General features: G+C 38.2%; 3 protein-coding genes and 1 non-coding gene across 5 annotated transcripts; 2 read left to right on the top strand and 2 right to left on the bottom strand.

Moving 5' to 3' along the window:
* The first annotated feature begins 32467 nt into the window (after positions 1-32467).
* LOC145060519 (TPD1 protein homolog 1-like) lies at positions 32468-32930 on the top strand. The gene is made up of 2 exons (XM_079008169.1): positions 32468-32525; positions 32617-32930. The coding sequence occupies exons 1-2, from the start codon at positions 32468-32470 to the stop codon at positions 32928-32930; spliced, it is 372 nt and encodes a 123-aa protein (XP_078864295.1).
* A 4330-nt stretch (positions 32931-37260) lies between these two features.
* On the bottom strand, positions 37261-40355 carry LOC145057681 (Cysteinyl-tRNA synthetase, class Ia family protein). 2 transcript variants are annotated; one of them, XM_079005549.1, is made up of 9 exons: positions 39932-40355; positions 39371-39434; positions 39120-39281; positions 38857-39027; positions 38485-38766; positions 38268-38393; positions 37999-38202; positions 37799-37900; positions 37261-37704 (listed from the first exon to the last, which is right to left on the bottom strand). In XM_079005549.1, the coding sequence occupies exons 1-9, from the start codon at positions 40300-40302 to the stop codon at positions 37468-37470; spliced, it is 1719 nt and encodes a 572-aa protein (XP_078861675.1). In that variant the 5' UTR covers positions 40303-40355; the 3' UTR covers positions 37261-37467. The 2 variants fall into 2 exon arrangements, with proteins under 2 accessions (XP_078861675.1, XP_078861676.1); XM_079005550.1 differs by having other exon boundaries at positions 39371-39438; positions 39932-40069.
* A 76-nt stretch (positions 40356-40431) lies between these two features.
* Positions 40432-40504, top strand: TRNAA-UGC (transfer RNA alanine (anticodon UGC)). Its single transcript has one exon. It is a non-coding gene; the product is annotated as a tRNA-Ala (tRNA).
* A 6871-nt stretch (positions 40505-47375) lies between these two features.
* LOC145057680 (EamA-like transporter family) lies at positions 47376-50703 on the bottom strand. Its single transcript, XM_079005548.1, has 8 exons — positions 50249-50703; positions 49288-49662; positions 48861-49078; positions 48509-48579; positions 48305-48406; positions 48076-48193; positions 47857-47992; positions 47376-47760 (listed from the first exon to the last, which is right to left on the bottom strand). Exons 1-8 carry the CDS (start codon positions 50327-50329, stop codon positions 47698-47700), a joined length of 1164 nt encoding a protein of 387 aa, XP_078861674.1. The 5' UTR covers positions 50330-50703; the 3' UTR covers positions 47376-47697.
* Between the last annotated feature and the right edge of the window lie 21386 nt (positions 50704-72089).

Raw genomic sequence — 72089 nt, 5'->3', positions numbered from 1 at the left:
TTAGATCTGAAGTAGCAACTTCAGATCTGGCTTCTAACTCAAAATAATAACATTATGGCTAAAAAGCCCCAACAACCACACATAGATCTAGGTGCAAAAAGGGTCCAGGAACTAGTTTATTACCTCCAGATGCTCAGAATGAACTCACAATCCCAGATCTATAGTCCCTTCTTGCTCCTCCAAGTTCCTTCTTCCTTCTCCAAGCTTTAATGCACCTTCCAAGGCAACAAATGGCTCAATCAAAGGATATGACGGCTAGGGTTTGGTATCCAGGGCTAAAGAGGCAGTAAGGAACCCTAGGAAGAAGATTAAGACATTTATATAGGCTCCAAGTCCCGAATTTAGGGTTTTCCATGCACAGACCAGACTCGCCGAGTCACCTTGGTCGACTCGCCGAGTCGGTCACTTACTCCTCGACCCGGATCCCGCTCGGACTCGCCGAGTTCCTCCTTGGACTCGCCGAGTCACCCCTAAAAATTAGGGTTTTGTTTCCTTTCTTGGCCTCCAAAACTTTGGGTGTTACAGAGCTACTCGGCCTAATAAACCCTTTCCCCAACAGCTCCTAGAGCTATGAGGATAACTCATGCATCTCTGGCGGCCCAAGGCGATAGGGTGCCTTGGCAATAGGAGCCGCACTCGACATCAAATCAATTCGAAACTCTACCTGCCTCTCGGGAGGCACACCCGGCAACTCCTCGGGGAAAACATCTGGAAACTCACTCACTATTGGAACCTCGAAGATGGAAATCGATCTCTGTGCTGAAGCCCGCGTATCTATCACATACGCCAGAAACCCCATACATCCCTGCTGCATACTCTGCCTCTCCCTGGCAGCAGAGCAGAACGCTGATCCAGATCTAGTACCCTCGCCATATATTGTAAGTACTCCCCCACTAGGGTCTCGTATAGTCACCAGCTGACGCTCACAATCGATCACAACTCCAAATCGACTCAACCAGTCCATTCCCACGATGACACAGGCATCCCTCATCGCAATCGGCACTAGATCTATCGGAAACTCAACTCCGAAAATCTCAAGCACACATTCTCTGATCACATCGGTCCCAAACACCGCATGCTCATCGGCTATGGAAACTTTCAAAGGTCGACTCAACGTCTCTCGACGGATACTGAGGTGACGACTAAAAGCTAATGATACGAAAGACCGACTCGCACTCGAGTCAAATAACACCAAGGTGGACACAGAACTCACAAGAAAAGTACCTATACACAATCACAATATAAGCACAAAATATCTCAAAATAATAATATAAGAATACGTATCTGCCACAACGTCAGGTGCTGCGTGGACCTCCTCCGTTGTCAGTTGAAAGGCTCTCCCACGAACCCTCGGTGTTTCGGCCTTTACTGGCCGACTCTCAGTAGCACACACAGAACTAGGTGCAGATCCCTGGGCTGATCCCTGCACGATATGAGGGCACTCGGCCTTCCGGTGGCCATTCTGGTTGCAATGGAAGCAAACCGAGAATCCCTTGGGGAAATCCTTCGCCATGTGCCCCTCCTTGCCACATTTATAGCAAATCCCCGAACGGAAAGAACCCTCGTGACTCTTGCCGCACTTGCTACAAGTGCGGCCCTTCTAGCCACCAACTCTGGTATCAGCGGGCTTGGCCCGCTTCGTTGCTGGCTACGACTGCACTGGGCCCCGGTCCCTACCCTGGGACTCCTCCTCCTCCTCCATGGTCTGCAACTCAAGCTCAATCTCCCTCCTCCTGGCATTAGCCTGAAGCTTGGCCAATGTCATGTACGAAGAGTTCGCCACGAACTCTCGTATATCCCTCCTCAGTATGCTCAAATACCGGCTCACACATGCCTGCTCAGTGGACACGTGTTCAGGGCAAAACATCGCCCTCTCATGAACATCCTCGAAATCTCACTCACTGACTCTATCTTCTGCTTGAGAGATAGAAACTCCTGCGCCAAATGTTCCCTCTCAACCGGGGGAACATACTCGTCTCGGAACATCTGAACAAACTTCTCCCATGTCACAGCAGCATGATCCGTAGTGGTAAAACCAGTCGTTGCAAACTTCCACCGGTCCTTCGTTCCCAAGCGAAGCTAGTTCAGCGCAAACCGAACTCTCAAGTGGTCGGGACATGAACACATGTAAAAACACCCCTCGATATCAGATATCCACCTCATCCCAACAATCGGATCCTGCATCCCATCAAACTCTGGTGGCTTCGTGCTGCTAGACTCCCAGAACAACAACGAATCACCCCCCCCCCCCTGAGGCCTAGCAACGGCAACGGCTGTAGTGGCCGTGGCAGCAGCAGCCTCAGTGATAGCAACATATCGCTCATCAGACGTCTGTATTAAGGTGGTCTTGATAGACCCAAACATCTCTGGAATCTCTACTCGGATAGCTGCAGCCACCTCCTCGTGGATCATCCTCCGTATCTCCTCATTGGTACTCCCACTACCCCCAGGATTGTTGCGAGTTCCCACCATGATGTCTCTGAAATACAACACAAAATTATCAAAGACTTGCTCGAGCCTACTCACACTCGATCACTCGCCCCTAGTTGTTTCTTAGCATCCTAAGGATTCTTACTTGGACTGCTCACTGATCCGGTGCCTCCAGTAGTACGGGCCCAATACTACCTTCCAGACCCCATCAGTGTTCACCTCAAGTCCTCCTCCTCGGATCCCAATTACAAGTAATCTATGCCTCACAAGCTACTCTCACAGAAGACCTTCTCATTGGATCGCTCCTGCTAAATACTCAAACTTAAACAAATCACTGATAGCAGTAATCCCTAGGCTAAGGCATCACAAATCAGGCCACCCTAGTCCTAATATATGAATTACCTAGCCTATTCTCTAGCATGCATTATATCTCATAAAATATCTTGTAGCACAAAATGAGGGTATTTTGGGAAATCACCGCTCGGGGTCTGGCTGATTGTACACACTGCTCCGGCTCGTTTTCTCTTAGATTGTATCTCATTTTAGAAAAAATTTGTCTCTTTTTGAAAATCTTTCTCAAATCCTCAGTTTGAGTCCAAACACACCCGAGGGTGCATCCGAATCCCTCAAACCAAGGCTCTGATACAAACTTGTAACAACGTAAATTTTCAAACAATTTTTCTCATTTTTAAAACAAAAAATAAATCATTTCATAATTCCCAAAATCACATATGTCTCAAATTTCAACAAAGAAAACACAATCCCAGAATCATAAAAACAATCTCTCGCCAGTGTGTACAATCATGTCGGTGCCTTGCCGCGATCCTCATAACTACCTGAAATACATAACACATGACACGGTAAGAATAAAGCTTAGTGAGTTCCCCAAAATACCACATACAACACATTTGCCACTTGAGGCTATAACTTTGTAGGACCCTCCGGTCGATGTGTCTCAGTGGGACCCTCCGGTCCCACAACTCAGGTGAACCCTCTGGTCCCTCAACTCAGCAACTCAATATAATACACAGTAAGCATATCACAGAACAAATAACAGGATATCTCAATACACAGCACATACACATAAGACCCTCTGGTCACACATAAATTACCACTAAAGATTGGATTTTTATGACATTACACTACTCATATGCTCAAAAGGGGTTGGTCCTAGTCTCTGGAGTTCAAGATCTCATCAATTCTCCACCTTTTGGGAGAAAACCCTAAAATACTCAAATAAGATGCTCATAAAAAAGAGAGGCAAAGTCTAAAGCTTTATACCTCAACAAGAAGCTCCTTACTCAAATTTGCTCGGATCTAGAAGCTTAGACTCCAACTCCTTCTTCTTCAAGGCCTCCTCTTCTCTTCAAAACCACACAAAAACTCTCAAGGCTCAAACACACACACATACAAGCTCTAGAACGAGGTTAGGGCTCTCTTAGGGTTTTCTCTCTGGGAATGGTGGCCAGGAATGATGCCATTATATCCCTTATATAGGGGACTCACCCTAAATTAGGGTTTGCACTCTGGGCCTAGTACGCCTAGCGTACTAGGTGGTCTCCGCGTCACATGTACGCTGACGAGTACGCTAACTGTACACCTCAGGTACGCCCCGCATAATCGTTTTTCACTCTTTTTATAATATGGGCCAAAATAGACAATAGCTCAAAAGATCAAGGTTCACAGGACATACCTGGACTTGGAATGTTACACCTTAAGTTCCCATTTTTCGACTGTAGCTCCACATTTTTATCCACTTCCTCAACAATAACCATCTTAATCCCAAGTCATGAAAATACCCTAACCCCAACCGCATTTCCAATCCCAACCCCAAACAAATTTCCAATCTCAAACCATACGTTATTTCCAATCCCAACACCAAACAAATTTCTAATTTCAACATGATCCAAATTGTAACACTCAATCCAGGTATTATTCATTTTTGGTCCCTCATATATTAAGTTATTGCCTTTTGGCCTTGTTTTCAAAGTTATGGGAGAGGAAGGACCATTCTTGCCAATATTAGATTTTTGGAGGCGGAGCTCGAACGCGAGGCATTCTCTTGGGGAACACAGGGTGTTTACGTGTGGAGCTCAAACCCTAATTTTTAGGGTTAAGACTTATCTAAACACCTTAAGTCCCAGGTGTTGGCCTCCTTGAGTGTTGTGATATCATTGTGGGTGTTTTGGTATGTGTTTGAAGCTCATTCATGGAAGAGAAGCTTGGTGCAAGGTGGTGGTTCAAGTTGGAGCTTTTAGATCTTGGTTCTCTACTCCATTTCCAGCATATTTGAGGTATAAAGCTCTAACCTTGCTCATTAGAAGCTTAGATCTAAGTTCCTATGGATGTTAGACCCTTTTAGCCCCATGGTTGAGATCTGTAGTTATGATCACCCTAGAAGCTTTGAGTTTCTTCTCTTGGCGTTTATAGTGTTTTAGATTCCTAAAATTTGCATCTTTAGAGTTATAGAAGCCCCATTCATGAGATTAAGCCCTTTTTATGGAAGTTGAATGTTATATCTTGAAGTTGGGACCTTTTAGGGCATGAAAAGCCACCAAGTCAGTAACTTTATGGTTCTATATGTTCTAAAGGACTTCGATCTATGTTTTGGTCGTGTGGCTTTAAGTATTAAGCGCTTAATGACCACTTTTAGGAATCAGTGTGCGAATGCCCAGCTTTGGGTCGAGGAATGCCCAACGTTATGGCTAAGGCTCCCGATCTGTGGACTGGTGACGAACGCCTAATGTTCAACAAGGGAAGGCCCAACGTTTGATCCATCAGTGGGCCTTCCTTGGGCTATTTTCTTGGATCTTGTTGCTTTGTGATTTAGTGGACCAACAAAAATCAAATTTTGGGTTATGTATATGTTTGGACTTTAGGTTAAAGCCCATTAGAGGAGTTTGGGCACAATTTAGAAAATTAGGCCATAAGTGGGCTTTGGACCTTAGTCATGAACCAAATTAGGTTAGGGGTAAAATGGTCATTTTACCCTAAGATGGATTATTGGATTTTGAATGGATGCTATTTTGCACTAATAGCTCGGGAGTCGTTAGGGTAGCAACTAGAGACTTTCTTCTATGAGATTCGGCTTTTTGAGGTGAGTTTCCTCACTGGGTTTAACAGGTCGAAACCACCAATGTCGGCCCATGTTTAAGTTATGTTAGTATGCTAGCAGTCTCCGTGACTCCTGCATGTGTATGTGATTATATGCTTTCCAGGCTAAGGCCTGATGTCGGGTGAGGCCCAATGACTATTGTATGATGTGTATCTATGTGATTATTGCATGTCTATGTGTTTATTTGATATATTCTATATGTATGTTGGGTGGGGCCCGATCTATTACCAAGCAGGGCCTAATGTTGGATGGGGTCAAATGTCGGGTGGGGCCAAATGACAGGGTGAGGCCCACTGTATGTTTATTTATGTTTGGTATGTGGTAGTTTGGGGGAACTCACTAAGCTTTGTGCTTACGGTTTTTAGTTTATATTTTAGGTACGTCCAGTTCTAAGGGGAAGAGCTTGATTTGATTGCATCGCACACACCGGTGGAGTTCTGCATTTAACATTCACTCTGATTTTGATAACACTTGATACAATAGTTTTGTTGTGTTGAATGATTGATATTTGAAAATACTATTTTATCTATTATAATAAAATGAAATTTTGGGACAATATTTTTGGGATGTTACAAGTTAGTATCAGAGCCTTGGTTTGAGGGATTCGGGCACACTCTCGAGTGTGTTTGAACTCAAACTGAGGACTTGGTAGAAAATTTTCAAAAGAAATACATTTTTATAAAAAGAATTTCTAAAAGAGAAAAGGGTGTTGTACATGCAATTAGTCAGGCTCAAGTAAGTTATCCCAAATTACCCATACATGTTTATGATATATTCTGAATTGTGAATTTGTGAATCGCATGCTAGATTAGGGCTAAGGATCTAGGAGAGATGCCTTTGTATGCCTGCTTTATGAGATTATAGATTTACATGCTAGTACTGATTAGTCAGTGATAGGGTGGCCTGATTAGCTTATGATTTGTTTTCATAACTTGATGCTCAAATGCTACTTGCTTTGTGCTTTTAGGAGTTTTAGCTAACTTCAGTTAATTGGTAAGCGAATATGCTAAGTTACATATTATGGAAACTAAATAATTTTAGAGGGTTAGGATTAGCTCTATTGTGCAACTCTTGTTTGAGTCCAACCATTGTAGTGTTAGACCTCTCATTCGAAGAATTATCTAGTTTTTGTAAAATGTAATTGTACTCATGAGCTAGTTAAAGGAAGTTAGTGTGAGTTCCTTCTATAGCAAATGGCGGAGAAAGGTGTGGAATTTGCCCTAGGAAAACCTATGATGAGATCTAGTGTTGAGAGCCTTAGATGCGAGGGAGGTTAGATGTTTTTATTTGGGTAACCTAGTTGAGTCAAAGAAATTCTTGAGGAAAGTATGGATAGATGTGGAAGGTAGTATGGGCCCGTACTACTGGAAGCAGAGGATCCGTACTCGATTCAAGGAGGGTTGCGATAAGATCAGGAAGCTTGCAGAGTTGTGATTCCTCGATATATTTCAATGCGTGTTCTGATGGTTTTATGGTTTATTTTTAGTATGGTGGTATTGCGAGGCAGACTTGTTGGCAGATCCGGTGTCGGGGGTCCAGGCTCAGGTTCGGGAGTCGGGTAGCTTGATGACCAGATGAGGGAGTTCATCTCGTCTGTGATTACGTGCAGTATCCTTGTGTAAACTCCTGTGATCTTTGGCTCGGTCAAGGAGGGTATTCTGGAGATTCTTGATGAGAGATTGAGCGCCTTTCGCACTCAGATTGTGGCTTTGGTCAGGATGCGTTCTCTGAATTTCAGGGAGTTTGGGCATATGGAGCACCAGATTATCATGGGGTGAGGGACCCCATTGCAAACAGCAAGTGGCTGGCAGATGTTGCTAACGCCTTCCGTACGAGCCGTTGTCCCGAGGGGAACAAGGTCAGACTAGCTTCATGTCTTCTGAAGGATAGGGCGCGTGATTGGTGGGAGGATGTAGGGCGTGCTATCAGGGATGATGTTGCTATTGATTCGATGACCTGGAGTGATTTTTTGACCAGGTTCCGATCTGAGTTTGCACCAGTGACTGAGGTGTTGTAGTTGGCGTGAGAGTTCTAGGATCTCCTCTAGACTACTGAGACGGTGGCTGAGATCACTGCTATGTTTAGCGACAGGGCACTTCTAGTTCCACAGTATGTGGCGGACGAGGAGATGAAGAAGGCCCGGTACCATGAGATGTTGAGGAGTGATATGCGGCAGTTTCTTAGCCGATCCAGCTACAAGACACTGGGAGACATGATAGCGAGGGCTAGGGAGAGGGAGATTGACTTGGAGATGGAGAAGAAGAGAAAGGTGGATTCTGTGTCGACTGTTGAGGGTTCGGGAAAGAGGCCCAAGGTATCTGATTCTGGACCGAGAGGGCAGCATGGCCGTAGCCGTTGTGGCAAGTGCGGCAAGATGCATGAGGGGACGTGCAGAGTGGGTGGTTCTGGCTGCTTTAAGTACGACCAGACTGGTCATATCAGCAGGGATTGTACTATTTCCACCCCCCACCACTCTGGTATCTGATCTGATTTGCTTTCAGTGCAATCAGAGGGGCCACACGAAGGCCCATTGTCCAAGTTTGGCAGCAGCAGGACCGGTTTCAACACCCGCCCATGCAACTTTTAGGATTACTAACGGCCGTTAGGGCCGGGCAGATGCGCCAGCGGCAAAGAGCAGGGCTTTCGAGCTGACAGCAGAGGAGACGCGTGCATCTCCCGATATGGTGACGGGTATGTATCTTCTCCTTATCTCTTTATTTATATTAAATTGTTGGTTATGTTTATGTGTTTTATTTTAGAATCGTTCCTCGTGAACGGTATCTCTGCTTTGATATTATTTGATTCGGGGGCTACCCAGTCTTTTGTATCTCTTGAACTTAGCAAGAGATTTGTTGGAGCTCCACGGGAGTTGGATCGTCCTCTTGATGTGGAGATTTTTGATGATAGGATGGTCAGGGTTGCGAGATTTCATCGGGATTGAACCCTCCAGTTCTACAATGAGCAGTATTCGGTTAATCTGGTTCCCATTCCTCTGCGTGGGAACAAGGTCATCGTGGGCATGGATTGGTTAAGCCCTAATGGGGTAGTGTTTGACTGTGAGCAACAGTTAGTTCGGATTCAAACCCCAAGTGGGGGAAAGCTGGTGATTCAGGGTGAGAGACCGCAGTGTGGTCCGATTATGTGTTCTGCAGCGAGGGCCAGACGATATCTTCATCAGGGATGTGCGAGTTTCATCACCTATGTTATGGATACACGGGAGAAGGGTAAGGCGACCGTGGACAATGTATCGATTGTGCGGGAGTACCCAGATGTGTTCCTGGAGGATTTTCATGGGGTACGTCCGGAGAGGCAGGTGGAGTCCAGGATTGATTTGAGTCTGGGTGCGGCTCCGATAGCCAAAGCACCATATCAGTTGGCTCCTCCCAAGATGCAGGAATTGTCTACACAGCTATAGGAGCTGTTGGACAAAGTATTTATTAAACCCAACAGTTCGCCTTGGGGTGCCTCGATTTTGTTTGTGAGTAAGAAGGATGGGTCTCATCGTATGTGTATTGATTACTGAGAGTTGAATAAGGTAACGGTGAAGAACCGTTATCCCCTTCCACGGATTGATGATATTTTCGACCAGCTTCAGGGTGCATCTTGGTACTCTAAGATTGATCTGTGATCAGGTTATCATCATATGCAAGTCTGGGATGAGGATTTGTAGAAGACAACTTTTCAGACTCGATATGGTCATTATGAGTTCGTGATGATGCCTTTCGGGCTCACCAATCCTCCAGCCGTGTTCATGGATCTCATGAACCGCGTATGCAGACCGATGCTAGATTGGTCTGTGATAGTCTTTATTGATGATATATTAGTCTATTCCAAGACTCAGGAGCAGCACAAGGAGCACTTGAGGGAGGTGCTTGAGACCTTGAGGAGGAAGATAATTTTTGCAAAGTTCTCTAAGTACGAGTTCTGGTTGCGCAAGGTGCAGTTTCTAGGGCACCTTGTAAATCATAAGGGTATTTTGGTTGATCGGGCCAAGGTTAAAGCCGTGATGTAGTGGGAGGTTTCGAGGTCTCCATCTAAGATTCAGAGTTTCCTTGGTCTGGCAGGTTACTATCGGAGATTCATCCAGGATTTCCCCAACATTGTTGCTCCATTGACCTGACTGACCAAGAAGTCGGTGAGATTTCGTTGGGGGGTTGAGTAGCATGCAACTTTCGAGACTCTTAGACAAAGATTATGTGAGGCGTTGATTTTGACTTTTCCGGAAGGTGTCGGTGATTTTGTGGTTTATTGTGATGCCTCAATCACGGGTTTGAGTACTGTTTTGATACAGTGGGGTCGCATGACCACTTACGCTTCGAGGTAGTTAAAGCCTCATGAGACGAATTATCTGACACATGATTTGGAGTTGAGCGTTGTGGTTTTCGCCCTCAAGATTTGGCGGCATTACCTCTATGGGGTTTGTTGTACTATTTACACGGACCACAAGAACCTGAGGTATTTGATGGATCATCCGAACCTGAATATGATGCAGCATCGTTGGTTGGATGTGGTGAAGGATTATGATTGCAAGATCCTTTATCACCCTGGAAAGTCCAATGTGGTGGTCGATGCTCTTAGTCGCAAGGCTGTCGCGGCTCCGATTCGAGGTATATGCTTGAGGATGACGGTGATTACTTCGTTGCTAGAACTAATTCGGGAGGCACATGTTCAAGCTATGGAGGAAGAGCGCAGGTAGTGTGAGCGGATTTTAGGTCAGGTGGTTCCTTCGATTATGATAGTTACGGCCTGTTGACTTTGCATCGGAGGGTTTGGGTTCCGTATTAGGGCGGGTGCGCCAAGTTCTGATGGAGGAGGCTCACAAGTCAAGATTCTCCATTCATCTCGGGGCGACGAAGAAGTATAGGGATCTTCGCCCTGATTATTCGTGGCCCTACATGAAGCGGGATATAGCATGGTTTGTGGAGCGGTGTTTGACTTGCATGAAAGTCAAGGCCGAGCATCAGCAACCTCATGGCAAGATGCAGCCATTGGAGATTCCCATACAGAAATGGGAAGACATCACCATGGATTTTATCACAAAGCTTCCAAGGACCGCATACGGAGTGGATTCTATTTGATTCATCGTGGATCAATTTACCAAGAGCGCACATTTCATCCCGATCCAAGAGAGTATTTCTGTAGAGAAGTTAGCCGAGATTTATGTTCGGGAGGTGGTGGCATGCCATGGGGTTCCGGTATCCGTGGTTTCAGATCGGGATGTTTGTTTTACTTCCAGATTTTGGAAGTAGTTTCATGAAGATATGGGTACTCGTCTCCATTTCAGTATGACATTTCATCCGCAGACCAATGGGCAGAGTGAGCCGACTATCCAGACTCTTGAGGCATGCTGCATGCGTGTGTATTAGATTTTGGTGGGAGTTGGGATACGTATCTTCCGTTGGCGGAATTTTCATATAACAACAGTTATCACGCTAGCATTAATCGACCTCCTTTAGAGATGCTCTACGGGAGGAAATGCAAGACCCCTATATGTTGGGTCGAGGACGGTCAGCGGGTCATGGGGAGTACGAGGTGGTGCTCAAGACCACTGAGCTGATTCAGCAGGTTTGGAGAAGGCTTCGGATAGCTCAGAGTCGGCAGAAGAGTTATGCCGACAAGCGCCGGTCGGATTTAGAGTTTCAGGTGGGAGACATGGTTCTCCTGAAGGTGTCACCTTGGGAAGGTGTCATCTGGTTCAGGAAGCGAGGCAATTTGGGCCCCAGGTATGTTGGTCCCTTCAGGATTTTGGCTCGGGTGGGCTGGGTAGCTTATCGTCTTGATCTACCAGCCGATCTTAGTCAGATTCATAGCACCTTTCATGTCTCTCAACTGCGGAAGTTTTTAGTAGATGATTCCGCAGTTGTACCTTGGAGGATATTCAGGTGGACGGTCGTCAAAATTACATTGAGAGACTGGTGGCAATTTTATTCGAAAGCTGAAAACCTTGACGAACAATGTTGTGGAGCTGGTTAAGTTGTAGTGGTTGCACCGTAAGGGGTCTGAGTGGACGTGGGAGCCGGAGGAAGAGATAAGGGTGTAACGACCCAATTTTCACAACTAAAAATTTCTTTTAAAAAACATTACTAAAACCATATTTATAAAAATCGTATCATAAGTCATAACAGACTTCATAGTATTAATTCAAACATAAACTTATTAACAGAGTAAAACATCCCAGGCTAACTGAATATGGTGTGTGCACTACAACCTCTCCGAGCTCCTCTTATGAAAACTGAGTACCTAAAACCAAAAACTGAAACCGTAAGCACGAAGCTTAGTGAGCTCCCCCAAACTACCACATACCATACTAACATATAAAGCACATACTAGGCCTTGCCCACTGCATCGGGCCGAAGCTCGGACTAACTGGGACCTTGTCCCCTGCATCGGACCGAAGTCCGGAAACTGCATCGGGCCGAAGCCCGGACTAACTGGGGCCTTGCCCCTGCATCGGACCGAAGTCCGGAAACTGCTTCGGGCCGAAGCCCGGACTAACTAGGACCTTGTCCCCTGCATCGGACCAATGTCCGGAAACTGCATCGGGCCGAAGCCCGGACTAACTAGGGCCTTGCCCCCTGCATCGGAACGAAGTCCGGAAACTGCATCGGGCCGAAGCCCGGACTAACTGGGACCTTGTCCCCTGCATCGGACCAAAGTCCAGAAACTACATCGGGCCGAAGCCCGGACTAACTGGGACCTTGTCCCCTGCATTGGACCGAAGTCCGGAACTGACTGAACATAGCATAACATAAACACATATCAACTAGCATAAACACATATACTGCATACTGCATCGGACAGAAGTCCGGAACACATAACACATAAACATGCTTGAATCACAGAGACACCAAGCATACTGAGCTACTGCATCGGACCGAAGTCCGGAACTACTGCTAACTAAACGGGCCGACATTGTGGTCGTAGACCCGTTCCTACTGGAAGGAAACTCACTTGCACCGTTGGAGTTCTTACTGATACCCTTCTAACTGCTATCTGACAACTCCCGAACTGCTACTCCAATGACTCCCCGATCTACTAAAACCAAATATAACGCTTAGTCCCAAACTACCCTTCAACAGTCAGCTAAGTCAACTCTGGTCAAATTCAACCCTCCAAACTGACTCTACTCGCCGATTCAGCCCGTTGACTCGTCGAGTCCTTATATTCTGAAACTCTCATAATGAGACTCAACTCGCCGAGTCACCCCAAGACTCGTCGAGTTCAACGATCTCTGAGTCCCATTCTGACCAACTCACTGAGTCACCTCCTGACTCACTGATTTGAAGCTTAACCATAAAAGGTTTGAGGTTCTGCGACCAGACTCTCCGAGTCCAAAGCAACCTTCAACAGACTCGTCGAGTTCCTTCCTATCTTCATCCAACTCGCCGAGTTCACCCATGTGACTCGTCGAGTTCCTACGCGACTCTAAGTTTGATATCTAGCCCGACTTGCCGAGTCATCTCCCAAACTCGCCGAGTCCTTTTGTCTATTCTCATAATCTCGAGTCACAGAGCTACTCCTTTGCTCCAAACAATAGATATGGGTTCCTAGAGTCCATAAGCAACATAAAGTTGCTACCTTTATGTGCTTCTTGTCTCATAATACCAAAACCAAGCTAGAAAGGGACTTAACTCTTGGGGAAAGGCTTTTGTATAGAAACTAGAAAGGCTTTCTGCATCAATGATTCATATAGAACTCAGATCTGGAGTTTCAACTCCAGATCTAACTCATGCTTCAAGATCTCATCAATATTTCTCTAACCAAACCCTAAAACTCCATGAAAGATGAAATAGAAAGGAGAAGGACAAGGATAACGATTCCTTACCTCCAAAATGGACCTCCTAATGAAGTATAATCCGGATTTCTTCTAGTCTCCTTGATCTAGGCTTCTTGATCTTCAAGATTTCCTTCACCAAAACTAGATCTTGCTCCAAAAAGGATTATGGCGGCTAGGGTTTGGTATTCTAGGTGAGAGAGACTGTAAAGGAACCCTAAGGAAGATAATGAGACGTTTAAATAGTGCACAAATTCCCGGATTTAGGGTTTTTCTCTTCAGACCAAACTCACCGAGCCCCTGAGTCCGACTCGCCCAGTTGGTCACATACCCGATCCCTCGGTTCTCGCTCCGACTCGTCGAGTTCCTCCTAGGACTCGACGAGTTGACCCATTTAACTTTGGGTTTTCTTTCCTTTCTTGATCTTTCTGATTCTGGGTGTTATAACTCTCCCCCACTTAAACTAAACTTCGTCCTCGAAGTTTCCCTACTGCCAACCGCCCTGCAATCTGTCTCAATATTTTGTTTACTATTCCAACCCTAGCTGCCTACCTTCGTTGGCCTCTCGCCCGGTCATCCTGATGACCCTTAATCCTTTCGAATAGTATTCTCGGGTCCACCCCCCCCTTTTTCCTTAAGCGTTCTCTGGCCTCCCCAAGTCAACATTCCAACTACCTCCCCTATCATTGTGAAGGTGTTGGGTTTTGAGCATTCTAACACTCCTAAGTGTACATGAAACCCTAAATACCTTGGATCTATGTCTTCTCTATTATACATACAAATATGAACATCCAAGGTATTATCCTAATCTAGCATACAAAAACAATGAATATAACAAGATAGAATATATACCTCTTTGATGTAGAATGTCTTCATGAAGCTTGAGTGCCTAGTGCATCAAGTGTGATACCTCAAATGGTTCACACAACACCAAATACACTTGGAATGACTTGAGAGAAATCCATAACTCATGACATCGTCTAGCCCTTCTTTTACACACACTAGTGGCCGATTTTCGTGAATAATATGATGCTTATATAGTGTGTTACAATTAGGGTTACACCATGTAAACCCTAACTATCATGACCTTTCACTTCCATGACCCATGGGTTATGTAACCTCCATGGAGCATCCATGGAGCATCCTATGGATTTAACCCAACTTGATTATCCATGGAGCTTTGGCCCACTATATAAGTTATGGATGATTTGCACAATAAACCGATATATTTAATTAGTCTTCTTTTAATCACATAATTAATTCTAAATTAATTCTTGATCAATACTAATTAAATATTATTATTCTTATTATTAATATACTAGAACTTATAATATATTAATAACCTTAAGTGTCTTATTTCTCTCATTTAGTCTATCCAAGTGCATGATGCCATGCAACCCAAATGGACCATGTCGGGTCGGGTCAAGTCTTACCAATTATAGTTATGGACTTAGACATTAATCCAACAGTCTCCCACTTGGATAAGTCTAAAACTATTATTACGTATGACTTCTAGAACCGACTGGCAATCGTAGCTCTCAAAAGCTTCTGTCGAACTCTGACCTTGTAGATAAACTCTGACCTTTGTCAATGACTTGTCCATTAGATAAGGGATCATATATTCCTCCATTCTAGATATCATATGGACTGAGACATGGATTATAATCATTCTCTCTGTCCATTTGTTGTTTCCCGATTTCCGATTTATGACGACTGACTAATTGAATAAATCAAATCAGTCCTGGCCCGGCCGAGCACTTCCATTTTTCATCATCAAATCATCAAGGGGCCCACAGATATCGCTTTTATCCTGAAGGTAAAAGGAATGGATAAACATCGACTCATATGGCTTGTTCTACTACTTGTTGAATCATACACAAAGGCACGTTTTATAACATCGAGTTACCAATGCGTTTTCGTGAAATCAATGTACAACCAACTCATATATAGTAACAACTCATATCTCTAGGTTTGAAGAATATAAGATATTATCGTCTCATGATCAATCGTGATAAAATCCATGAAGTGATTCCAATGAGCGCGGGTTGAATCCAATACTCAGAACTTATGAGCACTCATGAGTGTTGTAGCCCTTTGTCCAACATCTTAGACCTCTACAAGCCAACTCATGACAGTCTTAATTCATATCTACTTCCAACATATGACCGACTGTGGATGGTTTGAATAACTTAGTCAATCAGGAAGAACGACCTAGTTATTCTGGAAGTCAAAACATGCAAAGTGAAACACAATAATAATTGAATCCAATATGGTCTCAGAACTTATGAATATAAATAAAACACCTTTTATTTATCACCATATGATTACACATTATTCATTGTATACTGTTTCAGCTATCAACTTTATTCTTGAATTTAAAACAATAGTTTTCACATGCTCCAAGCATGTACTCTATGTTTTCTAAACACTAGTCATGCCATACACCAAGTATACATACTATGTTTGTCTATGATCTTTATTTTGTGAATTAGATCAATTGAACACAACTCCAATGATCCTCTTTTCACAGTCCCAAATCCTTACTGCAAATGCAAGAATTCCAAATTCATGCCATTTACTGAAATCTGTTAGATTCTAAACTTATATGCACTGATCCTCTTGTAATGATTATGCACAAAGTCAGAAAGACTTGACAACAACCATTACAGAGCATTCCAAAGGAGATCAGCTCCTTGGAAATATCCTCCTTACATTAAGTTTCCTAATCTTACACAGATTGAATATTTTCTAACTTTGAAAAATTTCTATATTCCATTTTGACTATCACTTCTGAACAAGAGTTGCCTCCTTACAGATTATGTCAATATGGTCCTTCCAGAATTATCACTATACTTCCAACTGTCCTTGAGCAACCAATCTTTGGTAAACCTTAGATTGTCCTTGACAATTGTTTAATCCTTTTAGTCATATCCAATTCTAGACCTTTTCCCTTCTTAATGCCCCAGGCATTTGGAAAATTTTAGAAAGGATGAATATAGCAGATGTAATCGATCCTATATCCGAAGCATATGGGACACGATTCATGATGTCTCACATAAAGACTAAACCATTCATTTGCTATAACATTTCCATTTCTATTTGCCAAGTTCTCATAATTTAGATTATGAAAACGGATGCCGTAATCATAATCGAATTTTAGAACGCAAATAATGGACCCATATACAAAATTTCCTTATGTTGAGCCATTCTAACATGAAATTCATATATATATATATATATATATATATATATATATATATATATATATATATATATATATATATATATATATCCTTGACTAAATACGATTAAAACCTCAATCTAAGCTTTTAGATTTGAGATGAAGTATAATTTCCTCTCCCTTAGTTATAGCAAAACAACTCTTTCCTAATTGAAACTTTTTTGTTTTCTATAATTAACATTGCTAACTTGAAATACTTATCATAATTATCATGCTCCCACTAACATGATTATTATTAGCATAACACTTATGCTCCCACTAGTTTTGACATGTACTCAGAAATTAGCTGGACTTCTAGAAATCAAGACTTTATTGACTTTCTTACCAAAGTTCAGATTCCTGATACTAGATTGCTTTGATAAACCCTTATAAATATCATACACCTTATCTTAGATAGCTCACAGGTGTGTCTAAACAATTTTAAGAACTATGAAAAGGGATGTTGTAATCTTAGTCTCGATTGTTTAGACCTTTGCCACTTCTCACAATTCCATGTTAGTGTGCCGGTAAACCACACACGCTCCACTAACGACTTTGAGAATGCAAATATCACAATTGCTATCTAGCTAAAATCTACTTAGTGAAAGTGTTTCCTCACCATCATTTTCATGAATCGGAGAGAAACCTTATGACACTTAGATTTAATGGTGTATGTGTTCTTATCCATGTAAATTGTCAAAACCATAGTCACAAGACAAGGATAATGAAAAATCCAAACTCATATGGACTGAACTCAATCTTAATTTCTTGCCACCTGGCAGCTCAAGGGCCTACCATTGCTTCCAAGATGTTGTGCAACCAATTGAGAACTCTAAGAACTCATATGCAAAGCCAACTTTAATTGGAATGGGCACAGAATATGTCAACACGATAGGTTATGAACCTCAAGTCGTGTGCTAGTGAAGAACTTCAGGTTTTATTCTTGATTAGTTCTTGAGACTTTCAAGACCTTTAAGACTCCCACTGTCCTCTTGACATATAAGACTTTCTTTTCGGATATTCAAGAGATAGTGTGGATTCTAATCAAGACAAACACTTCACACAATTGGCCTTAGTTGGTCTTTGTTTTATCCAAAACATCACAACTTACCAATTTCAAATGTACAAGAGTAGAAAACTTTTACTCTTACATTTGACAAGTGTTTTAAACCTTCTTTAAGACATGTCACTCAAGTTACAATCTTGGAGTATGACTCTAAGACTTATATTGGAACGAAATATGACTCATCTCCTTGATTTAACCATTTCAACAATTCAAGTTCCTTTTCTTAGTCATAAGAATGCACTAAGATTTTCTTAGAGAACTAATTTTGATATGGTTTCTTAATCATTAAGATGATCACAAAAACTGATACTAAAGTGCTCTCCCATCTTTTCAGATTTAAGAAACTTTTATCCTTCTGCCTAAGTTGATTCTTCTTATTCGCTCTGTCATACATTGGAACCTTTTCCAATGTCTCAGAATTACACTTAAGCTTGTAAGTATAACCATATTTACTGAGCTATAGTAAATTATGACGAATAGTCTTATCTATCTTTTGTGGTGGACTTGACCAGTGCACAAGAATGTGTACTCGATCCCTTAGTCCTTCACTTGACTCACACATCCATGTGAACAAGTAATTAGTCTTAATTTTCCAGTACTTGAAAGTTCTCATTCATCATGCTATACAACTTGCATGATTCCAAGTTCTGGTCCAATTGAAACTTGGGTGATGAGAATCTTTCCTTATTTGGTAAATTTAGACATTACCACAAATGAAAGAATCAATTTCATATTTCCACTCTTGCTATTAATGGAATCTTATAAGCAACACAGTTTTTTCACAAATGTCATTGTAAGGATATTTTAAAATAAATAAAATCAAAATTTTCCTTTTATTTTAAAAACTTTGCTGAAAAACTATCCTTACAGTGCACATCAAAACTTGTTGTTATCTATTCCTAAGCAATATCTCATAACTCCTAAGAAGTAGCTCAAGAATCCGATCTTGTAACTATGCGATAGAAATTCATCTACGCGATCAGATTCAGCATATTCTTTCTTTAAGTTTCTTTACTTTTCTTTGATTCTTAAAACATCAACATGTGACCCAGTCACATCATGTATCAAGAATCTCATAATAGAAATTTAGCAGAGTTAGATAGTGGATTTTACCTGAAGTAGAGTCAAACATCCTTAGGTAAAATTAGGCAGCTTCGCAACTAATGCTCCTTCCTTTGGCAATGGACCCTTGATAATGAGACTATCTCAGACTTAGCCTCTCTCTTTACCATTTAGTCAACCGAGTTGACTATGGCCGATCCCTTTCCATTGGGAAGAGAGAGCTTTACTGGATATCCAATGTCATTATTTCCAATGTCCATAACGGTTTAGGAAGTTGATCTTAGCAAATAGATAAGATCATTAAGGGTCTTGTCATAGTCTGGTTCATAGGAGTCCCAAATGAGCTCATTATATGACTAAGAAAGTGATTGAACCACCAACTTTCTCAAGACTTTGACACCCAACTCTCCCGGCTTGTCAATATGTGACTACATCTCTAAGCCGTGATCACACCTAGACCTTGCCTTGCCAATAGGGCTTGAGTGACCTTGAACTTGTGGGTTAGGGAGAATAATTGGAGGAGGTGAAAGAAGTATGATTTCCATGGGACATCATCTTCATTTAGGAAAGCTTGTCTCAAGAGATTTGGGAAGATCATAGATGTCTAAACCAGACATCTTTTGGGAGATATTCAAGATAGTTGATTTAAAGTCCTTAATATAACACCCAATATGAAATATTAAGGCTAGGACCCAACACAATACTTATATAACTTGGAAGAGGGATGTCGCAATCCAAGCTATAAAATATTTGAAGGTAGGTGAATGACGATTCACCAATTTCCACCAAGATAAACGAAATGTATTATTAGGTTTTAATTGGTTTTGAAACTCCTAGATCTTTGAGATTCATTGAACTGTTCAATGGCATGTTTCAATCTCAAGTGTGCCCTTCAGGTTTTTGTGATTGGGATGTCGAGGATCACAAAACAAGGTGTGAAGTAACCATGCAAATTACTTGGTACCCTTAAGTGTTTACCCCTTAATCGATGTGCCGGTTAACCACACACGCTCCATCGATACTATGATAAACATTAAGTTACCCTTTGCCTACCTTGTTAAATACGAGTTAGTGTGCCGGTTAACCACACACGCTCCACTAACCGACTTAAACAAAGTGCAAAGTGTAATTTCATGGATTAGCACCTTATTCACATTTTCCTAAGTAACTAAGATTGGGTATTTTATAAAAGGTTTAGTTACTAAGTATTTTTTCCATTAATACTTTTAATGAAGGGAGAATTATAGTCCTTGTCCTACTCATTCGGCTAACGACCCTCCACCAGTCAAGGAAGCGGTGGGTGAGAGTGGACACCCATTAAACTGCCATTTTATAGGCAGTAGCCTTATACCCCCTTATAGACCGGCTTCGTGAATGAGGCCTACTAACTGTAAGACTGACTTTACTCTTATACATATATATATAAATATTATTAACTTATAATATTATAAAGTATAAGGGTTGAATTTTAACTTTTAAAATTCTAAGGGCTAACTTGGAATTAAAGTATTCATAAGAGAAAACTTTTCAAATTCCAAAACTTGAGGGCAAGTTTTGAAACTATTCAAAACTAATTAATTCCATAACTTATGTGTTTAAAGTAGTTTTAATTAAAAACTCTTCAAGTTCCATAACTTGAGGACAAGTTATGGAAGACTTTAAACTAATAAAATAATTAACTTTTCTTTATTTTATAACTTATGGAATTAATTAAAGTTACTTATTTTATTACTTAATGAAGTGACTCTTGAACTTCCATAACTGAGGACAAGTTATGGAGTCATAAAACCATTCAATGAGACAAGACTCTTCATTTTGTAACCTTTGCCAACTTTTATGAGTTTTATGAAACTTAAATGTGAATTTTCATATAACTTGAGGACAAGTTACAGAAACACATTTTAGAATCAACTCTTAGATTAAAATGGATTGAAAACACATAATCAATTAACTTTTCTATTAATCTAAGCAACTCATAAGAACAAGATAATTCAAATCAAACTTTTTCATGTAATTAGCCTAATCACTTAACTAATACAAAACATGAATCTATTGACAATTATCTTTGTAATTGGATTAGCATGAACATTACCACATCAAAAACAAGTTTATAAGTCCAAAAACATCTTAGGGTAATGTTCCTAGTCCAATTCCAGCCAAAAAAAAGTCGAATTTATGTTGTCTGGGGGTTCAACTCGTTGAGTGCATGAACCAACTCGGCGAGTTGGATCGTTTTGATCACGTTTTAGGCATGGACTCGCCGAGTCTCCTGATGGACTCGCCGAGTCTGATGATCAAACAGTAACAACTTCGATTTTTATAAGCAAATTTGCAAGTATAACAAGAAAACAAGCCTAGGCTCTGATACCACTGTTGGGTTTTGAGCATTCTAACACTCCTAAGTGTACATGCAACCCTAAATACCTTGGATCTATGTTTTCTCTATTATACATACAAATATGAACATCCAAGGTATTATCCTAATCTAGCATACAAAAACAATGAATATAACAAGATAGAATACATACCTCTTTGATGTAGAATGTCTTCATGAAGCTTGAGTGCCTAGTGCCTCAAGTGTGATACCTCAAATGGTTCACACAACACCAAATACACTTGGAATGACTTGAGAGAAATCCATAACTCATGACATCGGCTAGCCCTTCTTTTACACACACTAGTGACCGATTTTGGTGAATAATATGATGCTTATATAGTGTGTTACAATTAGGGTTACACCATGTAAACCCTAATTGTCATGACCTTTCACTTCCATGACCCATGGGTTATGTAACCTCCATGGAGCATCCTATGGGTTTAACCCAACTTGATTATCCATGGAGCTTTGGCCCACTATATAAGTTATGGATGATTTGCACAATCAACCCATATATTTAATTAGTCTTCTTTTGATCACATAATTAATTCTAAATTAATTCTTGATCAATACTAATTAAATATTATTATTCTTATTATTAATATACTAGAACTTATAATATATTAATAACCATAAGTGTCTTATTTCTCTCATTTAGTCTATCCAAGTGCATGATGCCATGCAACCCAAATGGACCATGTCGGGTCGGGTCAAGTCTTACCAATTATAGTTATGGACTTAGACATTAATCCAACAGAAGGGTCGTACCCTTCACGATGTCCATCACTCCAGCCATTCCCTAGTGCTAGTCACTATTGTCGGTACATACTGAATGCTTCTTACTGCTATAACTTGGTGCTGAGCACCCGTCACAGCGAACGGATCGGATAATCCTTCGAGTAAAAGGTTCATCCCTGCAACGGTTAAGACTCATACGAGAGTTGCGCAACAAGGTCGAACCCTCCCCTCTGAGATTATCCAACCCAGCTGTGAGAGGCATAGCACCCTCGATCAACTTGCTGCCTCTACCATACTTCCCTCATCATTACTACCACTGACTGAAAATTATGTTGCTCCTCATCCCCTACCAGATGCACTGACCACCCTGGTCCAACTAATCTTCCTGCACTTGCAACCCAACACAAAATTAATACTGACCATCACACTGCAACTATCCGAAACACTGAACTTCCTGAAACACTGAGCTGCCTGAAACACTGAACTGCCTGAAACTCTGAACTGCCTGAAACACTGAACTGCCTGAAACACTGAACTGACTGAAACACTGAACTGCCTGAAACACTGAACGGCCTGAAACACTGAACTGCATGAAACACTGAACTGTCTGAAACACTGAACTACCTGAAACATTAAACTGCCTGAAACACTGAGCTGATATATGGCTGCTTCCCAAAATATCTCAAGACCTTCCTAGTCTCCTATCATCTGTCGGTTATCTGCAACACCGAGTTCCAACTCAATTGTGGAGTCCAAGGACTCCTCACTCGGTCGCTCCCACGACTTTTGAACGAAATCTTTCTCTGGAACTAATTTCAACTAGTTATCTTGACACTATGGCTCTAACAACCTCCTAATCCACCGATCAGGTCCAAACGTCGCATCCTGATATCATCAATTCCAAGACTGAAAATGATGGCTCCCAGACTAACGGCAGCCCTTAACATTCACGAACCCAAGCGGTCCACTGCTTCCCTGATATCATAACTGCGATGACGATCCAAATGTCGAATCTCCGGCTTAACCATAACTGAACCATTTGGGAAATCCGAAATCTAACCCGTGGATTCCCATATCCTCACTTCTGCACTCGAACTGGTGGGTACTACTGCTTCCCCCGCGTCCAAACAATGCGCTCATGCTGCCTACCACATGATAAATGCTACAGCTAAACTCGCAGACTTACACTCTGATACTATCTGGTTGCTAGTGAATGCTACGGCTACCCCCCGCAGACTTACAACACTCTACTATTATCTGACTGCTAGTGAATGCTACGGCTACCCCCGCAGACTTACAACACTCTACTAATATCTGACTGCTAGTGAATGCTACGGCTACCCCCTCAGAGTTACAACACTCTAATACTATCTGACTGCTAGTGAATGCTACGACTACCCCCGCAGACTTACAACACTCTATTACTATCTGACTGCTAGTGAATGCTACGGCTACCCCCGCAGACTTACAACACTCTACTACTATCTGACTGCTAGTGAATGCTACGGCTACCCCCGCAGACTTACAACACTACTAATATCTGACTGCTGCTGGGAAATGTTGTGGCCTTCCTACCGCTCTACCGTGCTCTACATCTTGCCTCTGCCACTGACTACTAACACGGAAGTATCTCTCGCTAACCGTTCTCAAAATCTTCATTCCGACTCACTAGAATCCTACAGGTGGCCCTCCAACCTGAATTCCCAACCAGCTACTAACCATATCGATTACATGAACTAACTGTTGGGAAGTTCCTCAAACTCCCAACCCTGAACTCCTCAATTCATCAATCGCTGTGCTACTATCTTTTCTTCTCGGAGGTCATGTACTCATTCTGGATCTGCGTACTCTTATCCTTGTATACTCGGAGGGTTCTCCCCCACTTGGATCCGGCTAACTCCTTACTGCTCACTGGTCGAAAGGATTCCCTAACCTTCTTTCCATTAAAAGGGCGATCTGCTGTCCGCCAACGTTTACCTCTTTCGGCGCTCCAACTAAATTTTACCAGATCCGAACCATTCTTGCTAACTAACTGAGCACCCTTTAATCCTTAATTGTATTTGCTTTAGTGACTGCATGGAGAATTTGCGCTTAGGGTGAACATCTCTAACCCACTTCCTTACCAACCGCTGACTACTCCACTAGAAGCTCTAGATTGTCACTACTGAGAATATAATTGATCAATACCCGACTAACACCTTCCGCGACTAGTGAGGCACTACTGAATCTTGCACATACATACTACAGTTACTGCATCGGACGTAACCTGATCTAGAGAGGACGACCTCCAATTTATCATTCTAATTCCAAGGTATGCAGATGGCATAAAACTCCGTCTCACGCAGGTAATATAATACCCCAACAAATATGCTTATTGATCTCAAATCCGACCCCTTGGGCCTCTTGCCCGAACCTGTGGCTACCTGTGTCTCATCCGTTTTCCTCTTCCTTTCTGACTCCCTGCCCGTCTCTCGCTCATGCGTTACCTCATCGACCCCATCCGTTGTCTGAACAACTGCTGCCTGATCCTGGAGCTTCGTGATCAACCTATCAGTAATCCTCACGACCATGTCGGGCAGCTCCTCGCGAATGGCTCAGGAAACCTCCTTCGCTATCCAATCATACAGAGGTCTCTCCTAGAGACAGGGTACCCTACTCACTCCCGTCCCCTGATAGCAAGTGCTAAAAAAATGGGATCTCCCTCCCTGGTGGATCCCTGAACTCCATAAGAATTGGGCTCTAGACGAGCCCCAAACTTTCCTGAAACTATCCCGACCCTAAAGGCCTCAAGACGACTGTCCATAAGCTCCACAATGGCCTCTCTAACCGAACCGAAAATCACTGGAGTCTGATCAATAATGTTGCGCATAATCTCTGCGGAAATGAAATCTTTCATCTGATCGTCAAGCTTCCCGGCTCCAGAGCCAGAGCCAGATCCCTCCCCGGCACTTGGACTGCCAAGTGGTATCTCGTGCAATGTCACCATGCTGAAAATATAACACTTCCTAATCAATATACACACCGCTGCTGAGGGATCTCTCACATACTCTACAAGTTCCCTGGTCTTGTCTCGGCCCCTCTTGATTCGAGTACGGATCCTCTGCTTTCAGTAGTACGAGCCCATACTACCTTCCACATCTATCCGTACTTTCCTTAAGAGTTACCTCAACTCCACCAAGTCACTCTCCTGCTACTGATCTCTACTACTACCTTCCTAGGCTTGCCCTAGGGAACCTCTGACTCCACCCAAACCAGTCCTCAGCTGCTGAAGGCCTCCTTGTAATGCCAATTAGCCACCACCTGAATACCATCACATGCAATGAGGCTCGGATAATCCTTCGAGTAAAAGACTCGTCCCTACAACGGTTAGACTCAAATGAGAGCTGCGCAATAGGGTCAAATCCGACACTCTGAGATTATTCAACCCTGACCACATGTGATGTGACGTATTCACCTAATGGCTAACTCCCATCACTCAGAGTCCCACAAAGCACAAAGCAAGCAGCATTCGGATAAAGGAAACATACTCATGCAAAACTATTCTCATAACAAGAAACTATACTAGCATACAATGCTAAGCTCATATTATCAGGCATAACCTACACAGGCTATCCTACTACTGTCTACTCAATACTAGCATGCAATTCTTATCAAGCTGAAACACATAAATCAAGCACATAAGGCATCCTCCTAGATCCTTAGTCCTATACTAGCATGTTGTTCTACTGAAACTGAAACTGAACTGATCTGAAACTGAAACTAAAACTGATAACATAAACTTGTATGGGTAATTTGGGAGTACTTACTTGAGCTCGGCTGATTGCATGCACCACACCCTTTTTCTCTTTTCAAAGTTCTTTTCTTTCTAAGAAGATTCTTTTCGCTTTTTTTCTAAAACTCTTTTCTTTTCTCAAAAATTATTTTCGAAAATGTTTTTCTTTTGAAAACCTTTTTACCGTTTCCTTAGTTTGAGTTCAGACACACCCGAAGTGTATCTGAATCCCTCAAACCAAGGCTCTGATACCAACTTGTAACGACCCAATTTTCACAACTAAAAATTTCTTTTTAAAAACATTACTAAAACCATATTTATAAAAACCGTATCATAAGTCATAACAGACTTCATCGTATTAATTCAAACATAAACTTATTAACAGAGTAAAACATCCCAGGCTAACTGAATATGGTGTGTGCACTACAACCTCTCTGAGCTCCTCTTATGAAAATTGAGTACCTGAAACCAAAAACTGAAACCGTAAGCACGAAGCTTAGTGAGCTCCCCCAACCTACCATATACCATACAAACATATAAAGCACATACTGGGCCTTGCCCACTGCATCGGACCGAAGTCTGGACTAACTGCATCGGGCCAAAGCTCGGACTAACTGGGACCTTGTCCCCTGCATCGGACCGAAGTCCGGAAACTACATCGGGCCGAAGCCCGGACTAACTGGGGCCTTGCCCCCTGCATCGGACCGAAGTCCGGAAACTGCATCGGGCCGAAGCCCGGACTAACTGGGACCTTGTCCCCTGCATCGGACCGATGTCTGTAAACTGCATCGGGCCGAAGCCCGGACTAACTAGGACCTTGTCCCGTGCATCGGACCGAAGTCCGGAACTAACTGAACATAGCATAGCATAAACACATATACTGCATACTGCATCGGACAGAAGTCCAGAACACATAACACATAAACATGCTTGAATCACAGAGACACCAAGCATACTGAGCTACTGCATCGGACCGAAGTCCGGAACTACTGCTAACTAAACGGGCCGACATTGTGGCCATAGACCCGTTCCTACTGGAAAGAAACTCACCTGCATTGTTGGAGTTCTTGCTGATACCCATTGAACTGCTATCTGACAACTCCCGAACTGCTGCTCCAATGACTCCTCGATCTACTAAAACCAAATATAACGCTTAGTCCCAAACTGCCCTTCAACAGTCAACTAAGTCAACTCTGGTCAAAGTCAAAGTCCTGGTCAAAGTCAACCCTCCAGACTGACTCTACTCGCCGAGTCAGCCCGTTGACTCATCGAGTCCTTATATTCTGAAACTCTCATAATGCGACTCAACTCGCCAAGTCACCCCAAGACTCGTCAAGTTCAACGATCTCTGAGTCCCATTCTGACCAACTCACCGAGTCACCTCCTGACTCACTGATTCGAGGCTTAACCAGAAAAGGTTTGAGGTTTTGCGACCAGACTCGCCGAGTCCAAAGCAACCTTCAACAGACTCGCCGAGTTGTTCTTCCAACTCGTCGAGTTCCTGCCTATCTTCATCCAACTCGTCGAGTTCACCCATATGACTCGTTGAGTTCCTACACGACTCTAAGTCTAATATCTAGCCCGACTTGCCGAGTCATCTCCCAAACTCGCCGAGTCCTTTCGTGTATTCTCATAATCTCGTGTCACAGAGCTACTCCTTTGCTCCAAACAATAGATATGGGTTCCTAGAGTCCATTAGCAACATAAAGTTGCTACCTTTACGTGCTTCTTGTCTCATAATACCAAAACCAAGCTAGAAAGGGACTTAACTCTTGGGGAAAGGCTTTTGCATAGCAACTAGAAAGGATTTCTGCATCAATGATTCATATAGAACTCAGATCTGGAGTTTCAACTCCAGATCTAACTCATGCTTCAAGATCTCATCAATATTTCTCTAACCAAACTCTAAAACTCCATGAAAGTTGAAATAGAAAGGAGAAGGCCAAGGATAACGATTCCTTACCTCCAAAATGACCTCCCACTGAAGTATAATCCGGATTTCTTCTAGTCTCCTTGATCTAGGCTTCTTGATCTTCAAGATTTCCTTCACCAAAACTAGATCTTGCTCCAAAAAGGATTATGGCGGCTAGGGTTTGGTATTCTAGGTGAGAGAGACTATAAAGGAACCCTAAGGAAGAGAATGAGACATTTAAATAGTGCACAAAGTCCCGGATTTAGGGTTTTTCTCTTCAGACCAAACTCGCCGAGTCCCTGAGGCCGACTCGCCGAGTTGGTCACATACCCGATCCCCTGGTTCCCGCTCCGACTCGTCGAGTTCCTCCTTGGACTCGACGAGTTGACCCATTTGACTTAGGGTTTTCTTTCCTTTCTTGATCTTTCTGATTTTGGATGTTACAAAGGGAGCATTATCCCGAGTTGTTCAAGGTGGCAGACTTCGAGGACGAAGTATGATGCAAGTGGGGGAGAATTGTAATGCTCAATCCAAGAATTATTCATTTTTGGTCCCTCATATACTAAGTTATTGCTTTTTGGCCTTGTTTTGCAAGTTGTGGGAGAGGAGGGACCATTCTTGCCAAGATTAGATTTTTGGAGGCGGAGCTCGAACGTGGGGCGTTCCCTTGGGGAACGCAGGGCGTTTACGTGTGGAGCTCAAACCTTAATTTTTAAGGTTTAAGACATATTTAAACATAGGGATAAGCAAAAGGACCGAACCGGCTGGAACCGGACCGGACCCGGGAACCGGCTTCGGCCAAAATCAAGAACCAAACCGGCCCGGCGGTTCTACCGGTTCCCGGTTCCTACCGGTTCTTGTCGTGTCTTCAAATGTTGGAACCGGTCCTCGAAAAATAGCATCATACGGTTCCGGTTTTTGCCGGTTCTATCGGTTTTTGCCGGTTCTACCGGTTCCGGTTATATCGGTTCTAGTTCCTACCAGTTCCCGGTTCCAAAAATCCACAAAAATAACGTCCCGGTCCCAGCCCGACCGGTTCCATCGGGTTCCGGTTTCGGTGCCGGTTCCGGTTCCGATACCGGTTCCGGCCAATTCCCCGGTCCATATGCTCATCCCTATTTAAACACCTTAACTCTCAGGTGTGGGCCTTATTTCCTAGTCTCCATAGCCTCAAACCCTAATCCTGAAACACTATACCCTGCTTGAGTGTTGTGAACTCATTGTGGGTGTTTTGGTGTGTGTTTGAAGCTCATTCAAGGAAGATAAGCTTAGTGCAAGGTGGTGGTTCAAGTTGGAGCTTTTAGATCTTGGTTATCTGCTCCATTTCTAGCATATTTGAGGTATAAAGCTCTAACCTTGCTCATTAGAAGCTTAGATCTAAGTTCTTGTGGATTTTAGTCCATTTTTTGGCCCCATGGTTGAGATCTTGTAGTTATGATCACTCCAGAAGCTTTGAGTTGCTTCTCTTGGCATTTATAGTGCTTTAGATTCATAAAGTTTGCATCTTTAGAGTTGTAGAAGCCCCATGCATGAGATTAAGCTTTTTTTATGGAACTTGAATGCTATATAGTGTTTTAGATTCATAAAGTTTGCATCTTTAGAGTTGTAGAAGCCCCATGCATGATATTAAGCCCTTTTTATGGAACTTGAATGCTATATCTTGAAGTTGGGACCATTTGGGGCATGCAAAGCCACCAAGTCAGTGACTTTATGGTTCTAGATGTTCTAAAGGACTTGGATCTATGTTTTGGTCATGTGGCTTTAAGCATTAAGTGCTAAATGACCACTTTTAGGAATCAGTTTGCGAACAACCATCGTTCTGGCTGAGGCTCACGATCTGTGGACTGGTGACGGACGCCCAGTGTTCCACATGGGAACGCCCAACGTTCGATCCATCAGTGGGCCTTCCTTGGGCTATTTTCTTGGACCTTGTTGCTTTGGGATTTAGTGGACCATCAGAAATCAGATTTTGGGCTATGTATATGTTTGGGCTTTTGGGTAAAGTCCATTAGAAGAGTTTAGGCCCAATTTGGAAAATTAGGCCATAAGTGGGCTACTATTGGGCTTTGGAAGTCTATCAAATGATGGACATTTTATGTTTTTGTTTTGGACCTTAGTCATGAACCAAATTAGATCAGGGGTAAAATGGCCATTTTACCCTAAGATGGATTATTGGATTTTGATTGGATGTTATTTTACACTAATAGCCCGGGAGTCGTTAGGGTAGCAGCTAGAGACTTTCTTCTGTGAGATTCAGCTTTTCGAGGTGAGTTTCCCCATTGGGTTTAGCGGGTCGAAGGCACCAATGTTGGACCATATTTATGTTATGTTAGTATGTTAGTTGTCTTCATGACTCTTGCTTGTGTATGTGATTATATGCTTTCTGGGCTAAGGCCCAATGTCGGGCGAGGCCAGATGACTATTATATGCTATGTATCTATGTGATTATTGCATGTATATGTGTTTATTTGATATGTGTTATACGTATGCTGGGTGGGGCCCGATCTATTACCGAGCGGGAACCGATGACAGGGCGGGGCCCACTATATGTTTATTTTATGTTTGGTATGTGGTAGTTTGGGGTAACTCACTAAGCTTTGTGCTTACGATTTTTAGTTTATGTTTCAGGTACTTCCAGTTCTAATGGGAAGAGCTTGAGTTGACTGCATCGCACACACCAGTGGAGTTCCGCATTTGACATTCACTCTAATTTTGGTAACACTTGATACATTGGTTTTGTTGTGTTGAATGATTGATATTTGAAAATACTATTTTATCTATTATAAGAAAATGAAATTTTGTGACCATATTTTTGGGATGTTACACAAATCCCGAATTTGAGCATTTTGAGTCGTTCAAGTAACCCAATTCTTTTCCTAACTGCAACCTAATTTGCAATCCCAACCTCGACGCCTTGTCGATGAGTCTACTGATTTTTCCAATGAAGGACCTTTTTAACCACTTCATGAACCAAAGTCGAACCCAAAGTAAAAAATAAAGAAAAAGTCAAGGCTAGACCGATAAAGAAGAGAAGGCATTGGCATAAGCATGGCTAGATATATCGTAGGGCCCGATGAGGTGGGATGACCAAAGTAGGATTTATGTCTTAAATCTAGGGTTAAATTATCTTTTAAGTTAATTGGTTAGTTGTGTTTTAAGTCTATTATTAAATCATGTTTAAATCAATTTGTAACTTTTTTATTAATATGAAATGTTTGTGTTTTATAAAATAAAATTTATTTAAGTTTAAAAAAAATCAAAAATGCATCTAGTGTGCTACCACTCTACAAAATTACTAGCAATAACATATTATCAAGGTCTCAGCACAAAAGATAATATGATAGCATGTTAAACTAAGATGGTGGTGTGCTTAGAATGCTATTACTCCTCTAGCGTAATTACATAAATATAACTTATGCAATGCAATAATGGCATAAATCAAATTAATGAATTAGTCATATCATTTTTGTTAACGGCACTTCGTAATTTATTTATTTACTAGTTGTGACCCATGTATTATATGAGTTAATTTAAAAAAAAAAAAAAAAAAGTTAGATATAAAAGTATAAATATTTGAGAACTTAAAATTTATAAGAAAATAAGAAAAATAATGAATTATTAAAATTGAAATTTTTTTTTATATTTTAAATGTAAAAAATAATTTGAATAAATTAACATAATAAATTAATGAGTTTTAATTTGGTAATTTTAAAATTAGAAGGTAAGTTCATTAATAAAATTGATATTCATTTATTACTGCATTTATTGTAATTATTACATTAAAAGATTATGTGAAATTTAATAAAATAAGAAAACTCATAAAATGACATGTGGAAAAAAAATTAATTCAAAATAACCAAAAATTAAGATTTGGCAAATTGAATGAGAGTATACATTTGACAAAAAAAATTCATTTATTAGAGAAGATTTAAGTCTATTATTAAATCATGTTTTAAGTCAATTTGTAACTTTTTTATTAATATGAAATGTTTGTGTTTTATAAAATAAAATTTATATAAGTTTAAAAAAAATCAAAAATGCATCTAGTGTGCTACCACTCTACAAAATTGCTAACAATAACATATTATCAAGGTCTCAGCACAAAAGATAATATGATAGCATGTTAAACTAAGATGGTGGTGTGCTTAGGATGCTATTACTCCTCTAGCATAATTATATAAATATAACTTATGCAATGCAATAACGGCAGAAATCAAATTAATGAATTAGTCATATCATAATTTTTTTAACGGCACTTCGTAATTTAATTATTTATTAGGTGTGAAACTCATGTATTACATTGGTTAATTTAAAAAAAAAAGTTAGATATAAAAGAATAAATATTTGAGAACTTAAAATTTATAAGAAAATAAGAAAAATAATGAATTATTAAAATTGAAATGTTTTTTTTTATATTTTAAATGTAAAAAAATAATTTGAATAAATTAACAAAACAAATTAATGAGTTTTAATTTGGTAATTTTAAAATTAGAAGGTAAGTTAATTAATAAAATTAATATCTATTTATTACTACATTTATTGTATTTATTACATTAAAAGATTATGTGGAATTTAATAAAATAAGAAAACTAATAAAATGACATGCAGAAAAAAAAAAATTCAAAATAATCAAAAAAATGACATTTGGCAAATTGAATGAGAGTGTGACATATGACAAAAAAACTTTCATTTATTAGAAAAGATTTAATTAATTTAATTTATATTTATTATTTATTTATTTATTCTTTGACATTCTAAACACGCCCAACAGAATCCATAACTAATCACTCAAATTAAGTATCAATGGATTTCAAGAATATCCATGCCATATTATTAACATTGATTACAAGAATATTCGAGACAACTCTCTACATGGAATATGGATTTTGAAAATTGGCATTGCATTTCTAAAATAATACAAGATCAATGCGTTTTAGGAGTATAAAATAGGGATAATAATCGGTAGTCAAGAACACTCGAGCTTTAATTTTCATTACAATAATGCCATCCACATTTGTGTCTCTCCTTACAATCATCCTCTTCACTCTTCTTGTCAATGGTTATTGTTCTTAATTTATATTATATCTCAAAATTAATCTCTTATTCATTTTGTATTCTGTATTGAACTGATATAATTTTCATTCTTGTAGGGTATGGTCAATGCGAATTAAAAGACATAACTGTTGGAACAGAAAGAACTAATAGAGAAGTAGGAGGCAAAGAAGAATGGAAAGTTAGTTTTATAAACACTTGCAAATGCCCTCAAAAAAGCCTTATTGTCTCATGCGATGGTTTTCAATCCACCGAGACAGTTGATCCAAATCTCTTTGCATCCGTAGGAAATAACAATTGCATTGTTAACGGAGGCCAACCAATAGGACCTTTTGCGACAGTCGGTTTTGTTTATGCTTGGGACCCTCCATTCATTTTTGTACCTCGTTCCTCTCAAGTTCAATGTGGTTGATATATATTTAATTCTCAATTAATGAATAAGAGTTTTTGCTTGCTTTCTATGAATGTTATAAAAGTATATTGATCAATCTTACAACATATATGATCAGTCTTGCAAGTAGAGATTGCAAAAATTGAAATGACCCGTCAGATCAATCTGAATCGAACAGAGAATTAAAATGAGATATTCACTCTGTTTAATTATAAACCTCAACGTATTAACCTGTTTAATTAAATATATTGGATTAATGTAGAATCTTTTACCTAAAACTAACTTGTCGTCAACCCATTTAAATATATATTTATTTTCGTTTTGTACTTTTGGCAATATTCTACTTTAACTATTACAATACCATAAAACTGTAATGTACATGTTGCGTTGGATGTTTAACTTGTACTAGTGTCTCTTTTTGTGTTTAAATGAAGTGGCGGTGGTGTTGGTGGTTGTGCAGGGAGATGTGGTGGAAGAAAACACGGTGTCGATGCATATTTATATATGAATATTACCTCGTGCATTTAAACGACAAAGAATAAATATATGGCCCATTTATTTATGTGACTGTTAGGTACATAAGATTTGGTACAAAATTCTTTTAAACACATCTTTTTATGATGATATATTCTACTACCCATTTATATACATTGATTATTCAGATTCTTCCCTATATGTAGAGATTACTTACCATGATTATCTTGATATTGAATGTTCACACTTATATTGATGTATTCTACAACCCATTTATTTACATTGATTACTCGGATTCTTCCCTCCATTGAGAGATTACTTACCATGATTATCTTGAGATTGAAGTTTCACACTTATATTGATGTATTCTACAACCCATTTATTTACATTGATTACTCGAATTCTTCCCTCTATATAGAGAGATTACTTACCCTGATTATCTGATAATGAAGGTTCACACTCATATTATTAATTCAATATAAATTTGTCTAATCCATATTCTAGTAAAAGACTCCTAATTTTACCACTTGTCACTTTCATATTCCATATTTCTTCAAAAAGTTAATTGACCATATTACACTTCTTTAGTTTAAATTTCGGTTGACTAATAAATTTCCAGCATTTCCTATGATTAATGTTTGAATGAATCCCTACAAATAAGCAATTGAAACGATATCAAAATTATGTATTTAATTTGATTGCCCATGTATTCCTTAACAATGCGCTCATTGCCTATTATTAAAAACGATATCAATACAATCCCGTTAAATTAGTACGAATCCCATAAATTTCGATACGACTACTTCTCAAGTTTTGAATTTTGCTTCCTTTCATCTCTGTGTTCTCTCTCGCCAAACCCTAAACCGCTTCTGCTAGCATCCTAAGTTTTAAAACTAAAAGTTTCATTGGAGTTTGTTCTTTGTTGTTTGGAGAAATCAGTTGCTACCAGTAACGATATAAGTTTCATTTATTTAACCTACTTTGTGTATGTAATTGGGTTGTGCAAGGAAGATTTGATTTGAGGTCTCAATCTTTGATAACAACATCATCAACCATCAGTTTACTATTTTTATGAATTCGTTGAATTAGGTTTTTGATTTTGTGAATCCGATAATATAAATTATGTTGTGTTTATGTCATATGACAAATTCCTCTTGGCCTACCCTTCAAGTTTTTGGAAAGATAAGTAGAACAAGCTCAAGTTTCATATGCATCTACTCCGTGGAAAACAATTTCTCTGTTTTTAGAGTTGGCCGACCGTTTCTTGCTTCATCATTTCCAATAAATACGTTGGTTTATGATCTCCGTTTGCAGCTTGTCTCTATAATAATGATAATAAACAGATAATCCATCTCACTTTGTTCATCATGTCCCACCATCTTTTTACCGAGTTGTTCATCACCATCCTATCATCAGTGATAACTAACATGTAGACCCTCCTTACTAACCTAATGTTTCGATATATATATATATATATATATATATATATATATATATATATATATATATATATATGTGTGTGTGTGTGTGTGTGTGTGTGTGTGGAGGGGGGGGGGGTCTCCAACAATGAGGACACCCTTTTTTCTAACAGACAATAGTCGATTATTTTGTGATAGTTCAAAACCCTAGGGCTATGTATTCTTATTCCAAAAAGATATAGGATTAGAGGAATTTATCGTTGTTGGGGTAAAAGTATGTATTCTGCTATCCGATTTCTCCAAACGTTACACATTTTAATATGTTGGTTTCTTTAGTTCCTTTAATTGAATTGTTATTGAAAATGATGTTGGGAGTGATACTACTCTTATTGGAGTAGATAGGTATTCAACTTGATGAAGGCTCTCCTAATATCTGTGTGTATGAGTACATTACCTGAGATGAATATGAATTCTTCATTTCCTTTAACTAAATGATTATCGCTACTAGAAAATTGTGTAACACCCATAAAAATTCAAGCCAATTTAAAACTTTTTAAAACATTTAAAACCATTAAGTTATTACAATTTGTTTTCAAAATAGTTTAAACATCAGAGTATCCCCAGAATCAATCACGCTTCATCTTCCCGTGATCATCAGAAGTACCTGAAACAATAATCGATAAATGTAAGCTCGAAGGCTTAGTGACTTAACCCCCAAAATACCAATGTCATATACATATAACCATATCATATAAACATATAAGCCAACAGCATGCATATAGAGCCTATAGTAAGACTGAATTACCCCTAACGGGCCTGCAATCTCACTGGCCCACTCTCAAAACCTTCAGCATGTCTGGTCCGCCCACCCGGGCCTTCAGCCTGTCTGGACTGTTCTTCGGGCCTTCGGCCTAAATGATATGCCCCTAGGGCCTGCAGTCTATCTGGTCCGCTCTGGGTTTGTTGGCCTTCAGCACAAAGCAGGACCGCCTCAACCCAACCAAACACAATATGTCGACATATAAACAATCATGATCATGTAGGCACATAATACAGGCAACAACAATCATACAACTCACTACTGCCTACTAATCCTCAAACCACATACAGTCCCGCTACTAGCTAACCCCCATAGAATGCGTAACCATAAGTAACTAGAGGTGAGATAGCCACCCGGACAGATAGTCCTACTCTAAAGCCACAACCAAACAAGTAACAAGCAAGAGAGTCTAGACCAAGAGTTCTCAGGCTATCCTACGTGACCACCAACAGTCCCTAAGGGACTCCATGGATTATAACCAGCAAGCACAAATAACATACAAATCTATATATCACTAACATAACAACCATCATATAACCAGGATACTGATCTAACTGATCTCTAACATAGCAACCATCCTATAACCAGGATACTGATCTAACTAATCACTAGCACAGCAACCATCCTATAACCAAGATACATATCATAAAGCATAACGTGCAATGAACCCAGATACAAATCCGAAAAGGGTCGGCATCGGTGCCTTCGACCCTGTTAGTATAGTGAGCACAACTCACCTGGTACTGTTGAAGTCCCGCAGATGAAACTCCAGCTGTTGGTTGACAGATTCACAAACTGCCAACATCAAACAATACCCAATTAATAATTAGGTTCCTAGCCCAAGGTCCAACTCACATTCCAAAGGCCTAATATTCAAGTAATGGGTCAAAGCCCAACATATGGCCTAAATTGGGCCTAACCCATTACATGGGCCTTACCTTAAGGCTCAACCACCTATTCTGGTCCAAATATTTGGCATTCCAATGGTCCAATATCTCATAATCATAAAGGCCCAACTATGGCCCATCTATAGCCTAATTTTCCAAATTGGTCCCAAGTTCTTCACATGGGCCTTATCTTAAAGCCCATCTAAATATTTTAGTCCATTTACTTGTCCTTGGATAGCCCATCAGTAACCCAATCACCAAAACCCAAAAGAAAAGCCCAACTCAAGGCCCAAGTGAAATTAGGGTTTTCGTATGAAATGACGATTAGGGTTAAGTGTTTCTTACTTAACCCATCAACGACATGTACTATCATTTAAACCCAGAAAAACAATTGTTTTTTTTTTACAAAATCTCAATCCCAACACCACTCCGAAAGGAAGAATGAAGAGGAAAGTGTCCTATTTAAGATAGTTTCACAAAAACACAATCCCAAACCCAAATCTGCAAAACACAAAGCAAGAAACAAGAAATCTGTCAAAGTGAAACAAATAGGCAGTTTTTCATTTCCTGGAAACTTATTCTCAAATAAAAATACGATCTTGAGCATCAAAGCATCCTGATTTCCTTGGGTAATTCACCAAGAAATTTGTTTTGAAACAAAGATATCATCTCCAGATTTGGTGAGGTTGACTTAATGAATCTAACATTTGAGAAAGATGAGAAATATTTGTTTAATCTTCATTAAGCATGCCTTTGATATGAAATAGCCCAACATTATGTTAAGAATTCTCCAAATTTTCCATTTAGATTACTTTTACATATGTATATAAAAATAAAGTAATTAATTTCACTCCTTTCAGTCACCTTTAATATTTTGTACAATTACATGACCACATCTTGTGTTCCTTCTAAATAAATTAACCTCATCTCAAAAATCAGCTTTATGCGATAAGACGGAATCATGATTCCGGAACATACTGTTCTTGCATTGCAAGCGGAATCGCAGGTCTCCAGGTTGTGCCCTCGGGGCTATCCATGAGTGCGATTCCGATTGCAGCCAAATCTTTTCTGATTCCATCCGATCTTTCATACTCTTTGTTCTTTCTTGCTGCATTCCTTTCATGGATCTTTTCAACAACTTCTTCTTCTGTTATTTTTGCACGCTTCAGCGCCTTTTCCCTAAGCTCCTGTAAAACCTTCAAACCACCACAAATATGCATCAGATAAATCATGTTTATGAGCTATTAAATTAAAAATAAATAAATAATAATAATTGAATTAGGTAGGTACCTGATGGTAGGTGGGTGGCATGAGCCCTAGAATGTTGAGAACATTCCTGATACTCTTCTCTATAGCAGCAAGTGATTGTTTTCGTGTCCCTTGTTTCTTCCCCTTTGATGTGAAAGAAAGAAAGGGATTTTTTTACAATTAGGATTTTTCTTTCTGTTACTTCACTGTGCTTTGAAAATTTAATTGTAAAAGTGAAGTACCTTACGAGTATGTAAAAGATCATTTGCGGTTTTCAAAGGGTCAGACATTGCAGACAGGACAACAGGAGAGTGAAGATCCTCAGACATTGAAGTAACAAAAACATCATTAAAACTTTTTATGCATTCAACAATGTCTGCTCCTAATCTTATATTCTCTTCCTCAACCTCTTCTTTCCCTACAACCTCTTCACAATCTTTCAATGTCTGCAACATAATCTTCATTCAATTATATTTTACCCAAGGGCAAAACAGTCTTTAATATTAGATACCTGATATATGTAATAGGCACGATCAGAAGCACTTTCCAGCTGGACATCAGAGTAGTTGATAGGGGATCGATAGTGGGTCCCAATCAGAAAAAGTCTCAATGCCAATGGATGATACAGTTCTATAACCTGAATCATCATCATGTTCAAACTTCAAAGATTAAACACTTATTGTCCACATTAAGTAAAAAGGGTGAAAAGTGAAAAGAAATGATTTTACCTGGCGAATTGTGAAAAAGTTACCAAGAGATTTTGACATTTTCTGTGAATCAATGGTGACAAATCCATTGTGTATCCAGTAACTAATGTTGCTTTTGTGACATGCTGAACAGCTTTGAGCAATTTCATTTTCATGGTGAGGAAAAATAAGGTCCATTCCACCACCATGAATATCAAATGAGTAACCTAAATAAGTAGCACTCATTGCACTACACTCAATATGCCACCCAGGTCTTCCTGCTCCCCATGGACTCTCCCAAAATGGCTCACCCTCTTTTGCAGACTACAACCCCCCCAAAATATGTAAAATTACCTAACTACCCTTATTATTAGCTTTTAAGCAACTGATAACGATTTAGGAACAGGAACTTACTTTCCATAGAGCAAAATCAGCTGGATTTCTTTTCCTGGAGTCAACTGCCACACGTTCACCAGCTCTGTTATCTTCCAACTTCCTTCCAGAAAGTCTTCCATATTCAGGAAACTCATCAACTGAAAAGTATACATCACCTTCAACTCTGTAAGCACGTCCATTATCAAGAATCTGTGATAGGATTTACACATCAAAGTTCAAACAATCAGAAATGGAAACACTTTCATTTCATATGTAATGCTATAGTTTAAAAAGATACCTACCTGCTTTATCATATCAATGATTTGGGGCATGTGATCAGAAACACGGGGTTCAACAGTAGGAGGCAAGCAATGAAGATATTCCATGTCTCTATGAAATTCTTCACAAAATCGTCTGCTTAAACTAAGTGGATCTTCTCCCAATTCACCTGCTCGAGCAATTATCTACACAATTTGAAAATTGCACATACATTTGTAACAATTTAGCCCTATATGCATTCATTATGATATGATCGATAATTATGTTCACTCACCTTATCATCAACATCAGTAAAATTTCGAACATAGTTCACTTCATACCCCATGAATCGTAGGTATCTGCCTAAGTGTCAACAAAAACAAACAGGAACCCACATGATTGGTAATAGTCAAGATGAAGAAACAAACAGTAAACGCTTTAAGATACAGAGAATCTTGTGTAGACGCTATGAATATAAGAACATTCAATTATATGTTCAGAATTTAGGATATCAGATTAGTTCCTATTAGTAGATAGAAGCGAATTGCTTTTGAAGCCAAAATAAAAAAATCTATCGTTTAGGCTAAGTGCCCAAATACTGCATCAATAAATGACAAATCTACTTTTCAGACAAATTCAATTGAGATAGCCACATGTTCCATGGTGCATTTTCGAAGTTATCATCACGAGTTAAAGAATCTGCATCTGAGAATCCGAAATGGGAAATCAGTTGCTAATTCTACATTTATCTCAATAATGAGTTTGATTACGACGACTTTTGCATCCAAACAGAGATTGCAACAACGTACAATTCATCGAAACTCGACAACAGTTTGAATTGAGAAATAAAGAGGACCTGAATAGGATATCGAAGGAAACGTAAACCCTAGCATGACCAATGTGGCTAAGATCATAAGCAGTAACACCACAAACATACATTCCAACTTTACCATCCACCTTAGGTTTAAACAATTCCTTCTCTTTGGTCATCGTATTATACAACCACAATTGCTGCTCTTTCGATTTCTTTTCATCCTCACCATAGGCGTTGGTTTTCGTAGAGGTCGACTGCCCCAGCGATGTGGAAGAAGAACAAAGAAGCCTAACTATATTCCTACTGGTTTTCTGGAAATTCTTATTAGTTATACTGCCACTGGTGATGAAGATTTTTCGAGATTGAATTCGGAACAAGGGTTTGTAACACTTGAAGAACTGGAGAGCAGCCATTTTTGGGCTCTCTGAAATCCACCCTTCAACACAAGTGTGCTTCGGATAGAGGTTTCTTCAGTGGTAAACTTAATAGCAGACAAATGACGTTATGGGTTACAAAAACAAAATTTGATAAGAATGAACAACGGGGATGTAGCTCAAATGGTAGAGCGCTCGCTTTGCATGCGAGAGGTACAGGGTTCGATCCCCTGCATCTCCATTTTTGAAATCCATGATTTATTTAATCAATTAATCGTGTAAGTTTTCTCTTATTTTTAAATCCAATGATTTATTTAATCAAACGTGCAACTTTTCTTTTATTTATGAATGTTTATGGTCTTATGATCTCATATATGAGATTTGCTGCATAATCGTTATTTGAGAGTACTAACGAGAATAGCAGTATTCAAACTCGTATGTGTTAACTAATTTTGAATGTCATATAAATAAATTTAAAAGATTTTGTTATCGGGTCAGATTCAGTGGCGAACCTTAGTGGTGCCCCAGGGTCCCGGGCCACTGCTCCGACGCCGGCACGTAGTGTAAAAAAAAAAATTAATATCTTTTTTATTGGGTGCACCTGCTTAAAACACGAGTGACACTACTAATATAGATTTATTTGAAAAAAAAATTAGTGTCACGCTTACGAAAATATTCTGCGTCCACCACTGATCAGATTGTTAATAATATCATCCAAGAAAAGTGTTTTACTAAACTAAACAGTCTATAAATATATCTATGCTAATAATATGTAAAAGACATTCATAAATTTTAATTGCACAAAATTGTTCATTATCAAATTTATTGTTAGAAAATGCATGATCCATAGTAGATGCTGCAACAAACAAATCAATGTTGGTATTATTCGAAAATATATCATTAGATATTATCATGTGTTTGTTTATGTGTTTCAACCAATCATCTGTTAAGTTTTCAGTTCCTTACAAGTTATTAAATTTTGCATCATAATATAGATCCATGATATAATTGTGAATTTTTGTTCTAAGTGGTCTAAGGTCATTTTCTCATAAATAGTTAGAATTTTTTTAAAAAGTTCTTTCATTTTAAATGCTTGAAAAGACTTATGAGAAAATTAATAGACCATAGAAACAAGTATTGTCTTATTTACTTTATTAAAATGGTTGTTGAGTTCTTAAAGTTGTATAGCTATGACAGAATATACATTAGTTTTGAAATGATGGTAGTAGTTAATTTGAGGTAAATAGATAACTTGTAAGCAGTTAACCTATCTCTTATATATATATATATATATATATATATATATATATATATATATATATATATATATATATATATATATATATATATAGATCAAATAAAAAGAAATTTTTGATAGGAATGTAAGAAAATTTTTGTATGCATATTTTTTAGCGAATCAATAAAATAAATCATTTGATGAATCAAAAATAAGATGATTCAAAAAAAATATATCTCAAAAAAACACAAAATGATTAATTTTTTGGTAAATCAAACAAAAATTCATTTTTAAGACACTTTTAGGGAATAATAACAAAATTACCGTACAAATGAATCATCGACATGGTTTTTCGAAAAAAGAAATTATGAATCATGTTAGCTTTGATTCATTTAATGATTCATTTTTTTTCTTCAAAAAAATATATAGAAAAAAAATTTCTTACCTTTCTATAAAAAATTACTTTCTTACCAGATATATATATATATATATATATATATATATATATATATATATATATATATATATATATATATATATATATATATATATATATACTAGTTTATAACCCGTGAGAACCACGGTTATAAAATTAATTAAATTTTCATATCAAAAAATCAAAATTATTAATTGATATTTTAAATAAATTATTACCTAAGAGATATTTTTTTAGTTATAAAAAATTATAATCATTGATTTAAATAAATACGTGAAGTTATATCATCTTATAATATGTATTAATTTTATTTTATTTTTCAATCTAATGTTATTAATATAATATAATTAGAGTGAGAAAATTAAAATTTGAAATTTAAAATGAAGATACAATTATTAATTTAATATAATTAGAGTGAGAAAATTTAAAATTTGAAATTTGAAATGCATAATCAATTATTAATTTAATGTAATTAGAGTGAAAATTTAAAATTTGAAATTTGAAATGGATAATTAATAGGTTGAGAAGTGGCATGATAAGTGATATATAACATTAATGAGGAGTTCTAATTGTATGACACTTGTCAAGATGAGATTAAATCTATTCTTTTATTAGAATAGGAAGATATATATATATATATATATATATATATATATATATATATATATATATATATATATAATCTTGTATATATAAAAGAGTTTTCGATATAAAAGATATGTAAATAGTTTGTAAAATAATTAAACAAAAAAAATGTTATTTATCTTCTTATTTGAAAGTAAATGCTACAAACGAGTAAGTCATGTAGCTAGTTCATGTCTTTTATAGTTATTTTAATAAAGGAAACATACCTGTGTGTGTTCTTTTTAATCATTAAAGCATGGGACATGGGAAGCATAATACATGCAAGACATCAACATTTCAAAATGGGTTTTAAAGGCTAGTTATTTTTTACCTGCATGGCAAGTACTTTTCTTCTTTCTTTCTTCTACAATTGTCGAGAACAAAATAGAGTATGGGGCATGGGTTGCTAGTTTAATTTAATCAAAAGTCATGTTCCTTTAATCACTAGACTTTAACTACTAGGGACATGGTGTCCTAAAGTTAATAAGCACAAAGGGTAAAGATCATTCTTAAAGGGTTTAAGAAGTTTGCATCTTATTCTTTCCTTGGCTAGTGAATTCCGATTTTGTCTTCTTCTTCTTCTTCTTCTTCTTCTCTCTCTCTCTCTCTCTCTCTCTCTCTCTATATATATATATATATATATATATATATATATATATATTACTTGTTGAAGACAGAGTTAGATGAAGATGATACTTGAATATTCTCTTTTAAGACAAACTTGTTTGTTTGTCTTAATTGCTTAAAAGGTTTTTTTATTACAAGATTGACTAGCATTCAAGATAATTTGGTTGTTATTTGTGTCAAACTTTAAATGAGTTCTCATTTGTACTTTTCCATCTTCTACAACTTCCAACCTCCCATGAAGAATCAAAGTCTTCAAAGGTTGTAATCTTTTCTTCTTATTCATGGAAAATGATCACTGGTGAGTTAAAATGATTTTAAGTTTATTCAACATTTTAAAGTTTCCTATGTCATTTTTAGTGCTTTTAGAAAACGATTTTTCAATTAAACCCAACAATCTTCAGTTACTCAAATGAGTTGAAAGGTTCAATACTTAGGACACTCAGATTCTCAAGTACTTGAAATGCATATTATACTAATATGAAAATTCAATCTTCAAGACATTTTTATTAATGCATGAGTTTGGTTTTGTGTTTTCCTTTTAGTTAATTAAGGATTACACTAAAATGGAGGAAGAAAGTTAGTTGATTTTAATGTTATCAACATATTTTGGTATAGTCATGATTAATACTGAAACATACTGAGTTCGGTTTATGTTTCAAGACTAAAGGTGCGAGGTGCACACTTGGATTGATAAATCTATCCTTGGGAATTTGGGGAGTCCGGAGGCAACACCCCTAGAGGGGCCCAAAAATGTATTTTCCCATTAAAATCCTTTATTGAGTCAATATTATTAGGCATCGTTTTTCCCTCGTAATTGTCATCTTCCATGTATTTAAGGAAGATTGATGTTGCAAACATTACATACAGTTACGAAAAACTACATCGTTACTCTACAAAATTGTCTTTGGAAAAACACAATCACAACAAGGTATTTATATGTTTCATCCATTTTATTTTTGTTTTTTTGTGCCACATCCTTCATCTCTTTATTTCATAAAGTAGCTAGATGAAAATGGATATTACCTCTTTCCTCCATCAATGGCAAATAACTTTTTCCTTCATCAATTAATGTATCAATAACTTTTAGTCTGCCATTCAACACTTTTTTTCAACGTTCTTTTTGCATTCTCATGAGACCACCAATCCCTAATAGATTGTTTCAAACACTTGAGTTGTTCTTAAACCGAATGCAAGCACCCCCCTTCTTCAAGATCTTGTTGTAAAAGCCAAGAATTTCTGACCACCTGATCAAATGACAATTCTTGCAACCAAGAAGAAAAAAAATTAAAAGGCCTCGGGCCATAGTCAAGTTGTGTATGCGATAGGAAGATAGTCTATGATCTAAAATTTTTAGTTCCAAAGCCTTGGACATGATATGAGGAAACCAGTTGTGCATGATAGGAAGATATGTCTATAGATTGCTTAGAGTATTTAAACTCTAATGATATAATTGAAACCAAAATCACTTTACTCATCCAAAAACCAACAAAAAACACTATGATATCAAGTTCTTCAATCAATCATACTTAGAAAGCACATCAACGTACCATCTTTAACCAATAACCACGCATTTTTATTAAATCATATGTTAAATCACGGAAAGTTAGAAAAACTAAGGCAAGTTATTCAACCATAAATGGTAAATGAGTTTATAAAATCATTGTTAATACAAATCGTAGTTTGTAAATACATAATTCACAATTTACTAAAAATCATCGCAGACACTAAAGATGATGTACAACTTTACATGGTTTTGCTACAAAGTATCAAATTCAACAATTATAGAAAATCATTATGTGGTATGTTGATAACACGTTATGCTGATTTGGCAGGTTATAACATGTGACCCCCCCCCCCCCGGATATTACTATTCGAGTATGTTCAAGCACTACATGTCATGCAACTCAACCACTATTACAGCATACTGTGTCATCACTACCTGTAAAAAAAATGATAATGTAGTATGTTGAAATATGTCTTGAGTAGTAGTATGTTATTATTTTGTAATGTAATTGTAAAGTCAATGGTGCCCTAGAAATAGTTGGATATGTCATGTAATAATGACACTAGTAATAATATGTGTTTATGTCACTAGTAATAGTATGTGTCTATTTGTAAAGCCAATAGCATCCTATAAATAGTTAAATAGTTGGATATGAGATGTAATAATGTCACTAGTAATAGTATGTGTCTATGGCACTAGTAATAGTATATGTCTAAGTGATCATTCTTATTGCACCAATAATAACGTGCATGTATGAAATATGTCTATAAATCCATCGTCGATCTTTAGAAATAAAATCATCAAAAATGAAAAAATAGTTTACTCTTAAATGTTTGTTGAAGTTTTAACTTCATAAGAGTTTAAAACAAAAATAGAATATAATGTTAGCTAATAATAATTTTAAATTCTAACAAGTACTAATTGATATAATTGTTCTTAAATAAGAAATCTTTTATTTTCATTTTCTAAATTTTTTGGTGTTAATGGTATTCCCCAAAAAGTTTTTCTTTTATTTATTCTTCGTAAAAGAATTTTAAGAGCAAGGATGTATATATTATTTTGTATTCAATTTTTTGAATCGGTCATGGTATGTGTGTGTATACATCATCATCATCATGACCGATACTAGAAATCAAATACAAAATAAGATATGCATACATGCTCTTAAAATTCTTTTACGAAGAATAAATAAATAACTTTTTAAGGAATACCATTAACACCAAAAAAAATTAGAAAATGAAAATACAATTTCTTATTTAAGAACAATGATACCAATTGTTAGGAAAATTAGGGTTTGTGGTGGAGATCTGGATACCAACTTGGATCGTGATATCACTTTCTGAACTGATATTCCTACCCTATGTCTGGATTACAAGAAATTCAGCCTAGGATAATCCAAGTGGACACTTACGTTTCTAGGCACAGAAAACGTAAGCCAATATGCTAAAGGGTTCTGTAAATGTGTGATGAAAAACGAGAGCTAAAGAACGTCCACCCTTCTGGAAAGGAAGAGTTGTTTATATATTAAACACGATTAGGGTTTCATTAGGCTTGAGCCGTCATTAGTTGCTTTGGAAGCAAGTAATATTAATCTGGATTAGGGTTACCAAAACTAACGAGTTTCGTTAGTTTTACCATAATCACTCTCAAGAAATTGGCATGCGTGCACTCCGCACAACCCCGTACATATATTAGAGTACAAATCATGAAGCCGCTTAGCTCACATGTTAGTTCCAGTTACTTAAAATGACATGGTGACACTAAAATCAACAAGACCAATTACTACTTGTTAGTGTTGTTCTTACGGAATGATATTTGGGTGATTGTGGAATGCTTGTATGGTAATTTTGATAGATGATATGTTATTCTAAAGTTAAAACTTCACCAGACATTTAAGAATAAACTCGTTTTTCATAAATTTTCAATGATTTGATCTTCATCGATCGACAATCTTTTTATAGAAATATTCCATACATGCGCATTATTATTGGTGCCACTAGACGAACAACACAAACACATACTATTACTAGTGTTATTATTACATGACATATCTAACTATTTCTAAGGTGCTATTGGCTTTACAAATAAACACATATTATTATTTATTACTAGTGTCCTAGATAGATACTATTATCAGTGTCATTTAGATACTATTACTAGTGTCATTATTACATGTTATATCCAACTATTTATAGGACACTATTGATTTTACAATTACATTACACAATAATACCATACTACCATTCACGACGCATTTCACGACACTATATTATTAATTTTTGACATATAGTGGTCGCACGGTATATGCTTGTGCTGCATGACATCTAGTGTAGGGGCGGATCTTTTCAAGGGCTAGGGGGGACTGTGGCCCCCCTGATTTTTTGGCATAAATAGTCCCTATGCTTTAATTTTATACATATTTAGTCCAAAAATATAAAATTTTAACTATGACCCCTCCTGTTCACCAATTTGTATATAAATTATATTTTCGGCCCCCAAATGAAATATTGAAGCTCCATCACTGATCTAGTGGTCACATTCGGTGCTTGAACAATAATATCTCTTGACATGTAATAACACATCATGCGTTATCTTAATTTAGCAGGTTATAACATGTGAACACCCCATCGCCTTATGAACATAACTTGAATCAATATGCAAATTTACCCCCAAAAAAAAAAACAAAACAAAACAAATCAAGACATTTGATATTAACATGTTTAAAAAGTTAGTACAAATGATCTACGAGTCTTGCATGTCCTAACAAATTCCCACAAAATTGAAAAACAAAACTTAAATCAATAACAAAAAAGAAGTATTCATATCATATCATATATCACAATTTTAATGATGAGCCTCTTCAAGCAACTGCACCAAGAGTTCATTTTCAAACAATCAAATCCCATCATACAATTCAACCATTTTCACCTTTGATGATTGGCAAATCAGCTTCAATCAAGATTTGAAACCAAGAATCTTTAAGAGTTAGTGATGATGAATCACGTGCTATAATCCGAATTTCTTGGAAATTTTATCTGGAAGATTGGCAATCACAAACCCAGCAAATACCTGTAAATTAACCACAATACAACGTTATATATTTACCAAACACTAACAGTGTATGTAAAATGTCTAAACTACCCTTACAATAATTATACTAATTACCTGAGCTGAACCAAGAATGTAAATGGCGGAATAATGTCGGCCATGGATCATCATATCCGCCACCATGGCAAGCGGGATCGTGAGCGACATTCCCAAGGTGGCCACCAATGGAGTCGTCCATACAACACATAATGCCCTAAATCACAAAAAATAAAATCAATCCCCTTTAGCGATTTAACACAAATTTTCAATAAATTATAGTAGTATTTATTTACATACCAAAAATAATCGGAAAGAACACTCCCAATAAGCCCATTTGCAATAACCACTTCATCCATTTTAGCCGAGTGTGGAATCTTGAACTTTGGTTCAATTCCTAATGCCGTAAGTGGCCAAACTGAAATAAATCACCACAAAAATCCATAAAAAAAAGTAAAATTATTTTGTCAGATTGACACATAGTATTTATTATAGGCAAAATTAATTCCAAATGTGTCGACTGACTTACCAAGCCACCATAGAGCCAGGAGTGTAAACAAACCGATATATCCAAACAATTTTTGCACATCAACACGCTCTCCTTCCTCCCCAGAAAATTTCTTAAGAAGCACTGTAAAATTTTTTGTAGTATTATTCTTTTTCTTTTTCTTTAAAGGGTTGCGTAGATTTTTCAAATTTGAAATTGGAAAAAAGATGATAAGATGATACTGACCGGTAAAGAGGCCATATGACATAGCTGAGCAAAGCCCGAACAGATCGCCAACGAGAGAGCGATCGCCATTTCTTTAAAAGAAACAAAAAGGTCAACTATATAATATCAGTCAAACTCAATCCCCTGAAACATTCAATAACAACACCAAATTCATGAAAAAACTAAACACTACACCCTTTTTTTTTTTTAAAGATAAATATTACAACCCTTCTCTCGTTCTATTGCATTCTTCCAAAGACACGAAACGGTTTTCAAGACTCTAATACCGAGAAAAACATTAAGAAGGAGAGGGGTGAAAATGCAAAAAGTGATATAAGACAGGGGCTAAAAGTGTAAATTTGAAGGGACTTACGAATTGGAAGTTGAAGCTACTTCATCTGCAGCCCAAGTTTTTCCCATGGTTGTCATGGCAACACCAGCCATGCTGACAAAAACAGCAACAATTTTTGTGACATTTAAGGAATCTTGACCCAAAAATGCACCAATGAAAAGAGTGAATAGCCCTGAAGTTGATGACAGCACTGTTGTACTAGCAACACTCGTACGTGCAAGTGCAGCATTTGATAGATACTGTCATGAAAAAGCATTAGGAACAAGTTAAGGTAATTACAGTTATACCCTCCATCCTTGGGAAAGAATCGTATTTTTAAGGAATAAATGCAAGAAATAATAGCAACGTACTTTCAGTTTCTTGTTTATTGTATTTGTATCATGTCTTATGTTTAATTTTTTTCATGTTAACTCAAAAAAAGAAAAAAATCATAAAAATAGATAGTTACCTCAGTGAGAAACCAAATAGGTGCAATATAGAATCCATAGGTAGCAACCTCCCTTGTTGTGACTTGTGTTTCATGTTTTAATGGCAGATTATCATTTTTGGTTTTAGGGACTAAAGGGTTTCCTTCTTCTTGAATAGCAATATCATGATCACTAGCTTTTCGACTTAATGATGATTTGTCACCTTCCAATTCGAATACTGTTGAGCCACCAATGAATTTAAGAGGGGAGTTCAATGAAACAGGGGATTGATTTTTTCTTTTCTTGAGTAACTTTATTATCCAATCTTTGATGAATGCAATTGGGAGATATATAACCATCAATGAAGCTCCAAGATATGTCACTGCAAATGGCTGTTTATAGTCTGTGAAAATCCCCTGTTTTTAATGTACAAATAAGTCAGAATTTGGTCCCTTATTCTAGTGTTAACATCTTAGGGATATGTCAAAAATGCCCCTCTACAAATCACAATTGAGGAATTTTTTCCAAACTTACAATGACACAATGAGCAATTGAGTTAATTTGGTGTGATATATGAAACATCTTAACACCTTCCAACATATAATTCTACTTGAAATCAACTAAAAATGCACATATACTCCATTATGTCATGATCGAATCCCTATTCCCTATTAACATGTATGTATAAGTATAACCAACAAATAATTTCCTACCAAATAGTCTTGAAATTAGTCCCGGATTCAAGAAACTCATGTGATCTAACTCAAAACATAACCCTAATACAAGTAAATTACTAATCATTTAAAGGGTTAAATCCCACCAAAAACATCAAGTTATCAGAAAAACTCACAACAAAAAGTCAAGCACACCCACAAACATATACGGAGATATCCAATGTTGAGAATTCCAATCACATATCTTCATCGATTAAGAAGAAAATTGATAAAAACAATAGAACAGTACGAAAATTAGAAGTTAATACGAGAAATCTAAGAGTTTGACCTGGGTGACTTCTGCGGAAAAGACCCATATGATGACAACAGCACCAATCATAAACAACCCAGCTTTATATCTCCACCCCATCAATTATAATGAAAAACCCACAAACCTTTGTTGTTTATTTGCAAGCAAACACCAAAGATCTGAGGTTTCCCCCACCAAGATCTTTGAGATCGCCTCAAAAGTTGAAAAATCCCCAATTCCCACCGACAGAAATCACTTTGAAATGTTCTGTCAAATGGGGTTTTTTGATGTCCCCTGATCTAAGCTTTCCTATGCATTAATTCCTGGAGCAAACGAGGAGGGAGACGCGATAAAGAAACGCCATGATTTTGAAGCCTTTTTATGTGTTGGAAATGCCGCAGTTAAAATGAAGCCTTTTTTATCAATTTTTCTTCACCCTTTCTTCGCTTAAATGATGACCAAGCTGTCTTTTGCTTATTTTGTCTAAAAAATTCTAATCCGCGAAAGTTGTGCTTCCTCCATGTCAAGACAAAGGTAGTAAGTAATCTTTAATTTGTTGTATAATTTTCAAAGTTACAAAAATGGTCCTTTAACTTATAGCCAGCTTGCAAGTCTAATCAATTTACTTTTGTTATGATACTCGCATTATCTAAAATTACCATTTTTGCCTAAGTCAAATTATTGGATGCAACAATATGGAAAAAGCATATATTGGCTACGAAACCCTTACAATACTTGAATCATTAAGGTGACACGAAAATTAATGAGAGTTACTTAAAGATGACCTATATGGATTTAGTATACATATATTTGATGTTGTCTTGAAAGGAATTTTGTGATGTATTGTACTCCGAACAAAGTTATTGGGGGAAGGGTTTAGGCAATTATCCTTTGCTCTAGAAATTTTAGAGATGAAGGATCACGCTTTCCTAAATGGGGCTAGGACGTATGTATATTGACCATCATGAGCTAGATATAATTAAATGAATTTTAGAGGTGATGGAAGTTGTATATAACCATGAAGCTAATAGTAAAATAGATGAAGATGAAGCAGATGATATAACATTGTTGAAGGTGTAGGATGTGGAAGGTGGTGATGCAAATGTCATGGTTGTCAAAGGGGTGCAAGTTCAAAAAGATGTAACGGCATAGGTATAGATGATTGTTAAGGTTGGGAAAGTTGTAATTTATATAGTTGTGAGATAAAATGGAATCGTTTTTACTTAGGTCCTGTTTGATATACGTCTGACGGAGTTGGGTCAGACGTGTTTTGCTGACTCGGTCAACCAAACTTGTTTGGTAAATAGATTTATTGATGTCTAACTCGGTAAGTTATACTTGAATGGAAAAGATATCGGATATTTCTTTACTGAGAAAGATTCCAAACATGCCCTTGCCCTACATTCAAGTTTCAGCGCCTCCCGTTTTTCTCACTTTCAAGTATCGACGATTTGAGACTCCGCCCACCATCGATCGACGCTACACCTCTACTGATCGAAGATCTCTTCTCATGAGGTACGATTTCTATCTTCTCAGTTTTGTTTTTTTTTTTTTTTTTTTTTTTTTTTTTGCATATATCCGAGTTTTTCCTGCTGTGAGAGGGTCAAAAACAATGATTTGTCAATGGCTCCTCTTTAATATTTTGTCCTCGCATATTCTTGAAAATAGTTTTCAAGGTGCTGGCAGTGGAGAGATTTTGAAGAAAATGAGAGAATTGGATATAGTTTGTATTTATGTTTTAGAATGTTGGTTTGTATAAAAATTTGTATGTTTTTATAATTTGTCAACAACTACATTCATTACTGTATAGAACATCATGGTAAAATTGTCATTTTTATTAGTCAGCATATTCATTCAGATGTACATTCAAACAGCATGGTTTCTTACTCAATTAAAATTTATTGTCCAGACAGACATTTCCAATCAAAACTTTCTCAACCAACAACTATCATACAGGACCTTAATTATATGTTATACTACAGAAATCTTTTAGTTTTGTATGTAAACGCTCTTAAAAGAATCTTTTTGTTGTAATGTTAAATATTTGGATATAATAATGAAATTATGTATAGCAACTTTACTACTCTTTATTTGTATGTGATGGAATATAAACTTGTGTGCTTCAAATGGAAAAAAGTATGGTGTTTGTGTTTTTTTGTGTGTTATGTAATCATAATTCAAGTTGTTGCTTTCAATATATAATGATATAATACAAGAAATAAGTCTATGTGTTTATAAATTTGATTATAAAGAATATAAATATATGTATTGGCATGTGGCAAGTGGGTGAAAGTAGGGCGTAAGTGTTTACTTTCTCCCTTTTTGTTACTTTACCTTTGTAATTTATCATTGTACTGTTAAATACGATGTTATATATAGGTTACTATGTTTGGTAATGGAAGTGCAATGTAAAACTCTTTTTTTATTCAACCATGTACATTAAATTATATATATATATATATATATATATATATATATATATATATATATATTCACGTTGTGAATTTTCAAAAATTCACATTTTGAATTTCATGTAAAAAAAATCGAATTTTATATCATTGGAAAAATGATAAAAAGTTATGAATTTCTGTATTTTTAGTTTTTTTTTTTTGATAAAAAATAAGTTTTAAAAGTTGAAAAAAAGATTGGTTACTTGGTTAATTATGGTTCTCTATTGAACCTCACTATATATATATATATATATATATATATATATATATATATATATATATATATATATAGAGAGAGAGAGAGAGAGAGAGATCCGGTAGGAACCCAAAAATTGGTAAGAACAGCAAGGACTATTCTCCGCCAATCATTTCGTCAATGGCACAAACGTCAAACTCATTTACTTGGTCATGATGCGTTCATACGCGGCACACGTGCATAGAACGTAATACGGACTCGAGGGAATAATCATGTGCGACGAACGTCCATGAAATATCATTCAAATGGTTTTTCCTCTTCTTTTTCATTTATTTTGGTTTTTTTCGTTTTTCTATTTATTTATTTTTATTTTTCGTTAAAAAAGTTCAGTTTTTTTAAATAGATATATGCTTGGTTTTAATGTTTATATATTTTTTTTGATTTTTTTTAAAGTTTTTTTTCTTTTTTTTTTGTTTGTTTTTTAATATATTTACTACATATTTGGAGATAGTAGGGGTTTTTTATTTTTTTTATTTTTTTTTATATATTTTTTCTATTTTCTTGATTTTTTTAAAGTAAATATCGGTTTGAGTTTTTAATATTTAACAATAATAAAATTTTAAATAAGAAGATTATTAAGGATCATAATATTTTTCATTCATATTCTTTTTAATCATATTATTTTTAGATCATAAAATTTTGAATCATAACGATATTATGCATCATATATTTTTTGGATCATATTAATTTGGATCATAATATATTGAATTAAATAAAGTTTTTGATCAATACAACATTTGGATCATTATAATTTTTTAAATCATTTAATTTTGAATCATAACAAATATAATAATTAAGGATCATTAAATATTTGAATCAAAGTACTTTTAGATCATAACAAGTTAAGGTAAAGGGATTGATCTAATCCTTATCCAAAGAAGCCCTTATCTCATTATATTCATTCAAATAGCTATTGCTGTATCTTTTGTTTAGTTAGTTAGATTTGATTTACTTAGCACTATTTATTTATTTATTCGTTTTTCATCCCCCTGTAACTTTTTGATTGATTCAATAATAAAAACAAAAGCCATAAGCGAATTTAGCTTTCTCTAAATTCTTTATGGTATCAGAGCAATAGATCTGATTGGGTGAGTATCCACCATGACCGGAGAGAAGGGAGATGGCAGCAAGAATTCTGAAGGTGGGGAGACGATTGATGTCTATTCGCCTTACTACATTCATGCATCAGATTACCCAAAATAGATGCAGGTTAATGATGTATTGAATGATAGTAACTACAATGAATGGAAGCAGGAGATGAGGAATTTTCTGCTTTCGAAAAACAAGATGGGACTGGTTGATGGTTTTGTCGCGAAACCGGAGGTGTCGTCGCAAATGTATAAGGCGTGGGTACGGGCTGATGCAATGATCAAGGGCTGGTTGACCACCGCCATGGAGAAAGAGATAAGAACAAGTGTCAGGTATGCAAATACTTCATCAGAAATCTGGCTGGATCTTGAAGAACGGTTTGAGAAAGAAGGGGCGCCTCGGGCATATGAGCTGAAACAATCGCTTAACGTGACGAGGCAAGATGGGAACTCGATCTCCAATTACTACACCAAACTTAGGTCGATTTGGGATGAACTGCAGATGGTCCTACCATCCCCACGATGCACCTGCGAAGGTTGCGACTGTGGGATCGGGAAAAAGCTAAGCGATTTAAGGGAAAAAGAGAGGACTTACGAGTTCTTGATGGGTCTGGATAACGAATTCTCTGTCATCAGAACTCAAATCCTTGCGATGAAGCCTACCCCTCCGATTGGTAATGTTTATCATTTGTTGGCTGAAGATGAACAACAAAGGGCGCTATCCGGAGGAGCGAAAAGAGCAAGTGCTGACTCGTCGGCCTTCCAAGCAAATTATAGTCAACAGCGTGGCCAGCGACAACCTGCCAACAAAACGAAGACACAAACAACAGGCAAACCGATGCAAAAATTTGTCAAGTCGGATAACGATAAAAAGGTAAAATGCTCTTTCTGTCAGCGTGAAGGGCACAACAAGGAAGGATGTTTCAAGATAACCGGGTACCCGGAATGGTGGCCTGGAAATAAAGAGAAGCCCAAAGCTGCTTGTGTCAAGATTGGACCAAGTCCGATTCCTAGACTCACTGATGAAAAGTACCATCTTTTTGTCGAGCACTTCAAGGAAGGGTTAGACACAACAAACAACAACAAACAACCTATGGCAAACATGGCAGGTAGAAACGATACTTTCGATGGGTGGATTGTTGACTCGGGTGCCACCGAGCACATGACACACCGACTTGATTTCATATTCAACAAAACACAAAACTCCAAAGATTCACCTGTCGTTATCCCCAATGGAGACAAAGTGCCGGTTATGGGGGAGGGTGAACATACCTTACCTGGGGGAATCAAAATTAAAGGAGTTTTGTTTGTACCGAATTTTAATTACAACCTTCTCTCCGTTGCAAAACTCGCGGATGATTTAAATTGTGCAGTAACCTTTTTTCCTGGATTTTTTGTCATGCAGGAGTTGGGGACGAAGCGCTTGATTGGAGCGGATAATCGGAGTGGAGGGTTGTATCGGATGGGGGTATCAAAGATGAAGACCAGTGAGGCACTTATGTCAAAGGTTGAAGTTTGGCATAAGAGACTCGGCCACCCGTCCATCAAGAAAATTTCAAAATTAGATTTTATCAATGTTACAACAGAAAAACAGTTCAATAAATGTGATGCTTGTTTTAAAGCAAAACATACTAGACTTCCTTTCCCAGTTAGTGAAATAAAAACCTTTTCTTGTTTCGATCTAGTGCACTGTGATGTGTGGGGCAAATATAGAACACCTTCCATTGGTAAAGCATCATATTTTTTGACTATTGTTGATGATTTTAGTAGAGCCGTTTGGATTTTTTTAATTAAACACAAACATGAGGCAAGTACTTGTCTCATTGATTTTCATAAAATGGTTCAAACACAATTTGGCAAACAAATTAAACGGATAAGATGTGACAATGGTGGAGAGTTCGTTTCCAACAGGATGCGTGACTTCTATACTCAAGAAGGGATAGTCTTAGAAACTATGTGTCCCCACACCCCACAGCAAAATAGGGTGGTGGAACGCACACACAGGCACCTACTTGAGACAGCTCGTGCACTACGTTTTCAAGCCAACTTACCGAAGGTGTTTTGGGGTGAATGCGTCTTAACAGCCACCTACCTCATCAATCGAATGCCAACCAAGGTTCTTAAAGGAGTCACACCATACGAGGTACTTTTCAATCAAAAACCCACGTATGATCATATGAGAGTATTTGGATGTTTAGTTTATTATCAAAACACAGAGACAGGAGGTGACAAATTTGAGGCTCGAGGTAAACCGGGATTATTTTTAGGGTACCCTCCAGGAACAAAAGGATACCGCGTGTATGACATGGAGAAAAGAAAAATAGTCGTTTCTAAAGATGTTCGTTTCCTAGAAGACAAATTTCCTATGGCTTCTGATTTGGTTACCAAAAATGTAACGGAAGATGATACATTTGTGCTCGAAAATGAATTGGAGACCTCTAATACGGTTCACAATCATGAATCCGCACCACCTACGGGGCACGAAAATGAGGCTACAGTTGACCTTAGCACACCCCACGAGTCTGACTCCGAAAGTGAGCATACGACTCACGTACACACGGAACCACCCTCGCCACATTCTTCTTACGTGCATGAAGACACGAACAGCGACCATGTTCCTAAAGCTTCTCGTGTGCGAACTCAACCTTTACGGTTCAATGATTATGAAGTCAACTTACCCCCGTCCATCACTCATCCTCCATCCGCCTCCGATCATGTCGCTTCTACGGTACATCCCCTCTCCGCCTTCCTTTCGTATAAAAATTTCTCAAAAGCTCACAAAGCTCTTTTAACGGCCATAGCCACCCACTATGAGCCAAAATCTTTTAAACATGCAGAAAAAGATGAAAGGTGGAGTTTTGCAATGAAAAAGGAGATTAGTGCCTTGGAAGCAAACGATACTTGGGCCCTAGTTGCTCTTCCTCCTGGCAAGCATGCTATCGAATCCAAATGGATTTTTAAAATCAAGTTTAAACTGAATGGCGAAGTGGAACGGTACAAAGCACGACTTGTTGCGAAGGGGTATACTCAAATGGAGGGTGTAGATTATCATGACACTTTTGCACCAGTTGCCAAGCTGGTCACTGTGAGAATTTTACTCACCATGAAAGTCAAAAATAATTGAGTCATACACCAGTTAGATGTGAACAACGCCTTTCTGCATGGAGATTTGGAGGAAGAGGTTTATATGAAAATCCCTCAAGGCTTTGGAAAAGACGGCGATACAAGGGTTTGCAAGCTAAAGAAGTCCTTGTATGGTCTGAAACAGGCAAGCCGGAATTGGTATCACAAATTCACTTCTGCCCTACTTGAACTTGACTTCCAACAAACACATGCAGATCATTCTTTGTTAATTCATAGAAACAAAGAAGTTTTTGTTGCAGCTTTGATCTATGTTGATGATGTGATCATCGTTGGCAATGACCTCGAGAAAATTGAACATACAAAATCCAGTCTCAATGATCGGTTTAGTATTAAAGATCTTGGCAATTTAACTTATTTTTTGGGCATCGAAGTATCACACATAAAAGAGGGTCTAGTCCTCAGTCAACGCAAATATACCCTTGACATACTTGACGATGCAGGTATGCTTGGGTGTCGGCCTAGTAAATTTTCCATGGAACAAAATTTAAAGCTTGACAAAGGCGACAAGGAAGAAAAGGTGGATGCCAGTTTGTACAGGCGTTTGATTGGGAGATTGTTATATTTGCAAGCTACTCGGCCGGACATTACTTATTCAGTAAATGTCTTGAGTTAGTTTATATCAGATCCTCGTCAGAGTCATTGGAATGCAGCACAGAGAGTTTTGCGATATCTGAAGGGCACTTTGGGGCAGGGGATATTGCTACCAAAAGACAGTACACCTGAACTTTTGGCCTATAGTGACTCCGATTGGCTAGGGTGTCCCATTTCCCGACGTTCAAGAACTGGATACTTGTTACTTTTGGGTGGTGCACCTGTCTCCTGGAAATCGAGGAAGCAATCAGTTGTGTCTCGTTCTTCAGCTGAGGCTGAGTACAGAGCCATGGCGACCACTGTTAGTGAAGTTTTGTGGGTTCGATGGTTTCTCTCTGAACTAGGAGTTCCAATTGCCACGCCAACTCCTCTCATGTGTGATAACGAATATGCACGACATATTGCACATAATCCAGTTTTTCACGAGCGTACCAAGCACGTTGAGATGGATTGTTTCTTTGTCAGGGAAAGAGTTGAATCCAAAGAAATTACTCCGGTTCGTGTTTCTTCACAAGCTCAGCTAGCCGATTTACTTACTAAACCTCTTGGTTCAGACAGGTTACAAACACTATTGGTCAAGTTGAACATTCGTAATCTCTGTGTGTCAACTTGAGGGGGAGTAAAGGGATTGATCTAATCCTTATCCGAAGAAGCCCTTATCTCATTATATTCATTCAAATAGCTATTCCCGTATCTTTTGTTTAGTTAGTTAGATTTGATTTACTTAGCACTATTTATTTATTTATTCGTTTTTCATCCCCCTGTAACTTTTTGATTGATTCAATAATAAAAACAAAAGCCATAAGCGAATTTAGCTTTCTCTAAATTCTTTATAAGGAACATAAACATATTGAATAATAATATTTTTGAATCATAAATATTTTGAATCATCTATATTTTGCATCATATTATGTTCAATATTTTATTTTAAAAACTTTTAATCTTTTAAAATGAAGTTTGGTATCTAAAACAATTATTTTTTAAAAAATCTTTTTACAAAGTAATCAAAATAGTGAGTAGAAGTATTCATTCAATAGTACAACGAACTTTATATAAATAATGACACCAAATCTTGAGGGCAAAAACCATAACCCCCAACCCTAAGGTGATGTTTTTTTTTTCATAAGCTCTTCTTGAACACTTTTGTCTGCTCCCTGCAGACAACATGCAAACTTTTATCATCGTAGAGTGTTTGTTTTTTCTAAGGGCTAAGATCTAAAAAATATGTGTAACGCCCGTAGATTCGGGCTAGTTAATTTATAGACGATAAGCGTCAAAAACAACTTTTTGATAGAAGAGTGTCTAGAATAAATAATCTTAACCAAGTTGTAGTATATGGCACAAGGTTTCCGTGCATATAAAGAACGTTGAAATCCGACTTATAACGAAGAAGTTATGACGTGTTGAAGTTTCGCGACAGATTCTGCACGACGCTGTAGGACATAAATAGTGAATTTATGATAGAGCGATATTTGGCCTTAGCAATCTAAACCAAAGTCGTAGAATACATTACACCGAGAGCGTGCATAAAAAGAACGTCTAAATCTGACTTCGTATGTGGAAGTTATGATTTTTCGAAGTTTCAACTTAGCGGTATGCAGCCCAAAGTTCGAATATGAGATTGAGTGGTTTTTAGCCAAAACAATCTAAATGAGAATCGAATATCTTGTCGATAGTAGTCAAACGGTAAAAAGACAGACGAAAACGGACGTCAGATGAAGGAGTTGTGAATTCCTAACGGAGTTTCCGTGTCCCGGCCTACTAAAAATAATATAATAAAAATTAAATTCAAAATTAGCCGATGGAGTCTAAACGAGAGTTGTAGAGCATAATCTCACCTACGCGTGCATATAAAGAACATCAAAAACGGAGCTCGTATGCAAAAGATATGAATTTTTTAAGTTCGGGGCGCGAACCCTGACACTGTGTCAGAGTTCACGACGTGAACTCAGTATTTATGACTTCTGGAGCATGACAGACGCAAGTTGCGATGAACCACCTGATGAATACTGAACTCACAACATGAATATTTGAGATTCACGACGTGAATCCCGAAAAATGGCCCTATAAATAGAAATCGTCGGGCAGCCGCCCATAGTTGCTAATTCCATCACTCTTTCACTCTCGATACCCTCTCTAGCCCTTTTGAAGCACCCCCGAAGCCTTGATATCATCCTGACACCCGAAGCAATTCCTGAAGCCCTGAAGATCCCGAGTGAAAGAGTTTTCGAGTCGAAACCCTGCCCGCGAGAAGTCCGGTTTTTGAGAAAACATTCCGGTTTCACCGAAGAATACTATTTGAAGAGCCGTAGTGCTGTCCGAAAATCGTCTTAACATGTGAGTGTGTGGTTACTTTCTTCTACCGCATAGATATGAAGTATTTGCTATGAAATACGTGTTATGTGTTTATACGTTGTTTGTTTACTTGAGATGGTTGTTGAATGAATGTTTTATACAGGTTTTTAAATGATTTAAATTATATATGTAATTTATATCTACAAATATGTTGGGTAGAACATGGGTAGATGAAATAGTTGGTGTGATGAAAGATGAGTTTGAGGAGGAGACGAAAGATGATATAGATCTTCTGATGAAGGTGACAAGTGAAAAATGAGTGAAACCTTTACCCAAACGATGGCCCCCGTCATTCAGCAGAGTAAGGATGACAATCACGAACTATTTTAGACGGTCATGTGGAACACTAGCAAGCTCGCAACTTGTAGGTGTTGTGGACTTGATGTTCACCGATGTACTTGATATGTGTAGTTATATATACATATATATATATATATATATATATATACACACATTATATCTTAATATTTTAGCCTTTATTATTCGCTTTTAGAACTAAAAAGTACTTATAATGTTTTGAATTATGATTTGCAGCTATTCATTGTCGATAGAGCACAAAAGAAAAGACTGGAGCGGAATTAGGGCTTAGAGGCTAAAAGAAAGAAAAAATGTTGGAGGAGCCGGTTACGCCCAACATAATTGACTAGAATGCTTAGCGTAATGGCAAAACAAGGGTTACGCCCAGCATAATTTATGGTTACACCCAGCGTAACGGCTTGCATCCAGATAACCTCTTCGCGACAAAACTCTAAGTACGCCCAGCGTAATCCGACTTACGCCCAGCGTATGTAAGTCGGTTCCAAAGGTTATAAAAAGCGATTATCAGCTAACCAGAGGGAGGATTCGACTTCTAACCTAATTTAGTCGATAATTAACTTCTATTAAGCCGTTTTGAGGGTCTAGAAGGCGGCCGGAAGGCCGTTAAGCTAATGGGAGCGGAGATCGGAAGGATTGGAGAGCGGATACATGTCGGTAATCATATAGGTTGTTAACGTGACCATGTTTAGCATTCCATTGTGATACTATTATGTGTTTGGTTTCTAATTTAAGTGTAAAAAAAACCTTTTACTTTTTGTTTATGATTGAATGAAACCTTGATTATTGGACTAATTGTTATATTGAATTGTTTGTTTATGTTTAATTTATCTTGTCAAGCTTGTTAAAAGATCCTTATGTGTTAATGATAATTATTTGCTGTTAATTGTCAAGTAAATTAAGTTGTATGAACATCTGCTTGATTACTTGTGTCTTCTGAATTTGATGACCATCAAGATTATAAGTCTAGAAATAGTGAATGCGAAACTAGGATTAACTTGGGAATACATAAGTTAACGTGTGAGTCTTGTTTGATGACCATCAACAAGAGGTTAATTGAACGAACAATTTGATTAACTATTATTACAAGTCTTGCTTGATACGAACTGAAAACTAGGAAACATGTTAGTTTAATCAACTGATCACTGTTTGAATTGACTTATTTGCTAAATGATTAGTTATAGTGAACACGAATCTAATCATTTTAGGAATCGGTGAACATGAATAAATGAATTTGTGTATGCAATTGTCTATGCTTTTAAGGTGTGATTTATCTAAACCAAAGTACCTGAAGAGATTTGTTTTCCTGTTAGTTAATCGAGATTTGTTAATTAATTGTTCGTTTGAGATTAAATAACCATTTCTTTATTCCTTCCGTGTGTCCTGTAACCTATAATCAAATATTTTAAATTAATTCACCACCGTTCCCTATGATCGACACCTGACTTACCTAAGTTATACTATAATCTGACTAGGTACACTGCCTATAAGTGCATAGTTAGTCTAAGTTTGTTAGGTTATAAATATTAAAATTAGTGGGTACTTCCGTGCACATCAAGTTTTTGGCGCTGTTGCCGGGGAACGACTTGTAATTAATTTAGTTTAATTGATTATTCGTTATTCGTTTTTAGTTTAGTTAGTTTTTATTTTTTTAGGTTTATTTGCGATGATATCATTTCACTTGTCGGAAAGGTTCTTGTTATTATTTGCAGGAATTTGGGATCATACACATTGCTTGGTTTTACTTTTTGCATGGGTTTCGAGAATGCAAGCGATTAGGGAATTCTTGACCTGCTTAGCCTACTACTTTGTTGATTTGTCCAACTCAATCCATGGGGCGTAGCATAGCAAGGTGTATTGTGGTGGTTAAGTAGAAGACCGAGCTCTTGTTGTTCTTGACTAGTTAGGTCACTTCTTGTTCTACTTCTAGTTAAAGGTGCGAAGAAAACGAAGAAAATATTCTAACGGATCCCGAAAGTGGTTGTTTTCACAAACCAATTCTTGCGTGCAAGGGTTTTAATCAACCGTTGTTGTTTGATCTCGACAAAAACAAGTGATCATGATGTCTCATTTTCAAAAATATGTCACTCATTGGAAAGTCATGGCTGTTGTTGAAGCAATTAAAAAAATTTATATTTAGAAGTTCCCAAATTTATTAGTTGGAAAAAGGAATTTCAAATAAGGAAAAGGAAATATTTCAGTTAAATTACGCCCAGCGTAATTGTATTTATGCCAAGTGTACTCAACCTCTGATCGCGGATGACTTCTTCTCGGAATTGGAGGTACGCCCCGCGTACATGTGAATTTACGCCCAGTATAAATCGGTGACAGGTTATATCTTTTTACCCTTTGACTTTTTTGTTATTCTTTCAAATCCCTTCTACTTCGCCGCACGAACTAAGACGGTCGAATCTCCCACAAGATCTTCGATTTTGCTTCTTTTCTTGTAGAATCGACACAAAGGTATGTTATTCGGATACCCTATTGCTTTGATTTGGGATTATTTTCATGAAAATAGAGGTATTAAGCCTAAAGCAAAATCTAGGGTTTATGCACTTCTTAAAAAAGGACCGATTTCGCATGAATTTTTGTTTGTTTATGTCTTAATAAGACCGATTTTGGTCAATAGACTAAACCTTAGGACCTAATTTGGTCTTAATCACGTCCAATGCCCATCGATTCGAGTTTGTGGACGAACGCCTAGCATATGCCCTGTAGACTCCCCGATTTTTGACCGCCCCTATGAACTCTCCCTGTGTAATGTTTGTTAATCATGGATAGACAAAGAACGATCAGGAAACAGGTTCGAATTCTTGGACATGTGCTTGGACATGTGCTTAGGGGGACAGTTTCGTGCATTTGGACGTATGCCAAGAGTATACTGGATGTACGCCCAGCGTACAGTCTTGCCCAACACCATTATTTTTTCAGTCTAAATCTGTTAATGTTGTGATTATTTTGTTTGGTTTTGTGTTTGGTGTTTATTTGTGCTGATTATGGTCCGAAGAACTCAAAGGACCAACCCACCCGAGGACGTGACCGATCACCATTTCTTACAATTCCCGCAAACTCTAAACAATGCAACCCGGGCCCGATATGTCAACAATCTGAGTCTGCTGCTCACTAAGGAGATCGACATAGCACCTTCTCCAAAATAGAAGGGTTATAAAGCTAACCTGGATTCCGGGCTGTTACAATGTGTTAAATTGTTTTGTGATTTTAGGACTTGGGGACTGCGAAACGATACTTGGGACGAGTATGAGTAGGTGTGAATAGTAGTAGAGATCTATACTACTGGAAGCACAGGACTCACGCTTGGATCAGGGACAGTCACAAGGTTACCAAGAAGCTAGTGATTGGTCTCGTTTTATTCAAGTATGTCATTACCATTGTTTCGGTAATGACTAATGAGATGATTGATATTCTGACCCTAGTTGTCATATCAAATTGATTCCGACTACAAGGAGTTTGTTACGTGGTTCAGAGAACCAAGTTCGATGAAACATCTGACTTAAGTCAGAAGATTGAAATCAATGCGATCGATAGTATTGCGCTCGTTGTTAGAGGAATTGGTAGCTAGAGATGATACATGTTAAAATGTAACTATATCACATTAGAACATAAAGGAAGGTATAGTTTGTTCTGGAATTTGACTCTAAAAGTGCATCCCCACTTGGGGTTCGGATACACACCGATTGATGCTCGTAATCAATGATTTTGCTATTAGGGCTCAACCAATTCATCCCCACAAAACATTGCTCTCGCGTAGGGGAATGGGAACCAAATATACCGGGTAATGCTCGTTGAACAACTCCAAAGTGCATCCCCGATGAACCCTTGATAGTCTCATGGGACGATCGTCGGTAATCTCAACCTCTAATGGATAATCCAGCTCCCCTGGAGCATCAACAAACCTCTTTCTAAGTGCAAGAGATACAAAGGATCAGGTAACCCCCGAATCAAACAAAACTAGAACGGAGATACAGTTCACAAGGAACGACCCTAAAAGCAACACACAGATATAAGCAGGAAAGACAAAAATAAATAAAGAGATCAGGAGAAGATACATACCCGTTACCACATTTGGTGTTGCATGAGCCTCATCGACTGTCAGATAAAATGCCCTGCTCCTTACAACAGGCGCCTCCGCCATGCCCTGATGGCCATCTATGATCCTCAAAGTTGCTGGAGCAGGTGCTGCAACTAGTCTCGTCGCTGCTAGACTAGGGAAATCAGCTTTTTTATGGCCCCTTTGATTGCAATGAAAGCAAATCATACTCGATCCCTGGGTAGTGGCTGTGCAATCCTTGCTAAAGAGTCCAGTCTTGTCGCACTTGTAGCACCTGAACCACCCACCATGTAAGCTCCAGCGTGCGTCTTGTCGCACTTTCCACAGTGGCCTCGGGCCTGCTAAAGCTTCTTTCTCGAATCAAAAACCTTGGGCCTCTTGCCCGAAATCTATGAACCCTGAACCTAATCCGACTTCATCTTCTTATCCATCTCCATATCACAAGGTTTCCGTACATATAAAGAGCGCCGAAATCCGAGTTATAACGAAGAAGTTATGACCCGTCGAAGTTTCGCGACGGAACCGACACGACACCGGGAAGTGTAAATAGTGAATTTACGATAGAGCGACTTTTAGCCTTAACGATCTAAACAAAAGTCATATAAAATGTTAAACCAAGAGTTTCCATAAAAAGAACGCCCAAATCTGACTTCGTATGAGGAAGTTATGATTTTTCTAAGATTTAGCATAGTAGTGCACAGCCCGAAAATTCGAACTTTAGATCGGTCGATTTTCAGCCAAAATAATCTAAACGAGAAATGAAGATATTGTTAATAGGAGTTAAACGATAAAAAGACAGTAAAAAAACGGAGCTCGTATGCGAAAGTTATGGACGAAGCTTAGTCTCTACTTTTCGAGCGCGTAAAATTCGATACAGTTTTGTAAATCCGAAATAGATTAAGAATTAGCCAACGAGGTCTAAATGAAAGTTGTAGTACTCGTAAATACCAATGCATGGTTATAAATAACGTCGGAAACGGATCTCGTATGCGAAAGATATGGACGAAGCTTAGTCGCTACTCTTCGAGCGCGATAAATTTGATACAGTTTTATAAATCCGAGATAGAATGAGAATTAGCCAACGGGGTCTAAATGAAAGTTGTAGTACTCATAAATACCAACACGTGGATATAAATAAAGTCGGAAACGGAGCTTGTATGCGAAAGATATGGACGAAGCTTAGTCGCTACTCTTCGAGGGCGATAAATACGATGCAGTTTTTGTAAATCTGAGATAGAAGGAGAACTAGCCGACGAGGTCTAAATGAAAGTTGTAGTCCTCGTAAATACCAACGCGTGGATATAAAGAACGTAGAAAACGGAGCTTGTACGTGGAAGATACGGACGAAACTTAGCAGCTACTTTACTATAAAATCCCTATAAATAAAGGGTGAACCCTTCATTATTTCTTCATACCATAAGCATTTCTTTCTCTCTCTAACTTCTCTCTAGCCTCCTTAAACCCCTCCCAAGTCTAGGGAACCTCCCTAGCACGAGAAGGAAGTCCCGGAGCGCCCGACGGCTTCGAGAAGAAAAGCTTTCGGCTCGGAAACGCTGCTTCAGCGAAGCCTGGTTTTTAATAAAAACCCGCTGTAAGTGAGCTATGCCTATACTATATTTAATATAACTTTTATTTGATTATAGTAACATTATTAGGACCTTAAAATAATTATTTGGGCTATTATTATGAGTTATATTGAGTGTTATTTAACGCTTATATAATAGTAATAATAGCTAGAGTATTAATTAGTCGCGGTTAACGTTAAAAAAACTAAACTCTAGTGGTAATAATACTAGGTTTCGTCGAAGGAAATTATTTTTAAGAAGCGAAGCGCTGTTTGAGTTTGGAATCACCACCTTTTCAAGTGAGTGCATAGTTACTTTCATCTTACACATAGATATGAAGTATTTTATATAAATTACGTGCTATGTGTGCATATTATCTGAGTACTTGCTGTCTATGCTAGATGAACGATTTTATACATGTTTTAAATGATTTAAACTGTACATGTATTTTATATCTACGATAATGTTGGGGTAAAACATGGGTAGATGTAATAGATGGAATATGAGTTGGATGATGAGTTGAGAGGTGTTATAGACCACGAGGTGAGGGTGAGAGGTGGACGATGTGAGAAGCCTTTCCCAAATGATGGCCCCGTCATTCAGCAGAGTATGGATGACAACCACAGACTATTCTAGACAGTCCAGTGGAACACTAGCAGGCTCGCAACCTGTACGTGTTGTGAACGATGTGTTCACCCGGTGTACTCTAAACCATGGCGTCCATGCAGACTTGGTGCCTAAACCTTGGTGATCATGCAGACTTGATGCCTAAACCGTGGTGATCATGCAGACTTGATACCTAAATCTTGGTGATCATGCAGACTTGATGCCTAAACCCTGGCGACTATGCAGACTTAGTGCCTAAACCCTGGCGACTATGCAGACTTAGTGCCTAAGCCTTGGCGACTATGCAGACTTAGTGCCCGTTGTGTAAACCGTGGCAACGATGGACTTCGTGCCGATTCCTTAGGATGATACTTAGGAATGAATGAACGAGGAATAGCTGATTCTTAGGGTAGATCCTTAAGACTAAATAAGATAATGGGGATGGGTAATTGGGTTGATTGTTTGATTGTTTAAACATAATAATTATATTATTGTGGGTTGAAAACCCTATGTACTCACCAGGTTTCCCAACCTGACCCACTCAGTTTATTTATATCACAGGTGTCGATATGAAGTGACATTACACTGAGAGATTAAGGAGATATAGATCACTAGTGATAATGAATGTAAGTTCTGTTTATGCTTATGTTTCTGTATTGACGATGACATCCTAAATGTTTTCAATTGAATAAAAATACTTTTCTTTTGAAATGATTTGATAGCTTATTTATCATGTTTTACTGGGAATAAATTCCACAATATTTTTATTAAAAGAGGTACTCTGATTTTTAAAAAGCATAAAAAAATCGGTCTTTTCTGGCCGTGAAAATGGGGATGTCACAGTTGGTATCAGAGCATTAGTTTAAGCGAACTAGGAATTTGTAGGAAATTTCTAGACTTAAACTTAGAATGCTAAGCGATGATTGTGAGATGAGTGTCTGCTATAATTTATACACGAGCACTAGTTTATTTTAGGAAAGATGCCTAAAATGTTTTATGTGCTAAATGATTTATGTTATAGCTATAAAAATGCCTTATATGCTCTTATTTGTTCGGATCTATGGTCTGTTGCCGACCGGATCTGGAAACCTTATGTGTTCAGGATTCTAAGCGTATGATAACGATATTAGAACTAGCATGTAATGTTTCAGAATAATAAGGAGATTTATACGTCTATCTTAAATAAGATCTTTCCTATCTTAAATTCTCGTCTCGGTACACCGAACGTCTGCTTCGGTGTACAAAACAAGAGGAAGATGACAACCTGAGCCTAAGAATGTGATGGGTCATACATCGGTCGTTGCGCCTACACCGGAACCTATCACAATGGTAGAAGTTCAGGAAGTGATGCGAACCATGATAGACTGAGAAAATAGAGGAAATGAAAAGGCTTACGATACTAAATGGTACCTATCGGAAGATATCGTAAGAGTGATATCATGCCTTTAGAATGCGTCTAATAAATAATACGTCTAGTACGGGAGAAGTACATGTTTGATTAGCATAAAGAAAGATTTTTGGTATAATCCATGAAGTTATCCCATCGTCTGACGTTTCCATCACCAACTGAGTGAAGCAGAATTGATGATTAAAGATACGCATGGAAGAAATCCTAATAGAGTCTAGGGAAAATTATATGATTGTTTGGACACATTTGTATGTGTTAAAATTGTTTATGTGATAATGACTTGGAAAACTGCGAGACAATACTTGGGACAAGTATGAGTAGGTGTGAAAGGTAGTAGATGCATATACTACCGGAAGCACAGGACTCACGCTTGGATCAGGGAAAGTCACAAGGTTACCAAGAAGCCAATAATTGATTCCATTTTATTCAAGCATGTCGTTACCATCTGTAACATCCCGAATTCCCAGGTATTATTTATTATTTGTATTTTTGGTGATTTGTGAGGAGACTCGGCGAGTTGGAGCCCAAACTCGCCGAGTATGATCGCGGTTATGGGTGCGGGTTCGCTTCTGGACTCGGCGAGTCCAAAAGTGGACTCGGCGAGTCCACGCTGTTTAATGAAACCCTAATTCCCCGGGTTTGGAGCCTATTTAAGGGCACTTATAGCCTCCCATTGCGGCTACCAGTCCCTTGAGAGAACCCTGAGAGAGCTAAATCGCTTTGAGAAAGAAGAAGTCACTTTTGGATCTTTGTATCCTTTGTTTAGCAAGAAGAGGGTGACAAGAGCAAGGAGGAGGTGAGATTCAAGCAGATCCAGAGTCCAGAGGCTTCATTTTGAGGTAATAGTTCGAACCTCCTTCAGTTTTAGGGTTGATCTTTAGAGTTAGGGTTTTCTAACCCCTTTGGAGAGTGATTATGTGAAGCAAATGGTCCCTCTTCGAGTTTGTGCCTTGGATCTGGACTCAAAGAGGTCCAAAGACCTTAACCCTTGCAGCTTTTGGGTTAGTATGGAGTTATTGGACTTAGGTTGTCATTTTTGGGACCAAATCTCCTTTTGATGCCTTGTTGTGGTTATACAAGCATCAAGTTTCGAACTTTACGTGACATTCATGCTTGGGAAGGCCAGATCTATGGTTTGGGGAAACAGATCTGACCTCAGGAGGTCAATAGAGTTTGTGCATGGCATGAACTCGCCGAGTTGTTCTTGAGACTCGGCGAGTAGGGTTTGGGTTTCACGTAAATTGTTCAGCGAGTAGACTCACCGGGTTGGGGGATGACCCAATGAGTCAGGGACAGTCAAAGGGGGGTTGAGTCAAGCCGGAACTCGCCGAGTTGTTCTTGAGACTCGGCGAGTTGGGTCGTGGTGGCCCCGCGATTCATGCCAGGTGGAACTCGTCGAGTTAGGGATGTACTCGACATGTCAAGAGAGGATCTGAGGGAGTCAGTGAACACGTATAGACTCGCCGAGTCGCTCTAGTGCACTCGCCGAGTCCGGTCAAAGTTGACCGTTGACCATTGACCAGAGTTGACCAGTGTTGACTTGATAGGGTTAGTCACCCTTAGTTGTGAAAGTGTTAATTAGAGATATATTGTGTTATAGGAGGACTATAGCTCGGGAGATCGAGCGCTAGTGATTTCAGGGATTTGCGAGTTATCGAGATACGCGAGGTGAGTCTTCTCACTATACTTTACCTTGAGTAGGTAATCAGAGTTATGTGACAGAGTATTTGTATGCTATATGTAGGTTATGTGTTGTACTGCATTATTTCTATGTGATTTATGTTGTGCATGCTAATAGAGTTGGAACCGAAAGGTTCACAGAGTTAGAACCAGAGGGTTCACAGAGTAGGGTCCACGGACCCACAGAGTTATAGCCTCGAGTGGCTAATATGTGCTATGTGTGGTATTTTGGGGAACTAACTAAGCTTTGTGCTTACAGTGTTTGGTGTTATTTGTTTCAGGTACTAGTGATGACCGTGGGAAGGCGCCGACTTGATCAGTACACACACGAGATTTTTATGTCATGAGATATTGGGATTTTTTTATATGTCATGGATTGAGTTTCAAACATTGATGTTTTTATGAATATTAAATGAATTATGTTTTTATAAAATGTGAAAAATTGTTTTGAAATTTACGGTGTTACACCATCATTTCAGTATTGACTAAGAAGATGATTGTTATTCCGACCCTAATGGTCATACCAAATTGAGTCCGACTACACTGAGTATGCTATGGGGTTTAGAGAATCAAGTTCGATGTAACATCTGACTTAAGATGGAAGATTGAAATAAAAAAACTGATTTGTAGAGGTATCGCGAAAAGTTGCTTGTAGCTAGAAATGCTACGTTTTAAGATGTGGTTAGAACATGAAGGAAGGTATAGTTTGTTCTGGAAATTTGACTCTAAAAGACCCGAGTCTAAACGTTGCAACATACGATGTTAGGTCATTACAATATGACACATCGGTCCATGGTAGTAATCCTAAGATTGTTTAGAGGAAGAAGCAGTCTCCAATAAGGATCGACATTATGACTTGAAGGTCATAATTGGGAGTCTAACGTGAGATAGGGAGCGGGTCCAAGATCGGGCACCACCTGTAGTCAAAAAATCTTAAAGTTAGATACTCGTTTGAAGAAACATCAAAGTTACGGTTATTACTTAGGATGAAGAGATAACGTATGGAGTCATCATGTGAGCCCTGTTTCTTTGATGATTCCGGGACGCAATCATCCTAAGGGGGAGATAATTGTAACGCCCGTAGATCCGGGCTAGTCAATTTAGGGATAATAGGGGTCAAAAACAACTTTTCGGCAAAATATTATTTAGAATAAATAATCTTAACCAAGTTGTAGTATATGTTACAAGGTTTCCGTACACATAAAGAGCGCCGAAATCCGAGTTATAACAAAGAAGTTATGACCCGTCGAAGTTTCGCGACGGAACCGACACGACATCGGGAAGTGTAAATAGTGAACTTACGATAGAGCGACTTTTAGCCTTAACGATCTAAACAAAAGTCATAGAAAATGTTCAAACAATAGTGTCCATAAAAAGAACGCCCAAATCTGACTTCGTATGAGGAAGTTATGATTTTTCTAAGATTTAGCATAGCAGTGCACAACCCGAAAATTCGAACTTTAGATCGGTCGATTTTCAGACAAAATAATCTAAACGAGAAATGAAGATATCGTTAATAGGAGTTAAACGATAAAAAGACAGTAAAAAACGGAGCTCGTATGCGAAAATTATGGACGAAGCTTAGTCTCTACTTTTCTAGCGCGACAAATTCGATACAGTTTTGTAAATCCGAGATAGATTAAGAATTAGCCAACAAGGTCTAAATGAAAGTTGTAGTACTCGTAAATACCAACGCATGGATATAAATAACATCGGAAACGGAGCTCGTATGCGAAAGATATGGACGAAGCTTAGTCGCTACTCTTCAAGCACGATAAATTCGATACAGTTTTATAAATCCGAGATAGAATGAGAATTAGCCAACGGAGTCTAAATGAAAGTTGTAGTACTCATAAATAACAACACGTGGATATAAATAAAGTCGGAAACGGAGCTTGTATGCGAAAGATATGGACGAAGCTTAGTCGCTACTCTTCGAGGGCGATAAATACGATGCAGTTTTTGTAAATCTGAGATAGAAGGAGAACTAGCCGACGAGGTCTAAATGAAAGTTGTAGTCCTCGTAAATACCAACGCGTGGATATAAAGAACGTAGAAAACGGAGCTTGTACGTGGAAGATACGGACGAAACTTAGCAGCTACTTTACTATAAAATCCCTATAAATAAAGGGTGAACCCTTCATTATTTCTTCATACCATAAGCATTTCTTTCTCTCTCTAACTTCTCTCTAGCCTCCTTAAACCCCTCCCAAGTCTAGGGAACCTCCCTAGCACGAGAAGGAAGTCCCAGAGCGCCCGACGGCTTCGAGAAGAAAAGCTTTCGGCTCGGAAACGCTGCTCCAGCGAAGCCTGGTTTTTAATAAAAACACGCTGTAAGTGAGCTATGCCTATA

The sequence above is a fragment of the Lactuca serriola genome, chromosome 6, assembly GCF_051521515.1.
Source record: "Lactuca serriola cultivar US96UC23 chromosome 6, Lser_US96UC23_V15, whole genome shotgun sequence".
Lineage (NCBI taxonomy): Eukaryota > Viridiplantae > Streptophyta > Magnoliopsida > Asterales > Asteraceae > Lactuca > Lactuca serriola.
The sequence above is the reverse complement of the archived record's forward strand: the minus strand, read 5'-3'. Positions and strand labels throughout refer to the sequence as shown.

Coding starts and splice junctions, on each gene's coding strand:
- LOC145057681 (XM_079005549.1), bottom strand. CDS start 40,302: ATGGCTGCTCTCCAGTTCTTCAAGTGTTACAAACCCTTGTTCCGAATT. Junction 39,028..39,119: donor TCATTGATATGATAAAGCAG/GTAGGTATCTTT, acceptor ATCCTATCACAG/ATTCTTGATAATGGACGTGC. Junction 38,203..38,267: donor GTGCCTATTACATATATCAG/GTATCTAATATT, acceptor ATTATGTTGCAG/ACATTGAAAGATTGTGAAGA.
- LOC145060519 (XM_079008169.1), top strand. CDS start 32,468: ATGCCATCCACATTTGTGTCTCTCCTTACAATCATCCTCTTCACTCTT. Junction 32,526..32,616: donor CTTCACTCTTCTTGTCAATG/GTTATTGTTCTT, acceptor TCATTCTTGTAG/GGTATGGTCAATGCGAATTA.
- LOC145057680 (XM_079005548.1), bottom strand. CDS start 50,329: ATGGGGTGGAGATATAAAGCTGGGTTGTTTATGATTGGTGCTGTTGTC. Junction 48,407..48,508: donor GTCATATGGCCTCTTTACCG/GTCAGTATCATC, acceptor AAAATTTTACAG/TGCTTCTTAAGAAATTTTCT. Junction 48,194..48,304: donor CCTGGCTCTATGGTGGCTTG/GTAAGTCAGTCG, acceptor GATTTATTTCAG/TTTGGCCACTTACGGCATTA.